Raw genomic sequence first — 62,335 nt, forward strand, 5'->3', positions numbered from 1 at the left:
TCATATCTTAAGTCGAACTCGGAGAGCTCTATTGCCCATTGAACCATTCTCCTTGCAACATCCATTTTTTGGAGGATTTGCTTCATGGGTTGGTTCGTACAGACTCTTATTGTGTGAGCTTGAAAGTAAGGCCGTAGCCTTCGTGAGGCTACTACTAAGGAGTATGCAAACTTCTCTAGTTTGTGGTACCTTAGCTCAGGGCCTTGTAGAGCTTTACTGATGAAATATACTCGACGTTGGCCGACCTCGTCTTCTCTTATCAGGGCTGATGAGACAGCCTTGTCTGCTACAGATAAGTATAGGACGAGGTCTTTTCCAGCTATAACCTCTCTCAAACAAGTCGGGCTTTTCATTTCTAGGATGGCTCTGCATTTGTCGGGATTGGCCTCAATCCCTCTTTGTGTTAGCATGAACTCTAGAAATTTCCCTGCTTCCACCGCGAAGGCGCACTTTGCGGGATTTAGTCTCATCCCGTGCAGCCTTATGGTGTCAAAGACTTGTGAAAGGTCTGACAAGAGGTCGACTTCCTTCTTGGTCTTTACCAACATGTCGTCGACGTATACTTCCATTAGGCTCCCAAGGTGAGAGGCAAACACCTTATTCATCAACCTCTGGTATGTGGCCCCTGCATTTTTCAATCCAAATGGCATGACCACGTAGCAGAAATTAGCTCTGGGTGTGATGAATGATGTCTTCTCCTGATCTGGCTCATACATCGGGATTTGATTATACCCCGAGTAGGCATCCATGAACGAAAAGTATTGATACCCCGAGCTGGAGTCTACTAGAGTATCAACACTTGGCAGTGGATAAGGGTCCTTGGGACATGCTTTATTCAAGTCGGTATAGTCGACACACATTCTCCATTTACCATTTTATTTTTTGACTAGTACTACATTGGCTAGCCATGTTGGGTACTTGACTTCTCTGATGAAGCCAGCTTCTAGGAGCGCCTGTACTTGTTCTTCTACTACTAGGGCTCGTTCTGGGCCGAGCTTGCGTCTTCTTTGTTGTACAGGTCGGGACCCCGGGTAGACTGAGAGTTTGTGGGACATGAGCTCGGGGTCTATCCCAGGCATATCGGAAGCCTTCCAAGCAAAGAGGTCGGAGTTTTCTCTTAAGAGCTTAATCAATCCTTGTTTTAGGGTTTCCCCTAGGTTGGCTCCTATGTGAGTATTTTTTCCTTCCTCTTTACCGACCTGTATCTCCTCGGTTTTTCCTCCCGGTTGTGGTCGCAGCTCTTCTCTAGCCCTTGCGCCACCGAGCTCTATTGTGTTAACTTCTTTGCCTTTTCCTCTCAGGTTTAGGCTTTCATTGTAGCATTTCCTTGCCAACTTTTGATCTCCCCTTACCGTTGCTATCCCCGCTGAAGTCGGGAATTTCATACAAAGGTGGGGAGTGGATACAACTGCTCCGAGTCGATTAAGAGTAGCTCTGCCGATTAAAGCATTATATGCTGACCCCACATCGATGACTATGAAGTCTATACTCAGAGTTTTTGATTTTTCCCCCTTTCCAAAAGTGGTGTGGAGGGGTAAAAATCCCAGTGGCTTTATTGGCGTGTCGCCCAACCCGTATAAGGTGTCGGGGTAGGCTCTTAGTTCTTTCTCATCCAACCCTAGTTTGTCAAAAGCGGGCTTAAAAAGGATTTCCGCCGAGCTTCCTTGGTCTACTAGGGTTCTGTGGAGATGGGCACTTGCTAGGATCATAGTTATTACCACTGGATCATCATGTCCAGGGATTATTCCTTGCCCATCTTCTTTGGTGAATGAAATGGTGGGGAGGTCGGCGGATTCACCTCCGACCTAGTAGACTCGCTTGAGATGTCTCTTGCGAGCGGACTTAGTGAGGCCCCCTCCTGCAAACCTTCCTGATATCATATGTATATGTCTCTCCGGAGTCTGTGGTGGTGGGTCTCTTCTATCTACATCATCTCGCTTCCTTTTTCCGTGACCATCCGACCTTTCTATGAGATATCTGTCAAGCCGACCCTCTCTAGCCAGTTTTTCTATCACATTCCTAAGGTCGTAACAGTCATTTGTGGAGTGACCATATATTTTATGGTACTCACAGTAGTCGCTGCGGCTCCCCCTTTTTTATTTTTAATAGGTCTAGGGGGCGGCAGCCTTTCAGTATTACAAATCTCTCTGTATACATCCACTATAGAAACTTTCAGAGGAGTATAAGAGTGGTACTTTCTTGGCCTCTCAAGACCGAGTTCTTCCCTTTTCTTGGTTTCCCTCTCCCTCTCTTTTGTTGAGGGAGGGTGCCCAGGTCGCCAACTCGGGTCTCTCAGCTTAGCATTTTCCTCCATATTGATGTATTTTTCAGCTCTTTTCTGTACATCACTTAGAGAGACGGGGTGTCTTTTAGATATGGACTGTGAGAAGGGACCTTCTCTAAGTCCATTGACTAACCCCATTATGACTGCCTCTGGGGGCAGGTTCTGAATCTCTAAACATGCTTTGTTGAACCTTTCCATATAGGCTCGTAAGGATTCTCCGACCTCCTGTTTTATTCCCAGGAGGTTCGGTGCATGTTTCACCTTGTCTTTCTGGATAGAAAACCTCATCAAAAACTTCCTTGAGAGGTCTTCAAAACTGGTGACCGACCTTGGGGGGAGGCTGTCGAACCATTCCATCGCTGCTTTCGATAGAGTGGTCGGGAAAGCTTTGCATCGCTAGCGTCGGAAGCATCAGCTAAGTACATCCGACTTTTGAAATTGCTTAAGTGATGCTTCGGATCCGTGGTTCCATCGTAGAGGTCCATATCGGGGCTTTTGAAGTTCCTCGAAACTTTTTCCCTCATTATGTCCTCACTGAAAGGATCCTCCCCTCCTAGGGGCGGTTCTTCTTGCTCTTCATGGGAGTTCCGACCTTTGAGGGAGGATTCTAACTTTAAGAGTTTTCTTTCTAACTCTTTTCATCGTTCCATCTCCTCTTTTAGGTTCTTTTTAGTCTCCTTTTGTCGCTCCCGTTCTTGTTCTAACTGTTCCAGGCGACTGTGGACTAATTCCATGAGTTCAGTTGCATGGGAGGGTCCCTCTTTCTCTGATTTGCGCCCTTCTGAAGAATTCACCTTCGGGTTTTTTACTCCGGAGGTACCTTCCCTGTGTTGATCATTGGTTCCCTGGTGGAGGGTCAAGTCTGCATCATTATTACCTGTGTCCAGATTCTCTTGTTCAGAATCTGACTCCACATGACCCTCTTCGAGGGATCTGTCCGCCATCACTGGTTGATCTCTTGGGTCCCCGGCAACGGCGCCAATGTTACGGTGGGTAACCGGAGATTAATGGATTGGATGGTGTTGGTTGACCCAATCGCTTGAAAGAGGAGGCCTTCGAGTGGGTCTGCACCTTGGGGGCCTCCGTCCGACTTGCGTGCGTGAAAGAATGAGGGGTGGTACCTGCAAAGACATTCCGATGCCTAAGTCAGCAAAGGATTAAGCAGGTTTAGAATGTATTGGAACTTAGTGATACCTGAGGGGTGTTAGCGTATTTATAGTGGCGATCCAATAACCACCGCTGAAGTAGTTCCACCTTTTAAGGTGGATAACCATCCCATTATCTTAGGGAAGTTGAGGTATGCCTCCTGGAAGTGGGTAGAGAGATTTTAGGGGCAGTTACTCATTTGAATGAGTGTTTATCTGCCAGCTAACCTTCGTCCCGACTTCTTTGGAGCAAGTCGTGGTGATGACCGACTTCGTAAGACGAAGGTCGGTACCGAATAAGGCTCAATCCGTGGAGTTAGGCCTTTTGTCTAGACCTGAACCTTTACTATTGGATCAGGATATGAACAAAAATAAAATTTAAATATATTTTTAAAATTTTTAACAAATTTTAAAAATAAAAATATATTTTATCCCGTCATTTACCATCTAACATTGAAATTAAATGGATAGACTTAAGAGGTTGCCAGGGTAGGCCTTATTGTAATCGTGGATTCCACTAAAGCTGAAAGAAATTAATTTGTTCACACATTGTCCGCTATTGACTCAAGTTCCGAGTGGTAGTTGTGTCTGACGGAAAATTTAAATAATCAACTAATGAATGGCCACACTAATCATTTTCAAATTTCAAAGAGTGACTATTTGTTGCTTCAAGTAATTAACTATCTCACGTGGCTTTCTTTCTGTTTTGAATTTTGGCAAAATAATAATTTTGCATACGGCAACAGAATTTTAGATAAAAGACAAGGACAATTTTGGTGAAGAAAACAGTATTTAATGAAGAAAATTTTTTACTCGTATTTGATAATTAAAATGAATGTATAAGATAGGTGTAATTTGAATGTAATTTACAATTTTAAAAATATAAGTAACTAACTACTTTTTTAAACAATATGTAAACAATGTGAATTAATAAGATTAAAAAAATAAATTTAATTAATAATATTAAATTATAATGTAATATATTTTTATTTAATTAATAATTATTCATATTATTTAAGATAGTCATTATTTACCTAACATTTTCCCTTATAATCTTGATCAAAGTTCCAGTGTCCAACGAGATTAAAATTGATTGTCAACAGACAATTCCTTACTTAGACCTCACGCATGATAGATAGAAGTCTCGGTGCAATTAAATTTCGGCCAGCTCTCTTTTTTTCATACAAAATTTAAGGATAGATGAGTTTTGTTTACGTAACTTTAAACGCGTTTGTTTAGGTTTTAATTAAAATTAGTACATTTTTAAATAGTTGGATTTCTCTACTAGAAATACTAAATAACCAATAATTATTCAACCATCATTTAGTCAATATGATCTAATTTAATCAATGATAACGGTTTATATTTTTTATTATTTTATTACGTTTCTCTCCTATAAAATACAGATATTTTTTTTATTTGTCATGTTGCCGTATCAGACATATTTTAGATATGACGCATATTAACATTTGTCCAATACGCATATTATTTGTATTCAATCGTATTTTAATAAAAATAAAAAATCCTTTTTCAGGTATGCTTTGACACACATAAATATCATCACGTATTAGTGTGTCTAATCTTATTCTTAAGTGTCCCTGTATCTTATAAAAATTTTAATTCGCGTGTTTACATATCCTGTGTCCCATATTTTGTGTCCCATATTCGAGTCAATGTCCATGCATCGTAACTTTTATCTTTTAGACCATAAGACCGAGAATGAAACCTCACAAAAAATAAAGATAGGACAATATTCTTCTACGAAAATTGGGAACAAAGATGGAGAATAAATCTAGGGCAGAAACATGAAATAGGGAGGCATCTTCTTTCTCTACCTTGCCTCATTGTCATCGCCACATTACTTTGGTAAAATTTTTATTTTAAAAAATTGTAGTAATTATGACGCCGGGATGTCGCTTGGGCCACCAATCTTGGCGAGGTTAACAACCCCACTATGGTGAAAATAACCAAAAACCCACCTTAGTTGGCTAGGCCAAGGATGCACCTCTTACTCTCAAAGAACTTAGAGGAAAATAAGCACACAACTTATTTAAATATATAACTCAATTAATTCAACTCTGATGAATAAAAGGGGTACATACGCATATTTATACTAGTAGGGAAGGGGGAGCCTTCATGACTCGGACGATGTAGAACTAACTCATAACACAATATAATAATATATGCTAAACTAGACTACTTTAATTAATATTTCTAATAACCTAATAGATGCTCATGCATCATTCTCCTTGGGTTGGAAGGGGCTCGATCTTATCTTCTATTGACTCTGCATCTTCTTCATAGTAAGGTGACAGATCAGCCACGTTAAAAATGTCAGATACTCCATAGTCTCCTGGAAGCTCAATCTTGTAAGCATTATCATTAATGCGCTCCAAGACTCTGAATGGTCCATCTGCTCGAGGAGATAATTTCCCGCGAGACTTAGGAAATCGTTCCTTTTTCAAATGGATCCATACCAAATCTCCGGCATTGAAAATATTTGGTCTCCTATGTTTGTTGGCTTGGGCCTCATACCGAGCAGTCTGACGCAATATCTTCTGTCGTACCTCCTCGTGAAGCTTCTTGATTTGTTGAGCACGTTCATCGGCATTTGCACTATACTCTCGAGGAGTTGGTAGCGGCGGAAGGTCTAAAGGACTCATGGATCGCTTGCCATATACCACCTTGAACGGACATCTCCCTGTCGTTTGACTAATGGAATTGTTGTAAGAGAACTCAGCTTGTGGCAAAACAAGATCCTACTGGCGAGGGTGTTTGCCCACAAAACTTCGTAGCAGATTTTCCAGATTTCTGTTGACCAACTCTGTTTGACCATCCGTTTGCGGATGACTAGCAGAGCTAAACTGTAGGTGAGTCCCCATTTTTCTCCATAAAGTTCTCCAGAAGTGACTCATGAACTTCACGTCTCGATCTGAAGTGATTGTTTGAGGGATACCATGCAAGCGCACGACCTCTTTAAAGTATAGATCTGATATGTGGGAGGCATCATCTGTCTTATGACAAGGTACAAAATGAGCCATCTTTGAGAATCGGTCAACAACCACCATAACAGAATCCTTTTGCCTCTGTGTCTTAGGTAATCCCACAATGAAGTCCATACTAACATCTTTCCATGGGGCCTTTGGAACAGGCAACGGCTTGTACAAACCAGTGTTTTGATTTCCACCTTTTGCAATGTGACAAATGTGGCATCTCTGAATGTGTCGAATGATATCCCGCTCAAGTTTTGGTCAATAAAATTTCTCTTTTATGAGAGCCAACGTTTTGTCCCTTCCAGAGTGTCCTGCTAATCCTTCATTATGGGTCTCCCAGATAATTAATTGGCGCAGTGAACACTGGGAAATGTACAACTGATTGTCCTTGAAAAGATAACCTTCTTGAATGAAGAATTATTGATAGGGTTGTTGCAAGCAGCACGTCCAGATTTCTCCGAAATCTTGATCTCCCTCATATAACTCCCTTACAACCTCAAAGCCAACAACATTAATTTGTAAAGTGGAAAGGAGAGTGTGTCGTCGGCTTAAAGCATCGGCAACCTTATTTTGAGTCCCAGATTTGTGCTTAAGGAGAAATGAAAAAGATTGTAGAAACTCACTCCAAGTTGCATGGCGTCGATTCAACTTTTGTTGGGACTTAATATGTTTAAGAGCCTCGTGATCAGTATACAAGATGAACTCCTTAGGCAATAGATAATGGCTCCAGTGGCTTAATGCTCGTACGATCGCATAAAACTCCTTATCATAAGTGGAATACTTCATTTTAGCGTCATTAAGCTTTTCATTGAAGAAAGCAATTGGTCGGCCTTCTTGAGAAAGTACAGCACCGATACCAACATTTGAAGCATCACACTCAACCTCAAACATGGAATCAAAGTTTGGAAGTGCAAGTACAGGAGCAGTAGAAATCCTTTCCTTTAATGCCTCAAAACTATGTTGCGCCTTAGTACTCCATGTAAATGTATCATGCTTAAGACATTCAGTAAGTGGAGCAGCAATGGAGCTAAAATTCTTGATGAATCGTCGATAGAACGAGGCTAATCCATGGAAGCTCCTTATATCATGCAACGTCTTTGGAGTAGGCCAATTAACAATAGCATCAATTTTGCTATGATCCACCTCAATGCCTTGACTTGTAACAACATATCTCAGAAATATGACTCTATTCGTTAAGAAGTCACACTTCTTGAGATTAGCATATAGTTTTTGCTCTCGAAGTACCGCAAATACTTGACGTAGGTGGACTAGGTGTTCATCATGATCCTTACTATATATTAAGATGTCATCAAAGTAAACAACAACAAACTTCCCAATAAAGGATCGGAATACCTGGTTCATCAGGTGCATAAAGGTGCTTGGTGCATTAGAGAGGCCAAATGGCATAACAGTCCATTCGTATAATCCATCTCGTGTCTTGAAAGCTGTCTTCCATTCATCACCAGGCCTCATACGGATTTGATGATAGCCACTCCTTAAGTCGATCTTAGAGAAGATAATAGCACCATGTAATTGATCCAGCAGATCATCAAGTCGGGGAATAGAAAACCTGTACTTGATGGTGATCTTATTCACAGCACGACTGTCAATGCACATACGCCACGAACCATCTTTCTTTGGAACTAGTAGAGCAGGAACGGCACAAGGACTAGCACTTTCTCTGACTAGCCCTTTGTCTAGGAGATGTTTTACTTGGCGTTGCAACTCATCATGCTCCTTAGGACTCGTACGATATGCTGGCTTGTTTGGGATCACCGAACCAGGGACAAAATCAATGGCATGCTGAATATCTCGCATTGGTAGTAACCTGTTAGGAATCTCCTCAGGGACCACATCAGAAAATTCTTCAATTAAAGGCTTGACATCTTCATGCACGGATAAGGTCTCCTTGTTCTCCTCACAAATCAGTAAGAAACACATGAAGTTGAACTTTTGATGAGTTTTCTTAAGGTCTGACCTTGTGATTAAGGATGGCTCAACTTGCTTCTCGTACTCATCAGATCTTAGTGGAGTCAACACAATCTTCACTCCATCCTTGAAGAAGGAATACGTATTCTTGAATCCGTCGTGGACAACACGACGATCATATTACCACGGACGTCCTAGCAACAAGTGACATGCGTCCATTGGGATGACATCACACCATACCTTGTCTGTATATTTACTCCCAATTGAGAATTGAACGCAACATCGCCTTGTCACTTTGACCTCATTTTCTTTTCTCAGCCACTGCAACTTATAAGGGTGAGGATGTTCCTCAGTTGGAATCTTCAGCTTCTCCACCATATAACTCGCAACAACATTCTCACAACTTCCGGAGTCAATGATGACCTTACATACTTTTCCTTAGGCAGTGCACCTTGTGTGGAAAATGTTATGGTGGAGCCATCTTTCATCTTCGGTTAGCATGGCAGTGTTCAAAATGCGACGAATCACCAAAGCTTCACCACAATCCGCTGGAACCTCCTCTTCAACATCATAGTCAATATCAACCTCCTTCTCGAACTCTTCACTTGCCTCTTCACGGTCTTCTTCTTCAATTAAAGTGATAACTCTTCGATTTGGGGAATCAACAGCAATATGCCCAAACCCTTGGCACTTGAAACACCTTCTATTGGGTTCAGTAGAGAGAGAAGAGTTGTGCTCCTTATTGGCTTGTGAACCTTTTAAAGGACTCACCTTAGAAGATTGTTGAGGAGTCCATTTCTGCTTTGGAAGATTAACCACCCCCTCTCTCTTGAGAAGCGATTGTTCTTCTTTTGTGTTATTTGCCTTTCAACCTTCAACGCTAGTCTTGTAACATCATCCAACGTCCAGAATGGTTGTAGTTAGACAATGTTTGTAATGTCCTCATTAAGCCCTCCGAGGTAGCGAGCAACAGTTTGTTCTTCAGGCTCTTGAATGTCACACTTCATAAGAAGCTCTTCAAACTCTATAGTGTACTCCTCCACAGTCAATTATTTTTGTTTCAAATTGTGAAGTTTGATAAAAACTTCTTACCTGTAATGCTCTAGAAGGAACTTCTTCCTTAGTTCACAACGCATTTTATCCCATGTCTTGATCCTGCTCCGTCCTTCTCTTTCTCGCTGATGCGTGCTTCTTTAACTTGATCGCCACAAGCTTCACACGCTTGTCGTCTGGAATGTCTTTTAACTCGAATACTCTTTCCACTGTGCAAAGCCAGTCGATGAAATCATCAGGTTGGAGTCTCCCTTCAAACTCAGGAATATCAATTTTGATTCCTAAGTCTTTAGCTTTCGTGTTGTTGTGTCGTGCTCTTCGTGTGGACAAATCTTCAGACGAAGAAGAATAATGAAATGGATTTCCATTATCCTCTTCACTAGAAGGACTGTTTTCAGTCTGGTTTCCATGATTATGTTGAGCAGCATCATATTTTGCAAGTTGCTCTTGCAACTCCTTAACTTGACGGCGTAATTCCTCCACTTCAATTTCTTGAATAGTTATACACTTCGGAGCCATCTTTTACTACTATGCAATATGCTTGGATGTTGATGTTGTGATGATGATGAGGATGCACAATAATGATAATGATGGAAATGAACAAAGATAAATCGCCAACAGAAATACCACCAAAAGAAGAGAAAAGAATGATATTATCCGGAACTTCGCAGCCGACAATCCGTACTGATGACGACTCGTACCAACAGCATGCGAACCGCACTAACGACCGTACTCACGAACCAAATAAAATTTTACTAAAGTAAAGTGAAGGCCACGAGGACCGACCTTGCTCTGATACCAAACTGACGCCGAGACGTCGCTTGGGCCACCAATCTTGGCGAGGTTAACAACCCCACTATGGTGAAAATAGCCAAGAACCCACTTTGGTTGGCTAAGCCAAGGATGCACCTCTTACTTTCAAAAAGCTTAGAGGAAAATAAGCACACAGCTTATTTAAATATATAACTCAATTAATTCAACTCTGATGAATAAAAGGGGTACATACGCATATTTATACTAGTAGGAAAGGGGGAACCTTCATGACTCGGGCGATATAGGCCTAATTTATAACACAATATAATAATATATGCTAAACTAGACTACTTTAATTAATATTTCTAATAACCTAATAGATGCTCCTGCATCAAATTATATTTGATAAAATCAAATTAAAAATAATTTTTAAAAAAAAGTTGAGTTGAGATGAATGAGACAATACAATGAGGAAATTGTATGACAATAGAAACCAATCATGCAATGTATATATTAAATTCGGCCACTCAAATTAATTATTATATATTTATGTATAAATATATGTATAATTTAATTAATTTTTTTAATATATATTTGATATTAATATTAATTTTAATAATTTATTTTAGTATATTCTTAATATGATTGTTTATTTTTTGTTCTTTCACCCATGTAAACCTTCCAATTCCCTTCCCTTTTTATTTTCTTTAGTAAACTCTCGTCATCATGTTTTGTACTTCGTATTTTCTTTCACGCCATTTCATCACCGTTTTACTTTTTTTTGACTAATTACATCGGCAAGTCATTCCACATCCAAAATAACTCATAACTAACAAAACGTCTTCTAAACACTAATTTCACATAAAAAAATAGAAAAAAAAATTAAGAGTAGTCAACATTACACAACTAACATTTAATATAAAAAATAATATATAAAACTCAATTAAAAAAATATTACAAAATCAATACAATTTAATCTTTTGACCAGCTATATAATACCAAAAAAGAGACCAAATATATTAGTAGAGCATGTGTGTATTGACTAAAATTATCGAGCAATATAAAAAAAATTACGCATCTTTAAAAAAAATTCAAAATCTAAACTTAACAAACTTATTTTTAATAGAATTTAATCGACTTATTAATAATTATTAGTTAAGCAATAATAGCTAATGGATGTTGATTACCTAGCAGCAGTATTTTGCTAACAAGTCATTTGAGAGTTTATTTAACCAAACCCATGAAGGATATGCTTAAATATTGGCTTATATGAGTCTTTTAAGTTTTAACAACTTGAGATACTAGGACAATTGGACAAATATAATATAGTAGGGAAGCCCCATATGCATATATAAAGTCCGTTATACCAAAATGAAATAAAAAAAGAAACGGAATCCCTTCATTAGTTCTTGAAAATTGGATTGCCTGGCCGGGACTCATTCTCCTTTTCTTGCGTTTTCATATAATCAATCCGTGTTAGCTTTCTGACTTTGAAGCTTAATTAACGTTGCCTTTAAAAGCGAGCTTGAACTTTTCCAGTTATAGGTAACACAATTAAAGTAGATCTAGTTGTTCAAGGTATATATAGAACCGGTGCAAATAAGAAGACCATAATGTTTTAGCAATTAATTTAGGGTAGGGTTGACATTCTTCTTTCTATCTAACCTCTTAAACAATTAACCTAATTGGTTTATTTTAATTAAACCCAAATATTCCATCATAGCTAGGAAGCTATATATATAAACGGTCTAATTATTTTGATTAACCGAATATCCACACCACACCCTCATGGCAATAACTTCAAAGATAATGTCCCTAACATTATGCATGTTTTTATGGCAATTTGCATCTCTTGCATTATTATCAGCATCATCAACTTCTTCCTCCATAGACACAATTTGCAACCTCACACCTTATCCAACATTTTGCAAATCCAATTCCCCTTCTAATGTCCAAGGAGGTGACATTCATGAGTATGGCCGTTTTTACACAAACAAGTCCCTGTCATCATCAAGGGATGTTCTCTCATTACTCTCTACCTACTTACAATCTCCCTCCAAATTCTCCCAGTCAACGATTCTCGCCCTTGAAGATTGCCACCTCTTAGTTGACCTCAACATAGATTTCTGGACCAAGACTCTACAAACTGTAGACACCACAAACAGCACCCTTAATAGTTCCGAGGCTGAAAACCTTCTTACCATGATTAGTGCTACATTAACCAATCTCGATACCTGCTTAGAAAGCCTTAAAGAAGCCACGTCATCAACCCCTGATGACAACCTAGTAAGCCATGTTTCAAACGGAACCATGTTTTCCAGCATATCTCTTGCACTCTTTAAACGGGGTTGGACTTCCAGCATAACCACACAAAAGAGTCGAAAGCTGTTTTCTCAAAGAAATGACGCTTACGCGTGGGAACAGAGGGTTTACGAGATAATCAGAAAGAGAGGGAGAAAGCTGCTTCAGAGTGCTCCTGACGGTGTTGTTGTGAACCAAACGGTGGTGGTGAATCCTGATGGCTCTGGAAACTTCACAACTATCAACGATGCGGTGGCTGCGGCACCCAACAACACCGGTGGTGTCAATGGTTTCTTTGTGATTTATGTGGTTGCAGGAGTGTACGAAGAGTATGTATCTATTCCAAAATACAAGCAGTACTTGATGATGATCGGTGATGGTATCAACAAGACCATAATCACCGGCAATCACAGCGCCGGTACTGGCTACACTACCTTCAATTCTTATTCATTTGGTAATAACCTTCAACTCAACCTACCTTCTTTTGTTTCATCAATAAATTACATTCATCTATATAATTTTAAAATTTAATTTTAATATATTATTAGTGTAAAATAGTTTAATTACGTAATATTATTTTAATAAAAATAATTATTTTTTTATATTAATTGTAATAATCGTAAAAAAAATAGTGGAAAAAAACAAATGCAATTGGACTAGTTAGATCTTAAAAGACATAATACTCATTAGTATAATTTAAGTGAAGCCATGTTTTATCATTGGGAGATATAACTTTCTCACTCACATGCATTTCATATTAAAAAAAAGAAAATGTTATTTGTACACTAAAATCACTCACTAATGTATTTATGTATAAATATATGTGTAGTTTAATTTATTTTTAATATGCATTTATATTCTAACATGTATTTTATACTAGTGACTGATTTTATTTAGTGGCTGATTTAGATGTACACATAACATAACCCTTCAAAAAATGATATTTGAACTAATTTTTAGACACTTCTCATAAATCTTTTTTTTATAGTATAAAATATATAGATACCAAAAAATAATATAAAACATCAATTTTTTATTTTTTATTTTTTCCTTCCCATGAAATCATTTTCAGTAATAAAAGGTGTACGAGAGTCACATATATAAAAAGAAAAAAGTTTAAGAATAAATAATTTCAATTTTTATTAGTCTACATTTTTAGTTAACAGTATAACTTTTTTTTAGTTTAACAGACTAATTCTATATTTTTAGTTTATATTTTTAAATATTACTAATTAATTAGCGATTAAAAATAATAAATTATCCTAATTTTATAGTATTACCCATATAAATATAGTAGTGCATATATATAATAACATCACAGCAACATGTGTATAGCCACGCGTAATGAAGAATCATATATATGTTGAGTAAAGAATTTAAATAATTTAAGCTACTTTTAGTATAAATTTTAACTTCATATGAATCATGTAGCAAGTGATCATAAATTATAGTTTAATTTATAGCTGATTTACGTTTTGATATGTGACACAGCTGTGGTTGCGCAAGGATTCGTGGCTATGAATATAACGTTTCGCAACACAGCAGGAGCAAGCAATTACCAAGCGGTGGCTCTTAGAAGCGGAGCAGATCTATCCGCATTCTACAATTGCAGCTTCGAAGGGTACCAAGACACTTTATACACACATTCAATGAGACAATTCTACAGAGATTGCGACATTTACGGCACAGTTGACTTCATATTTGGCAACGCAGCAGTTGTGTTGCAAAACTGTAACATTTTGCCACGCCTCCCAATGAGTGGCCAGTACAACACCATCACAGCACAGGGCAGAACTGACATTAACCAAAACACAGGAACATCTGTACACAACTGTACAATAACCGCCGCCACCGACTTGGGCACCACTAAAACGTATCTTGGGAGGCCATGGAAGGAGTATTCAAGAACGGTTTACATGCAGTCTTTCATGGACAGTTTGATTGATCCTGCTGGTTGGGCAGAGTGGTCAGGGACATTGTATTTGGACACACTTTATTATGCGGAATATGATAATTGGGGTCCTGGATCTAACACTAGTAATAGGGTCACTTGGGCAGGCTACCATGTCATTAATGCCACTGATGCACAGAATTTCACAGTTTCTAATTTCATATCCGGTGCTGCATGGTTACCTCCTACTGGAGTCCCCTACTTTCTTGATTTAATTTGAACTCCATCCATACAAAGTTTGATCCTTATTTGTTGTTGTAATTATGTTTTCTTTCTTTGATTCTGCACTCACTACAACAATATAGATTATTTTTGAGGGTTATAATGTGTAAAAGAAAATTAAAATTTGTCAAAAAACAAATTTTGACACTATTTTAACTATGAAAATATGTTAATAAAAGTTTTGTCAAAAATAGTATTTTTAACATATAAGCGATTGTGAAAAAAATTTAAATCTTATTTTGATAAATATTGGCCGTCAAAAATATATATTAATTTTGACATTTAATTATGGTGTTAAAAAATAAAGTGTCAAAATAACTCTATTTTCTTGTAGTGACTTGTCCTATTGGACCACCATTTTATCATATGTAAAATCTTACCATTGTTTAAAAAAAAAAAATTCAAGACGTAAAAAAGGTACGGAGTTAGAACTGACATATTTAAAAATTTTTAACTGTGCAAAAAAGTATTATATTATTATTATTATTATAAAAGAATTTTTTATTATTATAAAATTAATTTCCAAATTATTTAACTAATTAACACATAAAAAAATAATAATATAAAACAATAAAAATAAGATTTAAAATTTTTTTTATTTTTGTTTTATATTTTTTTAAAATATAGAATAATCTTTTGTCATCATACAATCAAGTTCCTTAATTTTAAGAAAAAATCATTCAAAGTGAAAAAAAAGAACTCAATTAGTGTTGAATTTATAATTTCATAATATGCGAGTCTTGTTATCTTAACTCAAAGTTGATTATTAATAAGGTGCCAAAGAATAAAAAAACCTCAAAAGATAAAATTAAAGTAACTGGATCACATTTTTAATATCGAATATTAAAATTAAACCTTTTAAACTTAAATAAGGTATATAAAAAGTAATTCAATATTCACATACAGCTACAAAAATAATTGTTGAGATTTTGAAGTTGTCTATATATATATATACAAAAATATTATTTACACACAAAAAATTAACTAATATATATTTATATATAATATATTATTTAATTTATTTTTAATGAATATTTTATATTTTAACATATATTTTATACGAATAGCTTATTTAACTGGTGATTATTTTTTTTTGCACCACCTAATATAGTTAATATTATAAAATGTCTTAAAATAGTACTAATAAAGTAATTGAGTTCTAATGTAACCTTTAGAGTTTTTTACATGCTCTACTAGAGTTTTAGCAAAATAATCCTAATTTTTACAAATCTGTGTGAGTAGTGTGAGCTTTCAATTGTAAGTCAACAGGTTTTATATGATTTGAAAAGAAACAATAATAAAAAGATAAGAATTCAAATTGAATAAAAAAATATATTAAAATTAAGATAAAAAATAAAATAAATAAATCAAAATGGAATAAAAAAAGAATTACTTTATTTTTTATTCAATTTCTTGACGTAATAAGAAAAAAAATTCTTCAATCTAATTTATACATATCATAGTTTAAGAATTGAATCAAAGGGACCCCTCATAAAAGGATTGGATGATTTCTTTGGGAGGAGGAGAAAGATTTCTGTTAATAAGATGGCAGATGGAGGTGAGGGTTGATTTTTTTTGTCTTTGGTAAAAAAGAATAGGGAGTTATAAAAAGGTATTCAGTGGTTGGAGTTTGAGAGTCTTCTGAGACATGACTAAATTCTACCAATTGATCAATATTATTGTCAAGAATTTTCTTTAAACTAGAGGGTAATCGGTCTATGCTTAAGGAGATAGAATGATGTATGAGTTGTGAAGAACTTGGAGAGTTTATAGGGTTCATGTTTAGTGATTCTCTCTTACTTGCTTTTACTAGTAATACTTTCTTCTTCTTCTTATAAACCTGACGCTCTGATACCACAGGACTCGGGCCTTTTATAGGAGCAAGGGGCATGTAGTGGCCTCTTCTTCTTTTTCTTGTTCCTCTGTCACCTAGTATAATCTTTATCATCAGTGTCACTCCATTAGTTAGCACAGTTATTGTCAGAATCACACATAGAGGGATCAACATCCCAGATGAAGTGGCCATTTATATGAGAAACATAAATAGGTTTTTCATTTTCATAAAAATGTACATGTGGATCATCTTAATCGTGAGTTGTTTGTATCTGAACAGGAGAGATCATATTAATCCTTCTAAAAGATGGTCTTTGCAGTAAGGTTTGCTTGATTATTCCAGGTTTCTGAAAAACAGTATTCACCGTTCCATCACTATTATGGGTAATAATTGGAGGTGTTGTAATATGAATATCAACCTGTTCTTTTGAAAAAGCTTTCTCATAATCAGTAATCCATTCCAATGGAATGATAGAAGAAAGTTCACCAATAGTGATCATTCTTAGAATGTTTACGATTGTTGATCCTCTAACATTATCTGTGAACATGAATAATACTTCTCCTGTAGTGTTTTGGGAGATTAAGATCTAAAGCATGGTCTTAAACTCTATAGAGGACTTGGTGATGCAAGGTGGTCTGTTCAGTATTGGAGTCTTGAATTACTTCAACTAGCTGGATTTGAATTTTTAGCCTTTAACATATCGTTAGATCTAATAATTTCATGGTGAAATTAAAAGTTATAATAAAAATGATACTTCTATTTGAAAGTGTAATTACTAATACTCTAATCAAGGCATGTTGGTATATAACATTTTTGTATATTTTTTATTTTTAATGTTAAAAATGATCGATCAAAAGTGAAAGAGTATAAAAGAATTATTTTTTTATAATATAAAAATATAAAAAGAATATATAAAAAATAGAAGGGCTAGAACGAAATACATTGGATATGGCATATACATCATAAATTAGAGATTACAATGAATAGGGTAAAGTTTGAATCAAATTCTAATTTTATTAGCGAATTAAGAATATTTTAATTTTAATCTTATTTGTTCTTAACTCGTAGATAAAAATATACCTTTATATAAATATATAACTGTTCATACCCTGGCCCAATGATAAAGGCCCAGGCCCAACTAAAAGGCCTAATCCGAAGGATTAAGCCTAGCTAAGTACCGACCTCCACGTAAGAAGTCGGTATCAACCACGACTTGGTCTGAAGAAGTCGAACGTGAGGTTAGCTGGCAGATAAGTGCTCGTTCAAATGAGTAACCGCCCCTAAAATCTCTCTAACCGCTTCATAAAGCCATATCTTAACCTCCCCAAGATAATGGGGACGGTTAACACCCTAAAGATACGGCACTACTCCAACGGTGGTTATTGGCTCACCACTATAAATACACTGACACCCCTCAGGTATCTCTAAGCCCAATACTCTCTAGACCTGCTCACACTCTTGCTAACTTAGGCATCAGAGTGTCTTTGCAGGTACCACCCCCCATTCACTCGCGAGTACAAGTCGGACGGAGCCTCCCGAGTTGCAGATCCATCCGGAGTCCTCCTCCCTCATACGTATTGGGCCACCTAACGCCATCCACCTATTTAATCTCCGGTTACCCACCGTAACAATAACATATACATATATAAGATGTAAGTTGGTCGATCCTATCTTAAATATGTGCTTTGCAGAAACCGAGGTTAAACACATAACTCGGGATCTAAATAGCAGAGCGGATGCCCTATCCAAGTTAGCAAGCACCAAACCAGGAGGAAATAACAGAAGCCTGATTCAAGAAACCCTCCAAGAGCCCTCGGTATCAAAAACAGAAGATAAACAAGAGGTGCTTGAGGTAGTCGGTTTAAACCTCGGATGGATGAATCCCCTAGTCGAATACCTGAAATTCGACATCCTCCTTAAGGAGGAGAAAGAAGCTAAAAAGATCCAAAGGGAAGCACAACATTATACTTTGGTGAGAAATGTCCTCTACAGAAGAGGGATATCAACGCCGTTGCTAAAGTGCGTACCGACTTCAAGAACCACCGAGGTGTTGGAGGAGGTACATAGTGGGATCTGCGGAAACCATCTCGGAGCAAGGTCGCTGGCCAGGAAAGTAATCCGAGCAGGATTCTATTGGCCGACCTTGCAGAGAGATGCCACAGACTTTGTGAAAAAATGCCAATCATGTCAGATGCACGCAAATTTCCACGTAGCTCCACCAGAAGAGCTCATCAGTATCACTTCTCCCTGGCCTTTTGCAAAATGGGGAATGGATTTGTTAGGTCCTTTTCCCCAAGCACCAGGACAAGTCAAGTACTTGATCGTGGGAATAGACTACTTCACAAAGTGGATAGAAGCAGAACCATTAGCCACTATCACCGCTCAGAGAAGTCGCAGGTTCCTCTACAAAAACATCATCACAAGGTATGGAATACCTTATTCCATCACTACAGACAATGGAACCCAATTCACCGACGCCACCTTCAGAGGCCTGGTAGCCAGTATGAAAATCAAGCACCAATTCACCTCGGTGGAACACCCACAAGCCAACGGGCAAGCCGAGGCAGCTAACAAGGTCATACTGGCAGGACTAAAGAAGAGACTACAGGAAGCAAAGGGAGCTTGGGCTGAAGAGCTCCCTCAGGTGCTATGGGCTTATAGGACAACTCCCCAATCCGCCACAGGAGAAACACCCTTCAGATTAGTCTATGGCGTAGAAGCCATGATTCCAATAGAAATCAATGAGCAAAGCCCAAGGGTAATTCTCCATGATGAGGTCGGAAACATACAAGGGCACAAAGAGGAGCTCGACTTGCTCCCCGAAGTCCGAGAAGGCGTCCAAATAAGAGAAGCGGCATTAAAGCAAAGGATGACTACTAGGTACAACAAGAAAGTCATTCGAAGAACATTTGTCCCAGATGACTTGGTCCTCATCAGAAACGACATTGGAGTCAACAAATCAGGAGAAGGAAAGCTCGCCGCAAATTGGAAGGGGCCATGCAAATTGGAAGGGACCATACAAAGTCAATGAGGTCTTAGGAAAATGTTATTATAAAGTGACCGACCTGAACGGCACCTAGTTACCGAGGTCGTGGCATGCTTGTAATATGAAAAGGTACTATAGTTAAAAGCGAACTCTACTCCCTGATGTACTCTTTTTCCAACTTCATGATTTTTCCCAAAAAGGGTTTTTTCTGGAGATGGGTTTTTAACGAGGCATCATAGTAGAGACTAAGGGAAAATAGGCTATCAAAACCCTTAGTAGCAAGAAGGTACCTTCCCAATTAATAAAGATCTTTTTTCATTTACAATATCTCTTATAATATCCTTCTTTATTTTTCTAAGTCTTTCTACGAAACGCGCCGACTTAAGCTTGACAAAACGTGAAAATCCCATGAACCGACCTAGATGGTCGTCAGGATAAAACGACGAGGTACAAGTCGGCGTAAAGAGGTTATATAAGTTGATCGTAAGAACTCAGGAACCATCCGACTCTTAAGTCGAGATGAAAATCCGAGTAAAACAAACTCGAAAGAGCTCCGAGTAAAAGAAAACCGAGCTCCGAGTAAAAGAAAAACGCATCACAAAAATAACCTAAGCCATGAAAACTCATCAAAAAGCAAAGTTGAGTATAAAGGATACCAAAAAGAGATTGCAAAACCTAAGATCGAAGGTTACGTAAAAAGCCCTCAAGCTAAAGGGCTCGAAAAAGCAAGACAAGCCAAGAAAAAGGTTTTCAGAAAAAAGATCAAAAAGGATTCTTCGAAACATCAAAAACAGAAAAGCATACACGCACAAGGTACCTTAAACCCTTATCCAAAAAAGGGCATTCACTTTTGTTTAAAAACCCTTATCCAAAAAAGGGCACAGATCAAAATATTTTGTTTACGGCCTTAAAAGGCCAAAGGGAAATTGTTCACACAACCACCAACAATGAATAAGTTTAAAAAAGGGGGACCCACAGGCCGGGCCCCCATATAGCCATAAAAAATAAAGTCATTTTTTCAAAGGAGTGGAGGAATCACCACCGCCAGATTCAGGAGGAGCTGAAGAGGAAGTCGGAGCATCTTTAGATCGAGGAGGAGACTCAATAATCCTCTGCCCCCGAGTCTTCAGATCCGACTCAGAAACAACCTCGGGAACAGGAGGATCAACGATGGCGCCATCAATAACTACCTTGTCGGGATGTAAAGGAGAAAGGTCCAAGTCGGGAGCGATAACTCTGACTTGTTCCAGGAAAATTCTCCAAGACTCCTCGGCCCCATCAGCAATAGAGTCCTCCAACTCGGCGTATGCGTTCCGAGAATTCACCAAGTCCTTCCTCACAGCAACAATATCTTGAAATAAAATGTGGTAGCTGTCTTGTGCTGTTTTCCTCAAATTTGCCTCCAAAGTACATTGAGCCCGCAGCTTACTCTCCTCCTCCTTAAGGTGATCCCTCTCCTTCCTCAATTTATCTCTCTCCTCCTTCAACTCTTTCTCATGCTTTTCATAAATAAGAAGTCTCCCCTCCAACTCCTCAACCCTCGAGGTTGCCCCCAAAGAGCTGAGGGGAGTCTTCTCAAAGATGTCCAAAAGTTTGCCACACACGCCCGCCGCCCTAAAACTCTCCTCGGCCAGAGTGGTGAGGTGGTTCCGAACAGAAACATCATCCATACTTATAAAAGGATAGATGTTCTTTCGGACAAATGCAAGAGCATCCGCCTTAACCCCACCATCCCAAGAAGAGCCAGACTCTGAAGTCTTGCGCTTCTTCTTCTCTGGCTCGGAGAGAAGTTGGGCGGAAGGGAGTGGCCGAGACAAAGTCGAAGAAGAGATTATAATAGGTTGAGAGGGAGTACCCACAGTCTTAGGAGGAGGAAGAGGAGGAGGAGGAGAGGCGATTGCTTTGGCACTCCCGGACCTAGCCCGGGACTTCGCTTTAGCCTCCTGAACCCTTTGATAAGCCTCCTGAGCATTCTTCCTTGCCATATCTACAAGAAAAACAACTAACAGTTATAAGTCGGCAAAACATTCAAGTCGGTAGAAACAACTCGGAAATAAGGAATGCATGTACTACCTAATTGAGATTGAACAAAAGTTGGCGTTCCCTGGAGGATTTTCCTGGTATCCAAGTATGGGGCCCTCCCCCACGCTTCTCGGAAAAACCCCACAATAGCCGCCTCCACCTCATCCAGGTCATCTGGACCATACTTTTCACAAGAGGAAGGCGGCAACCAATAAAGGGGGAAGCGAGGGGAGGAATGCTCATCCAGGAAAAAGGGGTGGTGACCCTCTACGGCTTGAACTTTGAAAAAATAGTTTTTGAAGTCATGAAAAGATTCGTCGAAAAGGGTGAAAATCCTCCGACCTTGTATGGCTCGAAAGGATACCCACTGCTGTTTGTTGTTTAGCCCACTAAAGGGCTTAGTCATATGAAAAAGAAAGAAGAAAATCATCAAAGAGGTCAGAAAGTCCAGAGCGTGGCTAATAAACTGATAGATCTTCAAAAAACCCCAAGAATTGGGGTGAAGTTGAGTAGGGGCAACTCTACAGTGGTGCAAAACAGATATCTCGAAATCTGAGAAAGGAAGAAAAACACCCAAGCGGGTAATCATACATTCATACATGAAGAAAAAATGAGGGGCCGCCTCATTAACTCTCCCAAAACAGACCCGGTCTTCAGGACCCGGGATCACCAGTTCATATTTTGGCTCGTCCTCCTCCGAAGTACAGAGCCGGTGATGAGTGCGAAGATGAGTGATAAACTCAGCATCGACCAACGGTTCCTCCCCAAGGACCGTAACATCAACCCACTGAGAAAGAACGTCTACGGAAGCCATTTTTTATATATATAAAGAAAAGTGGCAGAAACCTACAAAAGGGAAAAAGAAAAAGAAAAATCAAAAAACACGGCCCCTAAAGAGGAGAGGTACGAAGCTATAATCTACAGGTCAACCTATCCACTCGCAAAACAAAGCATGCAAACGCGAGGCATGACATGAAAGAAACAAAACTAACCTTTATCCGAGAAATGAAGGTTGGAGAAAGACGAACCCGAGTTAAGTACTTGAATCCAAACTTTAAAGAAAATTTGGGCTCAAGTAGGGGCACTGTTCATACCCTGGCCCAATGATAAAGGCCCAGGTCCAACTAAAAGGCCTAATCCGAAGGATTAAGCCTAGCTAAGTACCGACCTCCACGTAAGAAGTCGGTATCAACCACGACTTGGTCTGAAGAAGTCGGACGTGAGGTTAGCTGGCAGATAAGTGCTCGTTCAAATGAGTAACCGCCCCTAAAATCTCTCTAACCGCTTCATAAAGCCATATCTTAACCTCCCCAAGATAATGGGGACGGTTAACACCCTAAAGATACGGCACTACTCCAACGGTGGTTATTGGCTCACCACTATAAATACACTAACACCCCTCAGGTATCTCTAAGCCCAATACTCTCTAGACCTGCTCACACTCTTGCTAACTTAGGCATCGGAGTGTCTTTGCAGGTACCACCCCCCATTCACTCGCGAGTACAAGTCGGACGGAGCCTCCCGAGTTGCAGATCCATCCGGAGTCCTCCTCCCTCATACGTATTGGGCCACCTAACGCCATCCACCTATTTAATCTCCGGTTACCCACCGTAACAATAACATATACATATATAAGATGTAAGTTGGTCGATCCTATCTTAAATATGTGTTGAAATATTCGTCGATTCATACAAAAAAAAATAAAAAAATTAGACTAAACATAACATTATTTGCAAAAAAAAAAGGATGACAAAATTTCTACCATAAAATAAAAAAAGTTACTTACTCAATTAATATAATTCAATTACATCTGAATATGTTTCCAAATTTATCTTATGTGTAATTTCTAGTGGATCATTTATTTCATTTCATTACATTAACGAAATATTATTTTCAATAAAAAAATGAGTGGACTTTATTCTATTCGCTGTGAATTAGATTAGTAACTCTACCCAATCAAATTGAATATCCAATGATAAAATATATATTGCCGCCCTGTCAGAAACATGCTATGATTCTATCTTGCGTTTGCATTCTCTCCTAGTCTTTTAATTTTGGACTTTAAATTATAAGCCGACTGGTATTGTGTAAACACGTATACATAATACAGAGATATGAAGTAATCATTTGCTAAGTCGGTGGATATCACCTATTTCGGTCTCCCATGCATGATGCATGACAATTTATCACCCTACTAACACTTTTTCTATTTTTTTTTTCATGAATTTTAAATTAACTAAGTCAAGAAAGCAAAAGTGTTCTTTTGAGTACAAATTAAAATTGGAATATCGCAGCCTATATTAAAAATTAGAAGAAGATCCCATTAACCAAAATTGTTGTATAATCAAACTACAACTACTTTTTCTATAGCTCGCTCCATGCACATATTTATAACGTTATGAATATTATTCATCTCATCAAGCTAGGTAGTTCTCAATGGCAGCTTCAGATCTATCTATAAGCTTATTATTATTCACTGCCGCTATTATTTTCTCCAACTTGGCTTCTCTTGCATCTTCATCTTCCTCCATTTGCGACCTCACACCATATCCACCCTTCTGCAAATCCAATTCACCTTCCAAAGGCCGCAGTGACATACATAGCTATGGTCGATTTTTCGCACGCAAATCCCTCTTATCATCTACTAAGTTTCGCTCATTAGTATCTAAGTATCTCAAACCTCGTTCCAAAAACAAATTATCTAGGTCCATGCTTCTTGCTCTTCAAGATTGCTACCTTCTAAGTGACTTCAACGTAGATTTCTGGACCAACACTCTCAACGCCATAAATTCCACTAACACACTCAGTAGCTCAGAGGATGAAAATTATTTGCATAGCATGATTAGTGCTACTTTAACCAACCACGACACATGCTTAGATAGCCTCCAACAAGCCACAACCACACACACTGATGAATTACTCATCAGCAATATCTCCAATGGGACCAAGTTTTATAGCATATCCCTTGCATTTTTCAAGCAAGGTTGGGGAACCAACAAAAACACACACAACAGAAAATTAACAGAGAGGATAGTAAAGAGAAGTAACATTCATCGCATGTGGGAACAGAGGCTGTATGAGATAACAAAAAGAAGAGGAAGAAAACTGCTTCAGTTAGATCCTGAGGCGAATGTTGTTGTGAGCCAAATGGTGGTGGTGAACCCAGATGGCTCTGGAGACTACACAACTATTAATGATGCAGTGAATGCAGCACCAAACAACACCCTTGGTATCAATGGCTTTTTTGTAATTTATGTGGTTGCAGGGGTGTATGAAGAGTACGTTTCCATTCCAAAGACCAAGCAGTATTTGATGATGATAGGTGATGGTATTAACCGGACTATAATCACCGGAAATCGAAGCGTCACTGATGGCTGGACAACCTTCAACTCTGCCACGTTTGGTAATGACAAATCTTACTTTTAATTTCAATGAAAAAGACTCCCGTGCAGTTCATATGAAATTAATAGTTGGGAATTATTATATAATTTAATATGTTTAACTAAATTATTATCTAACAGTTCTCGACTAATAGCTTTACATAAAGACAACTGCACGTGAATTTCTATCTTTAAATCTTCTTTGATAACACAATAAAATGATGCTTTATTTTTTCTTTGCTACCTTTTCTTGTTAATTAACTTTCCATGTTTAGTTACTTGATCACCAAGTGACCTTATTAGTTTTTCTTCTTTCAGCTGTGGTTGCAAAAGGCTTTGTGGCGGTGAACATGACATTTCGGAACACAGCCGGAGGAATAAACCACCAAGCAGTGGCGCTTCGGAGCGGTGCAGATCTGTCTGCATTTTATAGCTGTAGCTTTGAAGGGTACCAAGACACATTGTACACGCATTCTATGAGGCAATTCTACAGAAACTGCGACATTTATGGCACTGTGGACTTCATATTTGGCAATGCAGCGGTTGTCTTCCAAGATTGTAACATCTACCCAAGACTACCAATGAGTAATCAATTCAATGCAATCACTGCACAGGGCAGAACTGATGTGAATCAAAACACCGGAATCTCCATACACAATTGCACCATAACGGCCGCAGCCGATTTAGCTGCTAGTAACGGCACCACAAAAACGTACCTAGGGAGGCCATGGAAACTGTATTCAAGAACAGTTTACATGCAATCTTTCATGGATAGCTTGATCGATCCAGCGGGTTGGGTTGCTTGGTCTGGGGACTTTGCCTTAGACACCCTTTATTATGCTGAATATGATAACTGGGGAGCCGGATCAAATACCAGTAGTAGGGTTACTTGGGCAGGTTACGATGTGCTTTTGAACAGCATAGGTGCAATTAATTTTACAGTCTCCAATTTCATATTTGGTGATGTTTGGCTTCCCGCCACTGGAGTACCATATTTAGCTAGTTTATACTGAATTTTGCATTATTATTATATAACAGATCAGATAGGAATTAATTCATATGTATGCATGTCGGTCATAAATAAAATTGCCTTGATCCTTTATTTATTCATCGCATAATTTCTCACCTTTTTTTTTTCTATCATTCTATCGATTGCCCGTTGTACAACATAATGTTCCCGTTATTATTAGCTTGTTATTACATTTTCAATGTACATTACATCAGAGGGCGTGTTCTTAGGCAGGTAAACCCGTGTGTGGATGAAAATGCGCATGCATCCCCTTGGTATTAACAAATTAAGGTTTTTGTCTATACGTGGAGGGTTCTAATTATAGAAGAAAGATAACTACCACACAGGTATCTGTTTTTACTCCAAACCTCGCATTTTCGCAACATTCGAGTCTAAAAAAGCACATAGAGAAACATATATATTGAGGGAGAGTAAGTAACGAAAAACGCACTCTCCGAACAGGGGCTAGCGAGCTCTGACAGAAGATAATCAATTGCAAGCTAAGCCCTCTGCCAATCAAAGTTGCATTCTAGCGAGCAGCTCCTGCTCCATCATTTCATCAGGTGGTGAATAACCAGGAGCTGCTTAATTCAATTGAAAATGGCAGGGGGAGACCCAGAGAGGAATAAAAGACTAGTCCTTATAGGAGTCTCAACCTTCTTATTGGTGGCCATGGTGGTGGCCGTCACACTCAGCGTCACCTTGAACAAGAACTCCAGCGATGGTTCAAAGGCAGAAGACCAGAGCCATGTTGCATCGTCGGTGAAAGCGGTGAAGACCCTCTGCGCCCCTACAGATTACAGAGAGGAATGCGAGCAGTCATTGTCCGCAGAAGCCGGCAACACCACGGATCCAAGAGAACTCATCAAGATCGCATTCAACATCACCATCAAGAGGATCACCGATGGCCTTGAGCAGACCCAGATGCTTCAGGAATTGGAGAACGACCCCATGGCCAAGCAGGCTCTCGACTCTTGCAAGCAACTCATGGACCTCTCCATTGACGAGTTCAACAGGTCCCTCGACAAGCTTGGAAGGTTCGACCTCAACAACATCGACAACATTCTCAGCAGCTTGAAGGTCTGGCTCAGCGGTGCCATCACCTACCAGGAGACCTGCCTTGACGGCTTCGAGAACACCACCAGCAGCGCCGGCGAGCAGATGAAGGAATTGTTGAGGACCGCCATGCACATGAGCAGCAATGGCCTCGCCATCATCACCGAGCTCGACAAGACCATGAGCGCCATGCATTTCCCCTCCACCCAGCCCGCCGGAGCCCGCCGCCTGATGTCCGAGGACGACGAGGACCAGGACCAGGATCAGGAGCTACCCGAGTGGATCGAGGACCGCATCGCCGTCCGCAAGCTTATGGCTACTGTTGGTGGCGGAAGAAGGATCAAGGCTCACGTGACAGTTGCAAAGGATGGTTCTGGTGATTTCCAGACCATCGCAGAAGCCTTGAGAAAGGTTCCTTCAAATAACAAGAAGCCCTTCATCATCCACATCAAGGAGGGTGTCTACCAGGAGTACCTTGAAGTCCCCAGGAACTTGACCCACGTTGTCTTCATCGGCGATGGTGGTCACAAGACCCGCATCACCGGCGATAAGAACTTCATCGATGGCGTTAACACTTACAAGACCGCCACCGTTGGTACGTAATTAATTCAATTCAATTCAATTATATTCCTGTCTAGCTTGTATATTAATTAATGTTGCATGGAAATGCAGCTGTTCAAGGAGACTACTTCGTTGCCATGGGAGTAGGATTCGAGAACTCAGCCGGAGCAGCGAAGCACCAGGCAGTGGCTCTGAGGGTGCAAGCAGACAAATCCATCTTCTACAAGTGCAGAATGGACGGATACCAAGACACACTGTACGCCCACACCATGCGTCAGTTCTACAGAGACTGCGTGATCTCAGGCACCATCGATTTCGTGTTCGGAGATGCAGTGTCAGTCTTCCAGAACTGCACCTTCGAGGTGAGGAAGCCATTGGCAAACCAACAGTGCATTGTGACAGCACAAGGCAGGAAGGAGAGGTACCAGCCAACAGGAATTGTGATCCAGGGTGGTTCCATCGTGTCCGACCCAGAATACTTCCCAGTTAGGTTCACCAACAAGGCCTTCCTTGCTCGTCCATGGAAGAATTACTCAAGGACCGTCTTCTTGGATACCTACCTTGATGACTTGGTCACCCCCGCCGGTTACATGCCATGGCAAACAAACACTAAAAGTGACTCTCTTGACTTCTTCTAGGGTAATTGGTCTTTTCAACCTTCAATTCATGTTAGTTGTAACCTTAGGAGCAAAATTTGTAAAAAATGGAAAAGGATCCTCATGATTTGTGGAAGAAAAAATCCCTTTAAAATAGTTCTCAGCAATAACCGTAATGCCTTGGGGAGAAGAGGATGTCACACCATTCTGACCATGTAAACGTCATATTTTGTTACGTCGTATTCTGGACTTAGACGTCCTATGAAAAATTGTGTTATGGTCCCCTTCCCATAGCCATTTAACTCGGAATTTCTGTCGTCAAAACCGTTCCTCATTAAGCCAAGCAGTCTCGAGTTTTTCTTCCAAAATTGCCAGCTCCTGACCTCCATGAAATCCCCCTCCCCAGATTTCATCTCCTCAATCTCTTTTTGAGAGTTTGATTTTGCTAATTGCTGCCATTGAACCAACATGTACCTACTGATTTTGATTTTTTGAGTCATTTGAAACATTGGGGATTCTTGTACTAGGATTTTTCGAGATAATTTGCCTAACCTCATCCTTGTCACACCAACGTTCTTGAAACTTGAAACATCACTTAGTTTTCTCTAGCGGAGAGTTAGAGTCCCCCAATAATGGAGGCATAGTCCGAACCTGTCTCTAAAAGTCTCAAAACCATTTGATTAGGGTATAACTGCAACCAGTTGTTCTGAGCCAGAATCCTGTCCAGACATTCTTGAATAAGATCAACCTCTCCTCTTCTATTTGACCAAGTAGAATGTCTTCCTACTATTCCAAGTTCATCCAAACCATTATCACTAATGAAACAGTTGAAAGGCGCCATAGAAGATGGAGATTTGTCACCACCACCTTTCTTTTCTTATGGGCTTGTAATTGCATTGAGATTTCCTATCAAAACCATCCTCTGATCACTTTGTCCCATCAATAAAGACAGAGTTTCAAATCGCGCCAATCTGACTTGTTCATTGCAGCTCAAATAAACCCCATTAGAGTCCATTCTTCATGAGACATAGGATCTGAAATCGTAATAGGTATGTAGAAGTTGGTAGAGCTAGAAATAACCACCTCCAAGTCTTCCTTCCATGCCAAAATTAGATCTTCAACTTAGAAATTGCAACGGGACAGGGCGGGGACGGAGAATGCCTCCTTAGCATAGTTTTCATCCCTGCATTCTATTCTTCTCCCAACGCCGAGGGACTCTCCGGCATGGACACTTGCTACTACGCTGAGTTCGGCAACCGTGGTCCCGGAGCTGACAACACCAACCGTGTCAACTGGCTTGGTATCAAGAAAAACTTCACAGCACAAGCAGCAAACATGTACAACCCAACCAACTTCTTCCGTGGAGATGAATGGATCAAGGTTACCAAGATTCCCTACAACCCTGGCCAGCCCGCTCCCGCCAGTAACAGTAATTTTGCCGCCGCCTTGTTGCGCCGAGTTGCAGCTGCCCCTAGAAGCAGCCCTTCCTCCTCTTCCCCTGCTCCTGCTTCTTCTCCGACCGGGGCCGCCACCACCACTGCCACCTCCTCCCCTGCTCCTTCCCCTGCTAATCTCTAAATGAATCCGGTTTCGGGTGAGGGCGAGGGCGAGGGTCAAAAACGAACACTAGTAAATTAGATAATAATTTATTCATGATCATGAAGATGATGAGTAATGCTTGTGATGTTCCTTCGTTCCTTGGCATGAACTTGTCTATCCATTATTCATTCATTGTTTTATTCCCTCTGTGTATACGTACATACATAATACCCTCCTCATTTTTCCATAGTTCTTAAGTTGCAGGTCATCGATCTTATTTGTGTGTTCAATACAAGGAGAGTGCTTCTTGCAGGATACTTATTAGATCAGATACACAATTACGCAAGTTAAATAAAATTTTCCCTTTTTATTTATTTTCTTTTCGCGCTTTCCTCTTAAAATAATAATTCCTCCCGTTTGATGTATTGCATACAGCTTTTTTTTCACCTTTCTGAAACTAAGGTTCCAGAATAAAAAGAAACCATTAATGAAGGATACACAAACTTTAGAAATGATTGGGTATGCACTTATTATTAATAATTGAGTTTAAAAAATTAAAAATAAATAGCGTTAGCCCAACTAGAATGTTAGTGGAATAATAATGGAAGGAAATTCAAAGTAAAATATGATCAGTTAACATACGAGGTTAATTTTTTATCTCCTCCATATGTTTTAAGGTGAAGGCTCACTTTTCATTTAAAATTGATACTTAAAAATTATTAATAATAATTTAATTAAATTTATTAAATTATTTAATAATTTTTAAATATTAATTTTACATAAAAATTTAATTATATACGAATTTTCATCTGATTTTTAACTGTACTTTTTTTTTGTTACCACGGAGAACTAGAATGAATTTGATGCACAACTTTTGTGTTTTTTTTTCTCAAATGCATATATATATATATATATATATTTATCTGGCCAAACATATATATATTTTTATCAAAGGTAATAGAAATATTTTATTCAATAAAAAAAATAAGTGTCTAAATTATAGGACTACAACATATAAAAAAAAGAGACCATTAGTAGAACTAATAATTTCAATAAAGGCAAACATAATTGCTAATAGACGAAGAAAGAAATAACATGAAAAAGAGAGAGAAAACTCAAGGATCATAAGCGCACTTCGCTCTCTGATATGACACCGATGCGGTAGAGACGACCAGCTGCTCTCACTACCTTCATGGGATTTGATTTGGTGTTCTCAAAAACAAAGAAGTTTTTTTATTTTCACACACTCCAACAAAGATTAGCCAATAATTGTTGATCCCTCTCCCTCTTCCGTTGCTATTTCAAGTTGGAGATAATTGATTCCCATCCTTGCATGAAATTATTGAATGGATTAACTTTTAGAATTTGGTTTAGTTGGCTACTTTTTCAATTTTTTTTTAATTTAGACATGTGAAAATACAATGGTTAATGGTTTCAACATCAAATTGGCATCTGGGATAGGTTGAATGGGTATTTGAGAAGCGATGGTAAAGTAATTTTATCACTGGGAGACGTTCATAGAGAACTTTTCATATGAAGATTTGAACTTTGTGTGGCACTTGAATATTTCAAATACTCTTCCATTCTTCAGGGTGTTGAGCTGTGTTTGGATTTAGCTCAAAGGGCACATAAAAAAATTGGTATGCAATCCTGTATTGTGAAGCTACATCATATTGTTTTGACTTGTTAAGAGTCCACTGTAATTCATCTTCGCTTCCATCTAGTATAATTGAGAGTATTTTGTTATTGATTTCAGGGGGAACAAATCTTCAAGCAGATTTTGATTCCAATTCAGATTATCTCTAAAGAGATTTTTAACTCTGTACACAATCGGACCTGAAGGCGAATTAGAAAGACCAGCATTAACTCCAAAAGCGTAAGGTGGCGGCAACCAGGGATCTTTGAAGACACGGGTTGAAGCACCATTCCCAATTTTTCAAACTAACCTCTTCTCCAGAACACGACGTCCCTCCAGCAGACTCCCCAAAACGGTAAGTGACCTATTTCAGCATACATTAAGTCACTATATCTAAAATATTTACCTTTTAAAATCTTTGCAATAATTGAATTTGGCTGATTAATGATTTTCCAACACTATTTGCTTAGTAGAGCTAGGTTTTGAGCCCTTAGGTCCTTAAAACGTAAATCACCTTCTTTTTTAGGTTGTATCATTTGATTCCAACTTATCCACAATATTCGTCTTTTTGAGCCCTTCTGATTCCACCAGTAATTATTGAGAATGCTATGAATTTCCAAAATTAATAAACCAGGCAAACAAAAACATGATAAGGAATAGATAGGAATTACTTCTCTCACCGCTCTGAGCATAATTTGTCTTCCTCCTGCTGATAAATAGTTTCTTTATCAGCTTTGGACTTCCTTTCGAACTAATTCCTTGATTTCACTAAACGTAGTCTTCTTAGACTTATGAGCTAGGGATGAAAGTCCTAAGTATTTATCTTGAGCTCCATTATGAGTAACATTAAGTCTGTGTGCAATATCTGTCTGAATTTACTAGGACGTATTCTTATCAAAAGATAAGGCTGATTTGTTGAGATTGACTTTTTGACTACTGAAGCTCTCACAAGTCTCTAAAACAGCCATTATCTTATCACAACTATTGTTAGAAGCCTTACTAAATAAAATTGAGTCGTCAACAAATAATAGATAATTCATCTTAGGATTTCTTCTATGAATTTGAATTTTGAGGATTTGTCTATTTTGCTCTGCCTTGTGTAGCAAAAAAAGATAAACCTTCTGCACAAAATAAAAATAGATATGGGGATAGGATCTCCTTGTGGAATTTTCCTATTTGGTTTAAAAAAACCAAACGGTTGACCTTCCACAACAATAGAGTAAGAAACATTGGTCATTAGTTTCCAAACCCAATTAATTAATCTCAAACCAAAGCCCAATTTTTCCATAATAAACTATAGAAAATATCATTCTACCCTATCATATGCTTTACTCATATCTAAATTCAAAGCCATTTCAGTATCTAAGCCATTCTTCTTTGTTTTTACATAATGCATACATTTATAAAAAATAAGAATGTGATTTAAAATAAGTTTCTCCTTAATAAAAGCACTCTGATTAGAGTTCACAAGTTTACTGATACATAGTTAGAGTCTACGAACCAAGACTTTAGATATAATCTTGTACATAACTGTAAGATAAGCTGATAGGTCTTACCTTTATCATATTACTAGCGTCTGGTATTTTAGGAATAAGACAAATATGAGTGTGATTGAAACTCTTCAATATCCTCCCTCCATAAAAGAAATTTTGAACTGCTTTAAAAACATCCTCGCCCACAATATCCCAGAATTTCTGAAAAAATCTGGCTGTCATTCCATCATATCCTGGGATACTCATGGGATGAACACTAAAAGTGACTCTCTTGACTTCTTCTAGGGTAATTGGTCTTTTCAACCTTCAATTCATGTTAGTTGTAACCTTAGGAGCAAAATTTGTAAAAAATGGAAAAGGATCCTCATGATTTGTGGAAGAAAAAATCCCTTTAAAATAGTTCTCAGCAATAACCGTAATGCCTTGGGGAGAAGAGGATGTCACACCATTCTGACCATGTAAACGTCATATTTTGTTACGTCGTATTCTGGACTTAGACGTCCTATGAAAAATTGTGTTATGGTCCCCTTCCCATAGCCATTTAACTCGGAATTTCTGTCGTCAAAACCGTTCCTCATTAAGCCAAGCAGTCTCGAGTTTTTCTTCCAAAATTGCCAGCTCCTGACCTCCATGAAATCCCCCTCCCCAGATTTCATCTCCTCAATCTCTTTTTGAGAGTTTGATTTTGCTAATTGCTGCCATTGAACCAACATGTACCTACTGATTTTGATTTTTTGAGTCATTTGAAACATTGGGGATTCTTGTACTAGGATTTTTCGAGATAATTTGCCTAACCTCATCCTTGTCACACCAACGTTCTTGAAACTTGAAACATCACTTAGTTTTCTCTAGCGGAGAGTTAGAGTCCCCCAATAATGGAGGCATAGTCCGAACCTGTCTCTAAAAGTCTCAAAACCATTTGATTAGGGTATAACTGCAACCAGTTGTTCTGAGCCAGAATCCTGTCCAGACATTCTTGAATAAGATCAACCTCTCCTCTTCTATTTGACCAAGTAGAATGTCTTCCTACTATTCCAAGTTCATCCAAACCATTATCACTAATGAAACAGTTGAAAGGCGCCATAGAAGATGGAGATTTGTCACCACCACCTTTCTTTTCTTATGGGCTTGTAATTGCATTGAGATTTCCTATCAAAACCATCCTCTGATCACTTTGTCCCATCAATAAAGACAGAGTTTCAAATCGCGCCAATCTGACTTGTTCATTGCAGCTCAAATAAACCCCATTAGAGTCCATTCTTCATGAGACATAGGATCTGAAATCGTAATAGGTATGTAGAAGTTGGTAGAGCTAGAAATAACCACCTCCAAGTCTTCCTTCCATGCCAAAATTAGATCTTCAACTTAGAAATTGCAACGGGACAGGGCGGGGACGGAGAATGCCTCCTTAGCATAGTTTTCATCCCTGCATTCTATTCTTCTCCCAACTTGCTCAACTTTTGTCCATTCACCAATCCAATTTTATCAAACATTATTGGTGTTAGCGTGTTCCAAGAATTTAAAGCAAGTTTTAGATTCATGGCCGATTCTCGCGCAATAGGTACAGAAAATACCTATGCGTTCATATCCCAAGCCAATTTCTTTAGTACTGCCGTCTGGACCAACAACACGCAGAGAATCTCTATGACGTTTACTTGCGTCTAGCTCCACCTGAGCCTTGACAATCCTTTATTCTTTCCCTTTTATCTAAAAAAAAACATGTTTCAATTACCTTTCCGAGTCCATCTCTAATCTTCCGACCAGCCTCCAGCATTTTAAAGTTCTCTGGCATACTCCAGTACTGAATCCAAATTGAAAAAGTATATATCTAAGCATTATCACTCTGGTCATTCTCTTTCCAACGTCGAATATGAAGCACAAAATTCTTGAAAAGCCAAAGAGATTTTTTTCAATCCTCACTTCATCGAAATCTCTATCAAAGAAAAATTGAAAATGGTTGCTCCCTTTCTCCGATATATGGAGTCTTTTTGGCCTATCCAAATCACGTTCATTTCATTATACATGATAAGAATAACACTTAGTTTATTTGATGTTTAGCTCAAGATTTATTAATTAGTCTAGATCTTTCTATATTCTTGATGTTATAGTGTAGTTATATATTGACTACAGGGGAATACAGGGGAGTACGTCATGATTTGTTTTACCAAATAGAAAATTTCCTCTTTTCTCTCTCTTTTGATATTGTTATCAAATTTCAATAATCTCTTCATGGTATCAAGAGCCTCGTTTTTGTACATGATCCATGGCTACTAGTGCTGTTAATTCAGATTCTTCAGTAACCTCTTCCTCTTCTACATCATCGTTCACTCCACGATCTTTTGGTCATCCCATAGGTGACAAGCTCAATGAAAATAATCATAAAACTTGGCAACAACAGGCTTTGGCTGCAATCTTTAGGCACGCCCTTGAGGATCATCTACATTTTGACAGAAAGCCCTCACAATTTGTGTCCGAAACTGATCGAGCTGCTGGTATTATATCAACCGATTACAAACGATGGAGGCAAGAAGATTACAATATTATTTCTTGGCTTCTTGCTTCCATGGATGAATCCTTCAAGAATAAAATGATAGGTTGTGTTTTTGCTTCTGATATCTAGAACAGAATTGAAGATTATTTCTCAAAATCGATTCGATATAGGGTCAAGCAGCTAAAAACTCAGCTGAAACTTATAAAGAAACAAGGTCTTCCTGCTGCTGACTATGTCTCAAGAATCAAGAGAATTGTTGATTCTTTAGCGTCTTTAGGTTTTCCTTTGACTACTGATGACCATATTGATGCTCTTTTGGAAGGGCTCAATGAAGATTACCAAAACCTAATTACTACCGTTTCTACTAAACCTGAGCTGTATTCTCTTCAAGAGGTTGAGATGTCAATTCTATCACATGATGATATGCTTGAGAAATTTCGCAAATCTGATCCATTTCTTGCTCAAGCACATCTCACTCAGTCTGCAATCCCTTCTTTATCCGCTGCTGGTAGAAGTGCTGGGGGTAGAAGGGGGCGAGGTGGAAGATTCTTCAGAGGTGGTCGTGCCTCTTTTGCTAACAATAATCGCCCCCAATGTCAAGTATGCGGCCGATTTGGTCATATTGCGTGGTATTGCTTCCAACGATTCAATCAAGAACATCCTCCCCCTGCTCAGATCTCAAGATTTTCACAGCCCAATGCCTCCTCCTCTTCTGCTTCTTCGCATTCCGCAACTCCACCCCCCATCATCATCTTTCCATCATCCCTCTGCCTATATGGCAGTTCCTTCCTCTGTTTCTGATCCAGCGTGGTTTCCTGATACTGGGGCCTCTCATCACATTACTCCTCATCAGTCAAATCTGCTCTCGTGTTCTGAATATTCAGGTCCTAAACAGATTCATATAGGTAATGGAGCAGGTATGCATATTAAACATATTGGGAATTCTTATTTGCATGCCCTTGATTCTGAAAGATTTTTCAAATTGCAATCTTTAATTCATGCACCTGATATTACTAAAAATCTTGTGAGTGTCTCTAAATTTGCAAAAGATAATGCAGTATTTTTTGAGTTTCATGATGATTTTTGTTTTGTGAAGTGCAAGCACACCAAAAAGATTCTTCTTCACGGTTTTAATAGTGGAGGACTCTATCAATTTCACAATGTTGCAATTCCAAGACTCACTACACGTTATCCACCTGCTCTATTTTCTGTTTCTTCTTCCAATTTTCAGTTGTGGCATAAGAGACTTGGACATGCCACTACTAACACTGTTAAAACTGTTCTTCAATTGTGTAACTCTATACAATTTTCTAATAAAAATAATGATTCTATACCTGTGTTGTGTAATGACTGTGCCTGTGCCAAAATGCACAAATTACCTTTTCCTGATTCACTGACTTCTTATACTTCACCTTTACAGCTCATTTATTCTGATATTTGGGGGCCTAGCCCCATGATTTCTCATTTAGGATATCGCTATTATGTAATTTTTATTGATGCATTCTCTAGATATACATGTCTTTATCTCTTAGTGAATAAATCTCAAGTTTTTGATGCTTTTCTGCAATAAAAGTCTTACATTGAAAAACTAACTGGTCACCATATTAAATGTTTACAATCTGATAATGGTAAGGAGTATATCTCCAATTCTTTTTCTTCCTTTTTGCAGCAGTCTGGGATTGAGCATAGGTTCTCTTGTCCTTACATTCATGAGCAGAATGGAAGGGCAGAGAGAAAACATCGCCATCTCACTGAGATGGCTTTGGCGATGCTCTCTACTGCACATATGCCATTAATATAATGGGATGAAGCTGTTTTAACTGCTGCTTTCCTTATTAATAGACTACCCACTTCTATTTTACACAATAAGTCACCTTTTGAAGTTCTTCTAAACTATAAACCTGATTATACTTTTCTAAAGGTTTTTGGCAGTTCCTGTTATCCTAATTTAAGGCCATATAACAAAATCAAGTTTAGCTATAGATCTCACTAGTGTGTGTTTATAGGCTATGCTCAAAATTATAAAGGGTATAAGTGTTTGTCACCATCTGGTAGAGTATATGTTTCACGAAATGTGTTATTTGATGAGAATATCTATCCATATCCTCTGTTATTCTCTGGGAGCTCTGAGTCTCTCAAGAGTACTACTAATGCTTCTACAAATGAATATGTTCCTAGACCTTACGCTTTTAGGCCTCCTGATCCTGTATTGCAAGGTGACTCAATCCATTCCTTGCAGTCTAGTGATGTTGTCCCTGATATGTCCACTGATGCTCCCAATCCATCTCCTATCAATACTGCTGTGACAACTCCATCCATTGTTTCCTCACAACCAATTCCAATATCTAGCGTAGAGATTTGTTTACCACCCGTGCAGCCTGACCCTATCTCTGTCCCTACAAACACTCATCAAATGGTCACTAGGTCCAAGGCAGGCATTCTTCAACCTAAAGCACATTTTTCTTGCCTAAACTCTCAAGTCATTGATGTAGCATTGCCTAAGAATGCTAAATCTGCTTTGAGCATTACTCATTGGTTTCAAGCAATGCAAGATGAATATCAAGTACTGATTAGGGCCAACACATGGACACTTGTGTCTCCACCAGAAGGTGCTAAGATCATAGGCTGTCGCTAGGTGTTTGCTGTCAAAAGGTTGCCAAATGGACAGATTCAGAAGTACAAAGCTCGTTTGGTGGCCCAAGGTTTTTATCAAAGTGAAGGTTTTGACTTTGAACAGGTATTTAGTCCAGTGATTCGACCATTAGTTCTTAGTGTTGCTTTGTCCAGAGACTTGGTACTTCGACAATTTGATTTTAATAATGCATTTCTCAATGGAGAATTGCATCAAGAAATCTACATGACACAGCCCTTGGGATTTGAAATGGATGCTGCGACAAAAGTTTGTAAGCTGAATAAATCCCTTTATGGTCTAAAACAAGCTCCAAGGGAGTGGTTTTTAAAATTAAGTACTACTTTACAAGCCTTTGGTTTCTACAATTCAAACTCTGATATGTCATTATTTATTCGTACTTCCTTTAAATCTGTTATTTACATCCTTTGTTATGTTGATGATATTATTATCACTAGAAATGATGCTGTTGAAATTGATGATATGATTAAGAAACTACACAAAATATTTTCGTTGAAAGATTTAGGAAACTTAAACTATTTCTTGGGCATCGAAGTAGTGAGGACTGCTGATAAGTTGTATTTGTCTCAATCTAAGTATATTACTGATCTTTTTTCAAAAGTAGGTATGCAGTGTGCTAGTCCTATGCCAACTCCCATGCTGTCCTCTTTGCAACTCACAAGCAGGCTCTGAGGATTTTGAGGATCCCAAACTGTATAGATCTGTAGTTGGATCTCTTCACTATGCAACTATTACTAGACCTGATTTATCGTTTGCTGTTTGTAAAGTGAGCCAATTTATGCATGCTCCTAAACTGGCTCATTGGAAATCAGTAAAGCGGATCCTTCGATACTTGCAGGGAACAAAGGACCAGGGCCTGGTTTTTCATAAATGTCAGGACTTCAGGCTCTATGGTTTCTCTGATGCTGACTGGGCTTCAGATCTTGAGGATCGGAGATCGGTGTCTGGCTTTTGTGTATTTTTGGGAACTAATCTTTTGTCATGGACTTGTAGGAAACAAAGTACAATCAGTAGATCCTCCACTGAAGCAGAGTTCAGGAGTTTAGCTGACTGTGGAGCTGAGATTGTTTGGTTCACAAATCTACTGGCTGAGCTGCGGATTGGCCTGGCTACAGTATTCTGTGATAATTTCAGTACGGTCCTTCTCACTGCAAATCCAGTTCTTCATGGAAAGACTAAGCATTTCCAAATTGATATCCAATTTGTTCGAGACTTGATTAGGCAGAGGCAGCTGCATGTTGTTCATATTCCAGGAAATGACCAAGTTGCGGATGTCTTGACTAAACCCCTGTCTGCAGCCTCTTTTGTCAAGTTTAGGTGCAAACTGAGAGTTGTTCCAAGACCAACTATCAGTTTGAGGGGGGCTGATAAGAATAACACTTAGTTTATTTGATGTTTAGCTCAAGATTTATTAATTAGTCTAGATCCTTCTATATTCTTGATGTTATAGTGTAGTTATATATTGATTACAGGGGAATACAGGAGAGTACGTCATGATTTGTTTTACCAAATAGAAAATTTCCTCTTTTCTCTCTCTTTTTATATTGTTATCAGATTTCAATAATCTGTTCAATACATACTCCTTGCTGAAAAAATCAAATATGAGAAAATTCTTCCGACAAGATTATTAACGCAAGCTTGGTTCTCTTTTCTGATGTATTTTTCAATTAGTAGAATCACTTATTTTATTTTCTCATCACTATTATTCTGATCCAACTTACCTCCTCCATCTCTCGTTGTCATACGTTGAAAATTAAGTGAAAATTTTGCTACAAAATTAATACAAATTGCAAAAGAAAAGACCTAAAATAGTTATGAAAATTTTTGAAAAAACTGCTTCTAAGGAGCACTATTTACCTTAACATAACACTATTAACCCTAATGTGCCACCACTGATTACACATATGTTATTTATATACTTTGTTCTGTTTTGATGATGTTAATTTTATGGGAGATAGATAGACTTAATTACTATCTCATAACCTGATTTTATTTTCATGCTTCTAGGTGTGCATCTGATTTAATATTTAGAACACCAAAAAATACTCCGTTTTTATTTTTTATTCGATTAATCGAATATTTTATTTTATTTTGTATTCTGTATTATAATTTTGTTAATCCTACTAAAGAAATAAAATAAAAAATTAATATAAAAATAATATTAAAATTATAAATAATAAAAAATAATAACTAAAAGAGTATTAAAAAGTAATAAAAATACTAAAAGATAAATATTAGAATTTATTTAAATATTTAAAATAAAATAATAATATAATATAAAATAAAATAATTATTTAAAAGTGAAGACTTTCATATAACGGTTTTTGACTATCATCTTCACATAAAAATAATTTGATATATTTTTTCATATTATTTAAATAAATTTAATTTTGATAGACTGTTCGTAAAGTAATTTTATGCATACATCTAACTACGTAATGTTACATTAACAAAAATAACTATCTTTTATATTAACTACATAAATAATTATCCAAAAAAACGAATATAGTTATACAATTTTATACTATTAATACATCAAAATTAAACTTTATTTAGATTTATATTTTTTCAATAATTTTTAAATAATTTTGAGTAACTACAATTTATTTTAATATTTTTTTTGGTGACTACAATTTATTTTAAGATAAATCATGTAAACACTAACTTATTTTTAATCAAAAATTAATTTTACAAAATCAATTTGACGAAACAACTACTTATAAACTTCAATCCAATTGCACTTATTTTAGTTTTGGTATAATATTTGTGAGTGGAGGTTGCGTGAGGTTTCCCTAATCTTTGGGTAATTGGCAAACCCTCGCAATTACAAGTTATTCATTCATGGCGGCCTCTTCTTCTCTCTCTTCCTCTTCCTCCTCCGACGACTCCCACCGCCGTAGGCGTCACCACCGCTCTCGCCGAGACCGCGACAAAGAATCCCTCAAGATCCAAAAGAAGACCAAGTCTCATTCCAAACGACGCCGTAGGCACCACCACTCCTCCGACTCCGATTCCTATTCTTCCGATTCCGTCTCTGATTACTCCAGGTTCCTCTTCAATCCCTTAGTTGAGTCCCTTTCCATCAATTATGTGGTCGATCTGTACGTAGTGTCGTTTTGATACAGTTTTGACTTCGCATATGTTCTACGGTTCATGAATCTCGATTAGTGTTGTTTTCTGGAAAATATCTTATATAGTTCAATTCGGATCTCAGTATATTATCGCCGAACATGGTTGATACGTTTTAATGATTGTGTACAAGAGCTGTTTCGAATTATTATTGTAGAGAAATTCTGTCAATGCTTTGTGGATTTCCAAGTTTCACCGTCTTTGCAGAAGCAAATGCTTCCTCTGCCTCAGAAAGAACAATTTTCTCGGGGAAGCATATAGAAATAGTTAATCAGAGCTTTCGCTCTGCTTTATGTTTACAGAATGAACTTTTTCTTTGGTACATGGAAGTTGGAAGTGATATTTCTGGAATGGAACCATGGTTGTAGCCGATGCAATTTGAAAATGAAAATGTATCTGATAATTGATATCATTAAAATTGACAAAGCACTCTACCTGTCTTTTGGTCAAGTGGCAATTGACGAGCATGGTGTCCCAGTGTCCCCTTTAGCTCGTTTGTTTTTCCACTATTCTGATCGTATATTATTCTTTTGTTCATGTTGTAGTGTCTCTCTTGTCCTAAAGATTAGGAAACCTAGCTTTGTTGTAATGTCTAATGATGTTGATGAAGTGTATTGAATTATGAAACTCAATAATTTGCAAGAGTAGTACAATGGAGTGTTGCGCTGTGGTTGAATATTGATCTATGCCATTGATGTTAATAATTCAATACATGTATTAGTCTGGTTTATGTTATAAAAGATTGTTCGTTTTGTTAAATTACTACAGGAGTGAGAGTTCTGATTGTGAGCATGAATCGTCTCACCGTTCAAAGAGGCACAAAAAGAGTGACAAACCAAAAAAGGTTATTTGTTGGTACTGCAGTTTTTTTCCCTGTTTATTACCTTGCCTATTCTTCTCACTTTCTTCTTCTATCTAGAGTAAGGAAAAGGATCGAAGTAAAAGCCACCACCATAAGCGGCAGAAGCATAAAGTAAAAGAGGTTGGTCACCTTCTTACTGTGTACAAAAGAAGAGCGTTTCATATGTTGGGCTTAAATATTTTATATTCTAGATGTTTGAAGTTTCTAACTCAAATACTTATATTGAAGTATCTAGTATGTAGGAGAACTTATGTAAGACAAACCACTAGTTTTTTAATTCAGAACCATAAGTATACTTGCCTTGCTTACTTCTAATTGGCAACTTTCGGAGGTTTGCTATTTGGATCCTCATCCCAAACATGACCTGTCAACTTCAGATGTTCATATTACCGAGCCTTGCTATCCATAAAATTCATCTTCCCTGGCTTCTAAATTTTGATTAAACACTGTTGGCCCTTAACTAGAAATGCATTGCAGAGAGCAGAGAATGATCATTGATTTGCCATGAACATTGAGAATTTTTTCCAAATTCATAGAAAAGATTTATACATTCTAGTCTGAGATGCTTATGATACCTTCTGCCTATTTTATGCATTGGCTCTTTGAAATTGGAGCTGGGATCTGTGACATGTTTTGGTGCTTGATTGTCTTGGATGTTGTTTATTGGTCGGGTTTGTCCTGGCAATGGGAGCTCTATATAGAAGAAGAATGATGAGAGGAGCAGCAGCCCTGTGCAGCTTTCCAAGGTATCTGCGCTAAAAGCTAAAATTTCATTTCTCATACTAGACCATATGCTTATTTATGTTACTAAATCTCTTATAATTGATACAGTTTTTAGGGCGTGACAAAGATGATGGAGTTCGTCGTAGTGCTGTATCTGGCAAGAAGGTATTGATGCAACTCTCCGTGTTTATGTTATTCCTATTATGGATAATAGTAACAGTAAGCTTGTATCTCTCTTTTTTCCTTATATCTTCAGATTCTTCTGAAACTTGATAAATCAAAGGAAGATAAGGCGGCTGAAAGCAGGAGAAATGAACTGCTGAACTTCTTGAATGCTAGTTTTGATTAGCGTTTGAGGGGGAAGGTATGGATTTGTTTGGGGATACAAGGTAGTCAACGAAGAACCAACCAAGCTTACCTGGGTGCCTAAAATATCTTGCCATTTTGAGAACCAACTAGCCTACCATCTAGGATGGGAGTGAAAAATGAGTGAATGGTGAAAGGGTGGAGTTCATTTAAATTATAATTGAATGAAATTTTGTTCAACATGTATGGTTCCGGATCAATGGATCGACATTTGTATTCTTTTTCTGTTCCGGACATGTTCCATCTTCCCTATACCCTGACAGGAAAACTATAAAATTATTAGTAGAAAATCATAAAATATTATTGATATAAGGCTTAATCAGTTAATCGTGCCAGTCTAAAACAAATTAAATGATCTTTATTGAATTTTGCAGGAAATTTACCGGCCGTTCATTTCCACACATTTTGTTACCCCTATTGGCTATTATTACAAGATCTATAAACATTAAACAATGAATATGACATAAGAAAATTATTCTAAAGGATTGTTAGGAAGTTTTAATTATTTTTTTTTTCAAAGATAAAAACTTTCATTAATAGTAAAGAAAGTACAGATGTCCATTATTGCTAGGACCAAACGAAAGAAGATAGGGTCATAACCCAACTAAGTCTTCAGTAATTGAAGGTAAAGACTAGCGTTTTTTAAATAAAGAAATAGGGACCAATATTATCAAAATTAGGTAAGAAGGGAGCTTGGAAGTCGCAGGAGTTTATCATGGTGTTTGCAGGCTGAAGAGAGGACTTCCATAGGGGATCTCCATTTGTGTTAAAAAATCCATGAGTTTCTTTCCTTCCACAAGAACCAGAGAAGAATAGCCAGAAAATAGGAGAGGGTCTGTCAATTGGGGCTAGATTTGAGGGCTTCCATTGATGAAATCCACCATTGGGTAAAAGTACCAGAAGGGGATGTTGTTAGCAGGTATGCGAGTGGACTTTGATTCCAAACTTCTTTAGCATATTTGCATGTCACCAAACAATGGAGCATTGTTTCATCTTCTTTTGAGCAACACGGGCAGATTGCAGATGTTAATGGGAAGCGATGGTAAAGGAGGTGGTAGACCGGGAGACCTTGGTGGATGCTCTTCCAAAAGAAAATTTTGATTTTGTGGGGGAGAGCCAGCTTCCACAAGGTGACCTATACATCCCTTTGTCTCATCAATTGGGGACAAAACTCAATTGGATCATAATTGAATTGGTATGCCACCGAATAGCCGGATGCAGTGTCATACGTTCCACCCTTGTTCAGTACCCACTGAAGTTCATCAGCTCCAGGTTCAATGTTCAGAGTCAATATTTTATAAGCAACATCTGCCGAAAAATTTTCATAGATCAATGTCTGATTCCACTGTTGGTTCTCTGTGAACAGGTCTTTAACCCAGAAAAGAGGGCGTCCCAGGTTTGGGTGGTGCGGGCTGCGTGTGATAGTGAAGGGGTACGGAGGAGGAAGCCAAGGGTCTTCATAGATACACAGCTGAGATGCTGAGCCAATTCACCAAGTTATCCCTTTTTCAACTACAGAGTGCCCCTCTAAAAGGCTTCTCCAGCCCCATGAAGGTGAGCTTCCTATCTCAGCCTTTAGTGCATCTGTATATTTATAGTACTTTCCTTTGAGTATTTTGGCTACAAGAGAATTAGGTTGTGTTAGGATCCTCCAAAATTGTTTTTCAAGTAAGGCTAGATTTTGTGCTTTAAGGTCTTTAAAACCCAGTCCTCCTTCCCTCTTCGGTCTGGTCATCGTATTCCAGCTTATCCAAGCCATTCATCTTTGACTCCCTTTTTGTCCCCACCAAAACTGTGTGAGAATGCTGTGAATATCTGAGATTAGACTATCTGAAAGTCTGAAGCAGGATAGAGTATAGATTGGAATGGCTTCGCCCACTGCCTTTAGAAGGACTTGTCTTCCCTCTGCCGAGAGGAGGCTGCGCTTCCACCCTTGAACCTTGTTTCGAACTTTTTCTTTAACGAAACTGAATGTTGCCTTTTTAGATTTAGACACAATAGAGGGTAAACCAAGGTACTTGTCCTGAGCCCCGATGTGGTTAATGTTCAATGCCTCAGCCAATTGAGTTCGAACTGAGGTTGGGGTGTTGTTACTAAAAAATATTGCCGACTTGGCCAAATTAACTTGCTGCCCGCTGAAGCTTTGATAGGATGCTAGTAAATTAAGAATATTATCACAACTATCCATAGAAGCTTTACAAAAGAGAATAGAGTCGTCAGCAAATAATAAATGGTTTACTCTAGGACATCGCCTAGTGACTTGAATTCCTTGAATAGTACTGTTTTGTTCTGCCTTGTGTAGCAAGAAGGAGAGTCCTTCTGCACAAAATAAAAAAAGATAGGGGATAGAGGGTCGCCTTGGCGAATGCCTCTATTTGGCTTGAAAAAGCCAAAAGGTTGTCTTTCCACAACGACAGAATAAGAAACCGTAGTTACTAGTTCGCGAATCCAGTTAATTCAAGTATCATCAAATCCCAGCTTGTTTAGCATAAACCATAGAAACTACCACTCAACCTTATCATAGGCTTTACTCATATCAAGTTTGACGGCCATTTCTGCTGCCACACCCTGTCGCTTAGTTTTCAGATAGTGCATGTATTCATGGGCAATGAGAATATTATCGGATATAAGTCGACCTTTAATAAAAGCACTCTGGTTAATATTTATTAGTTTAGGCATCATTCCTTGAAGTCTATGCACCATGACTTTAGAGATAATTTTATAGATAACTGAAGAAAGACTTATCGGTCGCACCTGATTCATAGTATTGGCATTTGGAATCTTTGGGAAGCTTTAATTATTAAAAATACTTTTAATACTAAAATTACTAAAATTATTAAGAAGGATCAAATTTTTTTATAATATTTAAGAAGAAGAATTAAACCTTTTTATAAAGAGATAAATATATTTTTATTTTTTTATTTATTTTTTATAATCTTTATGTTTATAAATTTTATTTCTCTTAAAATTTTAAGAATTTTTATTATTTATTTATTTATTTACTTTTTTTATTTTTATGATTTTTATCCAACAAAAAAAATAAAAATCATAATAATAAATAAATAAATAATAAAAATTACTAAAATTTAAAAAATAAAATTTGTTAATATAAAAATTATAAAAAATAAATAAAAGATAATTAAAGATATATTTGTCTCTTTATAAAAAGATTTAGTCATTGTTAATAATTTTAATACTAAAGATTCTTTTTAATAATTAAATCTCCTTAACGGTTTTTTAGAATAATTTTTCTTAAATTAATTAACTAATTAATACCAAATGAATATTTATATATATCAATATAGTGTTGAGAATCAAACAGTATATATTAAATATTATAAAAACATAAACAAAAAATAGTTAGTCTCCTTATAAAAAGATTTAGTTCTTCTTCTTAAATATTATAAAAAAATTTAGTCCTTTTTAATAATTTTGGTATTAAAGATCTTTTTTAATAATTAAATCTTCTTATCGATCTTTTAGAATAATTTTTTCAAATATAAATATAAAATATGTTTGAAAAATGATTGAAAGTCTTAATTTATTTTTAAATTTTTGAATTAAATAGTTTTTATTATTTAAATATTAAAAAGTAATTAAGAAGATAACATAAGAATTTAAATCATTACTCAAATAGTCACAAAAAAAAAAAGATCATTACTCAAGTATTGTTTTTCTGGGAAAGGAAAAGTATGTGGCTATTTTTTTTTACATGAGGATCACATGTGAGCAACGGTGAATTATGAAAGTTTAGGGGGATATATACTGATGTGACGACATTGCTTTTTTGAACTAAAGGGGAAGAAATTACCGTTCGATTTCTTTGCAAAGAGAGAGAAAAACACAAATCGAACAGTTTGATTTGTGTGAAGTAGAATTTGTTGTGGACTGAAATTGGACCCACCGATTTCTTGACTTGAAAATTTTTTTAATTCGAGTGAACACTAATCAAACGGTCTGATTTGTGTTCTGTAAAAAAATTGAAATGACCCAAGCGATCGGACCATCCAATTTATTTATTTATGTATACATAAATCAAATTTTCAAGAACTCTCTACTTCTTCATCGTGAGTTTCAAATCTTAGATCATATTCTTTCTTTTCTCTCGTTTTTCTCTTCCATTCTTTCAGAAAAAAATAATAGTGAGATTGAGAGGGTTTAACATACGTATATTATCATGGATGATAGAGTTATCTTAAAAATATATTGTTATGGACGGATTTTATTATAAATATATGAGGGGGTTCAATTTGTATATGAAAATTCATTAGATGTTGTTATTCCATTTACATTGTTATTTGAGGAATTAAAATGTGTGATTTGTGAGAAGATAGATTCTCAAATATCTAGGAGAGTATCGTATATTTTGTACAGGTATCCTTTATTTGTATTTGGTGGGTTCGTTCAATTTCAAACTAAATACGTGACGGATGAAGCGAGCATGCATGAATGTTTTCAATGTATATTGAAAATCGCCACCAAATGTCGTGCATCGAGTTGTATATTGAGTTCGAGCAATCTGAAGCGGACCGAAATATTGAATTGAAAGATTATAATAGTGATAGCGAGGAGGAATTTGAAAGTAACTATGAGATCATTGGTTCAGGTGAAGACGAAGATGAAGCTAGCGGCACTATAAACGCAGATGTGGTGGAGGTTGCAAATGCACTAGCAAACCAACATTCGTTTCAGGAGCCTTCTTTCATGTAATCGTTGGATTTGAAAGCTATGTATGCACTGAAATTTCCTCAATATATGAATGCATGTATGTAAAGAAAGATAGTTGTGTAATAGTTTATAGTAGATCAATAAGGTCAAATGAATAATATATGTGATCTGTGGATTATAATTTATTATCATAGTATTTGATTATTGTATTAATTAATAGCTCTTTATTATGGATTATATTTACTAGTTTTTTATGTAAATAAAATAGCTAAAATATATACTATAATTATATTTGTTAAAGTGTATTTATCAATTGTTTATATAATAAATAATTTATTACTGTATATATAATAAATGATTTATTACTTATAATGTATAGAAAAATTTTAATTGTTAAGATATATATTTAATAATTATTTATGAAAATATATATCTTGCGGTGTGATTGTAGCAGAGCTTCTTCTTGTGGTGGATAGTGAATTCACGGTGGAATGAAATTCAGTTCGAGTGAGACAGTAATCAAGACGTACAATGAATATCATCAGTCAAGACTATGCGATCTTTCAAACCCCTAAACTACATCAATTTTATAAAGCTTATTCTACGGTTCGTCTTCCTTAGTGCAACCTCAAACTGGTGCAAGCACTCGGCCTCCAAGGCTTCAAAACTACTCATGGTCGGTCTTGTAACCGGAAGACTATTTGTCGGTAGACCAAGAATTATCGCCGCATCCTCCAACGTCACAGTACACTCACCAACCGGAAAATGAAACGTGTGAGTCTCAAACCGTCATCTCTCAATTAGAGTATTAATCATTGCTGACTGACATTGGATGGCTCCAATATGAAAAACATGATAAAAATCGGTCTCCCATAAATACCCCTCAACAATTTAGTTGTACAAATCCGACGGCATTAAGTGGTCACATATCAATATCCGTGATCCCTACAATATTACATTTCCGTTATAATTACCAGTATAATATAATTATATTAACAATAACATAATTATGTTCACATGTCCTTTATAACTATCAATATAATTATATTTCAAACATACATATTAAATCTGTTATACAAAAATCCTACATTTATATTTATTAGCTTATAACAAAAATTAATTAACCTTAACTAAATAACCAAAATAATTTCAATCATGATAAATTATTTATAAAACTTATATATATTTGTTCTTCTTTACATAACCTCTATAATAATAATAATAATAATAATATGTACATATTTTATAAATTAATTTCATTCCAAAACATATTAATCAATAATCATAAATTTCATTTCAAAACAAAATATATTTTTAATAAAAAATATTGACAAACTTTATAAACTAACTAATTCTATTTTAATTTCTATTTCTAACATCTAATAGTAACAATATTATATATACATATCTAATCTCTATTTAGTGCTACTATAATATTACTACTAAAATCTAATATTATCACTATTATTTTTATTAAATTAAAATATTAAATAATAAAAATTTATATAATTTAAATGTTTAAGATAATTAACGATGTAAATCTCTAGCTGATTTACTTTTTTAATTTTTTATTTTCTTGACATTGCATTTAAATTTTTTTTCTACTACTTTATGATCCAACAATAGTTTTTTTCAGTACGTAAATCGGTCCGATTACACTTTTTTCGTCAAATTGTCCAATTTGTTTGGCACAGCCATCACAATCCGATCAAATACTACATACCTCCATAACGATGTTATATACCAACACTCCATATCAAAATTAAAAAATTCGAAATATGTCACGTGTAAAGTAAATGCATTATTGAATCCATTATCATTATTAAGAAAACTGTACCTGGACCAAGCATATCAAAATCAAGATAAGTACATATTTATTATATGTATTTTTTATTTTTTAATATTAAAAGTAATTAATAATATAAAAAATTCAAAAAAATATATAAAAAAATGATTACTTTCATAAAAATATTTTTATATAAAAATAAAATTACAAATCATTAAATAAATTAATATATTTAATTAAAATAATTTTGATAGTTTATAATACTATTTTAGATACGAAAATATTTAATAATACAAAATTAATAAAATAAATTCTAACCTTTTTTTTTCCTTACATTATCCTTTTAGATAAGGATATACCGATATAGTGATGCTTCCGATTTTCTTCTAGACAAACACGCAATAGTCGAAGGTGACTTCTCCCGTACTCTTTTAATTTGAGGTGTTGTTTTCGTGACTTTATATCTCCAGTGGACCCCATCCCCATTTTTATTTGGCCATTTTTATTTTTTTTAATAATTTAGTCAAATATATATAGACACCATAATACGCCTTTTTCTTTATATAAACTAGCTTTGCTCAGCTTCTGTTACCCAAAAGAAAAAAGGAGATAGAAATGGATGGCATAAAGCATAGGAAGGTGGCAGTTAATGGCATCAACATGCATATTGCAGAGAAAGGAGAAGGCCCCGTGGTGCTCTTCCTCCACGGCTTCCCAGAGCTCTGGTACTCCTGGCGCCACCAGATTCTCGCTCTCAGCGACAGAGGGTACCACTGTGTGGCCCCTGATCTCCGCGGCTATGGGGAAAGCGATGCTCCTGCTTCCATCGAAAGCTACACGAGCTTCCACATAGTGGATGACCTTGTTGCACTTATTCACTCTCTTCAAGTTGAGAAAGTGTTCTTAGTGGGTCATGATTGGGGTGCAATCATCGGTTGGTACCTCTGCATGCTTCATCCTGAAATGGTTAAAGCCTACGTATGCCTCAGCGTCCCCTTCCTTCGAAGAAATCCCATAGTTCCCCCCGTGGACGCCATGCGTGCTCTCTACGGAGATAACTACTATATCTGCAGATTTCAGGTCCATCGGGTCCTTAGCTTAATTAATTCCGATTCTAACTACATTCTTGTATCTACATTATTATTGCTATGAAGCTGATTGATTGTTGTTTAATTAATTTGTTTTCAAATAGAAACCGGGTGAGATGGAAGCGGAAATGGCCGCAGCTGGGACTAAGTACGTGCTTCAAAACATCCTTACAACTCGCAAGCCTGATCCTCCGATCTTGCCCCCGGGCAAGTTTGTATTCAATCCTGATATGAAAGACACCCTGCCTTCTTGGCTAACGGAGGAGGATCTTGATTATTTTGTCTCCAATTTCGAGAGGACGGGATTCACCGGAGCATTGAATTACTATAGGAACTTTAACCGGTTAGTTTGTTAATTAATTAATTAAGTTCTGAGTTAGTTGAGCAGTGCATTCAAAATATTGATGAGAAAAAGTACAGTTAAACAACTCCTAACAACTCATTTTAAATAAGTTAATAATTATTAATTTTATATTTTTTAAAACATAAAATTTAAATATTCACTAATTTGTTTGTAGGAATTGGGAGCTTGAAGCAGCATATAGTGGAGTGAAAATCAAGGTGCCAGTGAGATTCATCACAGGCGAATTGGACATGGTGTACAACTCACTAGGGTTAAAGGAGTATATCCACGACGGTCGCTTTAAGGAGGATGTACCAAATTTGGAGCATATAATTATTCAAACCGGAGTTGCTCACTTCAACACTATGGAGACACCAGAGGATGTCACTAATCACATTTACACATTCATTACCAAGTTCGATTTCCGCTCCATCTAGACTCTGGAGTCTGGTCTACATATATTTGTGAAACAATCACTCTTGCGTCTCCTTTCTACCATGTATTCATTAATACGTATGTTATTCAAATAAGCGCGTTGGCAAACGCAGAGGAAAAAGCCCTGCTGAGAAACTCTTGAGCAAGCAATTCTTAGTATTTTTTTTATTATTTAGTTAATATAAATATTAAATTATTTTTAGTAAATAAATTTTATTAATTTATGTGCATAAATTTTTAAAAATATTAGTGTATATTATAGTGATTTATATGTGTAAAATTTTAATAAATATAAATGTAAATTATATACTTATTATATCCAAAATGTCGATAAATATAAGTATAAATTATTATTTATCTAAGTGGTAGTAAAAAATAATAATATTTATTGATTATATTGTTGAGTTAAATATATAATTAATTTAAATGATGATGACAAATATTATTTTATTGGATTAAACACTCAATTATTTTTTTGATCAGCCTTTGCTAAATGGTGTAGGCTAAAGAAACAAAAATAGCAGCAGCCCAAAGAGGTCTCGGTAGGTTCTCTAACTCTTAAAGGCCAAAAAAATAATGCAAAAAAAAATCAGATGGGCTGAATGAAAAATAAATTCAACCCAAGTCCAAGAAGATTCCACCAAGTTGAAGCCTTCTAAACTACAAAGCCAACATTTACAAGCTTGCTTAGGTCAAAATCAGAAAAAAAAAAAAGAGAATTCCGCCCTTCTTATTTATTTACCAGAGAAGAAAGAAATAAAAAGCTATCACAAAAATAAATGTCTAATCACACTAATCAAAGTAAGTTAAGGTAAGTCAGAGGATAAAGGTGATTTATTTTCATATGCATGCAATTTATTTTTTTCATTCTTTCTTCAAATTTTTGCAACGCTAATTTGGAATAAATGAAAAAAGTGATTTCTGATGATCACTGCTGTGTATCAAAGGCTCAAATTATTTTTTGAGGACAAAACACTAACTCAAAGGTTTAGATTTGAATTTACCATTGAAACATTTTCTCTTTGCGGATCTGAGGTCTTCGGTCAAGAAAAAGAACCTGCTTTAAAACCCCTAATTTGGAGGGTTAAATAAAGAAAGTGAAATGACAAATAAAAGAGGCTCAAGGTTCAACAAATTGACTTAAGAGAAATCCAAACCAGAACTTGAGAAGAGGTACAAAAAGAACAATTTTTGTTTTCTGAGGACAAGGAGAGAAAACCAAAATTTAAGTTTGTTTAAGAGCTTCCCTATGAATAGTTCAACGTTTTGGACAGTGTTTCTAAGTTAAAAAAATATTCTGTCAAGATAAAGAGCTTCATCAGAGATAGCTAAATTCAGTTCAACTTATAGTAACAGAGGCTGTTAATGCATTAATCTCCTTCATGTTTTATTGTTTTATATTTCAGTTTTAATGCAGAGTGACACACTTGAGAGAAAAGCCAAGAGTGAAATCTGATTTTCTTTGGTTGTAATTTTTTATCTTGTGTCAAGTATATGTGAGGTACTCCTTGCTAAATTGAGTAAATACTTAATGTAAAGAGTCTAGGTATTAGCATAACCAAGTCAAATTTAGGAAGAAACTTGAGAGTCTAGAGGATTGTGTGAATCCTAAGAAATTGGTGTATGTAATACTTTGATTCTAGTAAAAATTTCACCACTGTTGTGGTGAAAACTAGATGTAGGTTGCATTGTACAAGACAACTGAACCAGGATACTTGCTATATCAACTTTCTTCTCTCTCTTTATGTTATGTTTTTCGATATTTATGAGACAAAATAAAATTGTCTCATAAAATTTTTGCTGCATAGTTCAGAAAGTTTGATATTAAAGGCTTAATCCATTAAAGCAAAAGAAGGCCATAAATTCAACCTCTCTTTTCTAAGCCTTCTGTAATCTTTACATATAGCGTTAATTTTTTCAATTGAGTCTGATATAGCAATTTTGTTGGATAACCAATTAAAGTATCATCCAACTTTGTCAATTTTAATATGCTAAAACCAAAAACCTAATGAAACAAAAAATTCCAAAAACAATTATTTTTACTCTTACCGTTTTAAAAAATCAATGCATGCAGAAACATCTCCCCTTTCCCCAGCCGTGCCATTCTCCATCCTCCCCAACAAATTATGTTACTGCCACGCTGCAGTCTAAAATCCACTGATGGTATTTGTTGCATCAATGAGTGCTACCGACCACGTTGAAGATGACGAGGACAATCTCATGAATGGAGTTCCAGGCACCGTCGCTATAATGAGTTACCAACGCTGACTTGGACCAACCGTTTGCCAGCTTCATTCCACACCCCGTTAATGCTATGTCGTTTGTTGAGCAAGAAATGTCTGTCGCTGCCGATTTCACTAGGTAACACCGTTTTTGTTGTCGTCGATTTCACAAGGTGATGCATGTGGTTGATTCTTGCTCCATTTTTTGCTCTTTTATTTTTTGCGCGGAACATAAAATTAACATATCCTCATCTTCAGATGTTTCTTTTTCGAATTACTGGATGTTTTCATTTCGAATTATTGGACTTTTTTTTGAATTAGTAAAAAATTCTATATTAAAATAGTAGATGTTTCTTTTCTAAATTAGGGGATTTTTTTTAATTCATGGATGTTTCTTTTAGTTGCACTCTAAGTTTTGAATGTTTTCTTTATTTGTTTTTGGATGTTTATTTTAGTTTTATACTGCTCTTTCCAATGACTTGCAGTAGTAATTATGGCGCCGTGACACGGCAATGCAGCAACGGCAGTTTCACGGGAGCGTGATTGTGTCACTCGCGCAAAAATTCCCTGCAGCAGTGACGTTAAGGAACGCATGCGCAATTTGCGCAATTTGCGCCGCACTGCGGAGGTGGAGATGCGATGGTGACACAGCGTTTGCGCAATGATTGGGTAACACGATGAGAGAGCACCTGTCTACGCAGCAGTTTTTTTTGCATGTGTTTAGAATAGGTTATGTTGCCTAATCTTAATTATTCAAATTGTCATTAATTCTATTTATTTAAAATTTAATTTTAAAAAAAATTAAAATTAATTTTTGAACAAGTTGTTTAAGTTGACTGGTGGATATGTTGACACCTGTACTTTTTCTTATGCACTTTTGTCATCTTTCTTACCTAATAATAGTGTTTTCTTTAAGAGAAGTGTTAGGTAAATAATAATCATCTTGAAATATGAGCAACCATCAATTAAATAAAAATATACTATATCTCTAAATTATTTATTTAAATTTTAATATTAAAATAACCATTCGTATACTTGATAAAATAAACATTCAATATATCTATTATACATACTATTTAGTATTTTCGTTGTCTACTTATATTTTTTCTTTGTTTAATTTTTTAGTATTATTATTGGGGTTCTTAGCTGGAATATAAGGCCGACAGATGCATAGAGCTCTCATCGCGTGAGATGGAGGGAATAGAACACAGAAGCGTGGAAGTGAATGGCATCAACATGCATGTTGCAGAGAAAGGGCAAGGCCCTGTGGTGCTCTTCCTCCACGGCTTCCCAGAGCTCTGGTACTCCTGGCGCCACCAGATTCTCGCTCTCAGCGACAGAGGGTACCGCTGCGTTGCGCCCGATCTTCGCGGCTTTGGCGATACCGATGCTCCTGCTTCCGTGGACAGCTACAATGGCTTCCACGTAGTGGGTGACCTTGTCGCACTTATTCAGTCTCTTCAAGTGGAGCAAGTGTTCCTGGTGGGTCATGATTGGGGTGCACTCATTGGTTGGTACCTCTGCATGTTTCGCCCTCAACTTATCAAAGCTTATGTATGCCTCAGTGTTCCTTTCCTCCGAAGAAACCCCACTGTTCCCACCGTTGACTCCATGCGTGCTCTCTATGGAGATGACTACTATATCTGCAGATTTCAGGCATCCTCTGTCTCACTCGCTCATATACATAACTTACTGTTTGCTCCATTTATTTTTTCGTATTTGATGGATCTGATATGTAGGAAGAAGGCAAAGTGGAAGCTGAGATGGCTCAAGTTGGGGCTGAGTATGTGGTCAAGAACATAATTACAACTCGCAAGACGGGTCCTCCAATATTCCCTAAGGGAGAGTATGGAACCGCTTTCAATCCTGATATGAAACAAGATTTGCCTTCCTGGCTCACTCAACAAGATCTTGCTTATTTTGTCTCCAAATTCAAAAAGACTGGTTTCACCGGAGGATTGAATTACTATAGGAATTTAAACAAGTAAGTTCTCTTGAATCTTAAATTCTTAATGATGAAATATATAGGAAAGTATATTCTCTAGCATTGAAGTGAAGTTTTCAATTGTAAATTGGGTGCAGGAACTGGGAGCTGACGGCACCATGGAGTGGAGCGAAGATCAAGGTGTCAGTGAAATTCATAACAGGTGAGCTAGACATGGTATACACATCATTAGGGATGAAAGATTATATTGAGAGTGGAGGTTTCAAGGAAGATGTGCCAGGCTTGGAGGAAGTCATTATTCAACCAGGAGTGGCCCACTTCAACAACCAGGAGTCACCACTTGATATCACTAATCACATTTACGACTTCATCACCAAGTTTTGATTCCACTAATTTATCATCTTATTATCTGCGACGATTTGGTTCTGTTTTACCATTTGAAGCCATACATATAAAAGTAAGACCACTATGATTAGTGTGTGTTTGGGCATATAAACGTTCAAAGCATTTCATAATATGGCTCATCAAACAATGTTCAAAGCATTTATATTGATGAGTAGTTGAGTAGTGCATTCATAATATTGATGAGAAAAAGTACAGTTAAATAACTCCTAACAACCAACTTTAAATAAGTGTTGGTCTTCTATGGATACCTGAAGACAGAGCTCGGTCCCTGTGAGTCGACGCCGAGTTGTTATTTTCGATGCCGACCTTTGAACTTTTGTGGAAGTACGAGCTTTTTTTCCGAAGAGATGTCTAATTACGCAGAGTATGAGCAAGGAACAAGGGGAGAGTGTACCTGCAAAGGCCCTCCGAATATTAAGTTAGTATTGAAAATCAATGTATCCTTTGAAGATAAAATATCATACTTTTATAGGTGAGATAAAATAGGTCGGTTACGTTTCTATTAATCATCTGAATTGAAGAGTAATTAATAGGTTTTAACAAGTGATAATGTCTGATTGTAACGTATAACGCCGAGTTATAACGTAATGCCAAGTTATTGTATATAATGCCGAATTATGACATCGAATTTGTAACGGCCGTATTAGAAGATAAAATATCATACCTTTATAGGTGAAATAAAATAGGTTGGTTACGTTTCTATTGATCATCTGAATTGAAGAGCAATTAATAGGTTTTAATAAGTGATAATGTCTGATTGTAACGTATAACGCCGAGTTGCCGAGTTATGGTGCATAATGCCGAGTTATTGTATATAATGCCGAATTATGACATCAAATTTGTAACGGCCGTATCAAGTATAATTAATAATTATTGTTACGGATCCGGCCCACGGATCCCGGACCCATGACCGAACCCGAACCCGGCTTACCGGGTCAACCCATTTCATCTATCTAGAAGGCCCCGTATCGGCCCTCTAGAGCCCCTAACCAACTTTTGAATTTAAACGCACCTCTTATCTTAGCCAGATAAGATAAAAGATAACATAACCACCATCATCTATAAATAGAGGACCCAGGTCCCTCCAGGTACTCATTCATTCCACACACCTTATACCTCTTAGATCCATTCTGACTTGAGCGTCGGAGTGTCTTTGCAGGTACCTCCCCTCCTCTCCATCTGGACAATCCAACATCTGACTCGTCCCGCGGGTTCCCGATCCTCCTACTATACCGTATCAGAAGCATTCTGTACATTGGCGCCGTCTGTGGGGACCTGCGACAATCAGACCGGATGGAGGGCATCCTTGAGGATAACCCATCAAGCCAGGACGACTCCCAACCGCGTCGTCCGATCTCAGAACACCATGAAACCACAAACCAAGCAAAAATAGCAAGCACCATCCACCACGCAAACGAACACGTCACGACGGACCCGCAACATCCGGAGAAAGCCAGAGACAAAGCGGCACAAATCATCCAGGAGCTCTGTCTCCGGGTCCAAGAACTTGAAGGCAAGTTAAACGACAGAGAAAAACAAAATAACGAGCACGGAAGCCATGCAACTTCCAGGTCAAGATCCCACCGCGGCAGATCGTCAACCCGGCAACGCAATAGGAGAGAAGATCGCAGCACCTCACGCAACCGCCGACGCAAGAAATCCCCTGAGCGACGATACGACAAGAAGCACCATCACAGCGCTTCTCGGGATCTAAATCGTCAACACGATTCAGACGAAGACCGGAGATACCGAAGCACCAAACGCACGAGAAGCGACCACACCATAATGGGAGCTACACCCTTTACAGAAGGAATCTTAAGAGCAAAACTCCCCAGAGGTTTTGACAAACCCACCGACATGAAGTACGACGGAACTAAAGACCCTCAAGAGCACCTAATAGCCTTCGAAGCCAGAATGAACTTAGAAGGAGCATCCGACGCAGTCCGATGCAGAGCCTTCCCAGTAACCCTTGCCGGACCAGCGATCAAATGGTTCAACGCCCTCCCAAACGGATCCATAACTAGCTTCCACGACATCACAAGAAAATTCATGGCCCAGTTCACAACCCGAATCACCAAGGCTAAACACCCCATCAACCTATTAGGGGTCACACAAAAGCAAGAAGAATCCACAAGAAAATACCTTGACCGCTTCAACGACGAATGCCTGACGGTTGACGGACTCACGGACTCCGTTGCCAGCCTCTGCCTAACTAACGGGCTCATGAATGAAGACTTTCGCAAACACCTCACCACTAAACCAGTATGGACCATGCACGAAATCCAGAACATCGCCAAAGATTACATCAACGACGAGGAAGTCAGCCAGGTCGTCGCTGCCAACAAACGGCAGCACGTCGCCAACCAACACGGCAACCCAACTCCTCGTCATAACGCACCACCCAAAGAGAACCAACGAGACCACATTAAACCGACTCACCGACCACCAAGAATAGGAAAATTCTCCAATTACACTCCCCTAACAGCACCAATTACGGAGGTATACCACCAAATAGCAGATCGAGGCATCATCCCCAGGGCCCGACCACTCAAGGAAAGGACAGGAGGAAACAAAGCCCTCTACTGCAACTATCACCACTGCGACTACCACCGAGGATACGGCCACAAAACACAAGATTGTTTCGACCTTAAAGACGCTCTCGAGCAGGCCATACGAGACGGCAAACTCCCAGAGTTCGTCAAATTCATCAGAGAACCAAGGCGCGCCGACAGGGACAAATCACCAGAAAGAGAAGGACGCAACCCAAGAACTCAAAAACCACCCAGGGAAAACACCGAAGAAGATCCGACCATCATAGTGAACGTCATCACGGGCAAGGACGTGCCAAATAAGTCAAAACTAACAATAAAAAAAGACCTCAAGGTAATGGCCGTCAAAAACCACGACCCAGTCACCATTGCCGACAGCACGGTAACCTTCTTACCCGAGGACTGCCAGCACGATATAACGTGATTCTCGGAAGAAAAACATTCAATGACTTCTCCACAGTCATCTTTACCAAATACCTCCTCATGAAGTTTAGAGCCGACGATGGCTCCGTCGACACCATCCACGGGGACCGAGAAGTCGCAGCCGAATGTGACAACGCCAGCCAAGCCCTAAGAAAGAAATCCCGAGACGCGGCCGGGATATTCCTAGCCGACCTGGATGCTCGACAAGACGGCCAACCCAGGCCAGAGCCAGAAAGAGACATGAAAAAGCTACAAATAGGGCCAACCAAAGAGGAATACACCTTCATTAATAGGAACCTCCCATACGATCTTAAAGAAGAACTCTCCCAACTCCTGAAACAGAACAGAGACTTGTTCGCATTTACACCAGCCAATATGCCGGGAATAAACCTCGACCTTATGTCCCACCATCTAGCCGTGGAACCCCAAAGCTAAACCAATGGCACAAAGGAGAAGAAAAATGTCAGCAGACCGAGCCACCGAAGTCAAAAAACAAGTTAAAGCCCTACTCGAGGCCAACTTCATCCGGGAACTCCCCTACACAACCTGGCTAGCCAACGTCGTACTAGTGAAAAAATCTAACGGGAAATGGCGAATGTGCGTCGACTACACGGACCTCAACAAAGCTTGCCCAAAGGACGCCTTTCCCCTACCAAACATCGACGGATTAGTAGACGCTGCATCCGGCCACCGATACCTCAGCTTCATGGACGCATATTCCGGCTACAACTAGATCCCGATGCACCGACCAGACGAAGAAAAAACAGCATTCATCACCCCGGACGGAACCTACTGCTACACAGTAATGCCCTTCGGTTTAAAAAATGCTGGAGCCACCTATCAAAGACTTGTTAACAAGATATTTCGAGACCTGTCCGGAAACAAATTAGAAGTCTACATAGACGATATGCTCGCCAAGACCGAATCCGGTGAGCAACTAACCGACAACCTCAAGGTAATAATGAACATTCTACGAAAGCACCAAATGCGGCTCAACCCGGCAAAATGCGCCTTCGGAATGGAAGCAGGAAAGTTCCTCGGCTTCATGATTACGCAACGCGGAGTTGAAGCAAACCCAGAGAAATGTCGTGCCGTCCTCGAGATGACAAGTCCCAAAAACCTCAAAGAAATCCAAAAGCTCACCGGCCGACTAACCGCACTATCCCGGTTCCTCGGGGCTTCGGCACAAAAGGCGATCCCTTTTTTCAAACTTATGAAAAAAGGAACCCCCTTCAAATGGGAGACAGAATGCGAAGAAGCTTTCCAACACTTCAAGAAGGTCCTAATGGAACCTCCAATCCTCGCAAAACCTCAAACAGGGGAAACACTATATCTGTACCTCTCCATAACGGAAGAAACAATCGCAGCAGCACTCGTCCAGGAAAACGAGAAAAAGGAACAGAAACCCATATACTTCATAAGCAAGGTGCTACAAGACACGGAAGCCCGCTACTCACGACTAGAAAAACTGGCTTTCGCACTCCTCTCGGCATCCCGACGACTACGACAATACTTCCAGGCCCACCCCATAACGGTTCGAACTGACCAAACGATCAAACAGGTATTACAAAAACCCGACCTAGCAGGAAGAATGCTAGCATGGTCCATCGAGTTATCCCAATTCCAGATCAGGTTCGAACCCCGAAACGCCATCAAAGCGCAAGCCTTGACCGACTTCATCGCCGAAATGACTCCGACCAAGCTGACACCCGAACCATGGAAACTGCACGTCGATGGCTCATCAAACTCCACTCACGGAGGCGCCGGAATTATACTCGAAAACCAAAATGGGATCACAATTGAACAATCAATAAGATACGACTTTCCAGTATCAAATAACCAAGCAGAATACGAGGCCCTTTTGGCAGGCCTAAACCTAGCTCGAGAAGTCGGCGCCAAGGTACTCGAAGTTAACACCGATTCCCAGGTGGTATGCTCCCAAATCAACGGGAGCTACCAAACCCGGGACCCCCTGCTCCAACAATACCTCAAAAAAGTAAGTGAAACAAAAGAAGGATTCGAAAACGTCTCCATACATCACGTCCCCAGGGAGCGAAACGCCAGGGCGGACCTACTTTCCAAGCTTGCTAGCACGAAGTCAGGACACGGCAACAGATCGCTAATCCAGGAGGTCGTTAAGTCGCCTTCCGTATCAACGGAAATCAACGCTCACCTAACATCCTCAACCCGGGAATCTTGGACATACCCGATCTTGCAATATCTCCGCGACGGAGTCCTACCACCAGAACCGAAAGAAGAGAGGAAAATAAAAAGAGAAGCCGCTAACTACACCATCATAGCCGGACAACTATACAAACGCGGATTCTCGCAGCCCCTACTTAAATGTGTAGAACCCGAGGACACGGAATACATACTCCGCGAGATCCACGAAGGCTGCTGCGGTCACCACATCGGAGGAAAAACGCTAGCCCAAAAAATCATCAGGGCCGGCTATTTCTGGCCCACAATCATTCGAGATTCCATACAACTCACAAAAAGCTGCGACAAATGCCAAAAGCATGCCAATATCCACCAAGCCGCCCCACACCAACTCAGTATTATCTCGGCTGAACGGCCATTCGGCAGTTGGGGAATCGACCTCGTCGGGCCCTTCCCCACGGCACCCGGCCAACTCAGATATCTCATCGTCGCCATAGACTACTACACCAAGTGGATTGAAGCCGAACCCCTGGCCTCTATCACGGCAACCCAATGCCGGAAATTCGTCTGGCGACAGATCATTACTCGGTTCGGAATTCCCGAGGTCATCATCTCCGACAACAGAACCCAGTTCACAGACAAAAAATTCAGAAAACTCCTAGAAGGATTGCACATATCCCATCGCTTCAGCTCGGTAGAACATCCCCAAACAAATGGACAAGTGGAATCCGCCAACAAAATCATCGTCAAAGGACTTAAGAAACGACTTGACGAAGCCAAGGGGCTATGGGCAGAAGAATTAGGATCAGTACTATGGTCGTACCGAACAACACCCCAGACGAGCACGGGAGAAACGCCCTTCCGACTAACATACGGCGTGGAAGCAGTCATCCCAGTGGAAATCGGAGACCCCAGCCCCAGGAAAACGGTCGGAGGCAAAAAAACGGTTGGAGGTAACGACGAAGAAACAGAACGAGACCTCATAGACGAAGCAAGAAGCATAGCCCACGTCAAAGAATTAGCACTCAAACAAAGGATCAGCCTAAGGTATAATCACGGCGTCATCCGACGAGAATTCGCGGACAACGACCTCGTTCTACGACGAAACGATATCGGCCTTCCGACCCCAGGAGAAGGAAAGCTCGCCCCCAACTGGGAAGGTCCATACAGAGTCAAGGCCGTAATAGGAAAAGGAGCGTACAAACTCGAACGACTAGACGGCAGCGAAATACCAAGAACTTGGAACGCAGCTAACCTACGAAGATACTATACTTAAATGAGCCCCCCCTCGCTTTTTAAGACACCATTTGTTTTTCTGTTTTTTCTTTATTTTATCTTTTTGAACCT

The 62,335-nt window shown here is 38.1% G+C and overlaps 6 protein-coding genes across 6 annotated transcripts; all 6 read left to right on the forward strand.

Annotated features, from left to right (window-relative positions):
- The first annotated feature begins 11,932 nt into the window (after positions 1 to 11,932).
- LOC107492208 (pectinesterase) lies at positions 11,933 to 14,657 on the forward strand. Its single transcript, XM_016113202.3, has 2 exons — positions 11,933 to 12,912; positions 13,950 to 14,657. The coding sequence occupies exons 1-2, from the start codon at positions 11,946 to 11,948 to the stop codon at positions 14,627 to 14,629; spliced, it is 1,647 nt and encodes a 548-aa protein (XP_015968688.1). The 5' UTR covers positions 11,933 to 11,945; the 3' UTR covers positions 14,630 to 14,657.
- Positions 14,658 to 23,909: 9,252 nt separating this feature from the next.
- Positions 23,910 to 25,901, forward strand: LOC107492177 (pectinesterase-like). The gene is made up of 2 exons (XM_016113172.3): positions 23,910 to 24,876; positions 25,172 to 25,901. The coding sequence occupies exons 1-2, from the start codon at positions 23,910 to 23,912 to the stop codon at positions 25,864 to 25,866; spliced, it is 1,662 nt and encodes a 553-aa protein (XP_015968658.1). The 3' UTR covers positions 25,867 to 25,901.
- A 561-nt stretch (positions 25,902 to 26,462) lies between these two features.
- On the forward strand, positions 26,463 to 29,653 carry LOC107492178 (probable pectinesterase/pectinesterase inhibitor 21). The gene is made up of 3 exons (XM_052262913.1): positions 26,463 to 27,513; positions 27,591 to 28,083; positions 29,281 to 29,653. Exons 1-3 carry the CDS (start codon positions 26,463 to 26,465, stop codon positions 29,651 to 29,653), a joined length of 1,917 nt encoding a protein of 638 aa, XP_052118873.1.
- A 10,988-nt stretch (positions 29,654 to 40,641) lies between these two features.
- On the forward strand, positions 40,642 to 43,194 carry LOC107492209 (uncharacterized). Its single transcript, XM_016113203.3, has 6 exons — positions 40,642 to 40,931; positions 41,782 to 41,857; positions 41,933 to 41,995; positions 42,577 to 42,621; positions 42,707 to 42,763; positions 42,855 to 43,194. Exons 1-6 carry the CDS (start codon positions 40,726 to 40,728, stop codon positions 42,945 to 42,947), a joined length of 540 nt encoding a protein of 179 aa, XP_015968689.1. The 5' UTR covers positions 40,642 to 40,725; the 3' UTR covers positions 42,948 to 43,194.
- Positions 43,195 to 49,982: 6,788 nt separating this feature from the next.
- On the forward strand, positions 49,983 to 51,504 carry LOC107492210 (uncharacterized). Its single transcript, XM_016113204.2, has 3 exons — positions 49,983 to 50,498; positions 50,611 to 50,849; positions 51,025 to 51,504. Exons 1-3 carry the CDS (start codon positions 50,034 to 50,036, stop codon positions 51,284 to 51,286), a joined length of 966 nt encoding a protein of 321 aa, XP_015968690.1. The 5' UTR covers positions 49,983 to 50,033; the 3' UTR covers positions 51,287 to 51,504.
- Positions 51,505 to 54,662: 3,158 nt separating this feature from the next.
- Positions 54,663 to 56,479, forward strand: LOC107492214 (uncharacterized). Its single transcript, XM_016113207.3, has 3 exons — positions 54,663 to 55,162; positions 55,246 to 55,490; positions 55,589 to 56,479. The coding sequence occupies exons 1-3, from the start codon at positions 54,698 to 54,700 to the stop codon at positions 55,833 to 55,835; spliced, it is 957 nt and encodes a 318-aa protein (XP_015968693.1). The 5' UTR covers positions 54,663 to 54,697; the 3' UTR covers positions 55,836 to 56,479.
- Positions 56,480 to 62,335: the final 5,856 nt, after the last annotated feature.

Source organism: Arachis duranensis, chromosome 6, assembly GCF_000817695.3.
Source record: "Arachis duranensis cultivar V14167 chromosome 6, aradu.V14167.gnm2.J7QH, whole genome shotgun sequence".
NCBI classification, from domain to species: domain Eukaryota; kingdom Viridiplantae; phylum Streptophyta; class Magnoliopsida; order Fabales; family Fabaceae; genus Arachis; species Arachis duranensis.

Coding starts and splice junctions, on each gene's coding strand:
- LOC107492208 (XM_016113202.3), top strand. CDS start 11,946: ATGGCAATAACTTCAAAGATAATGTCCCTAACATTATGCATGTTTTTA. Junction 12,913..13,949: donor CTTCAATTCTTATTCATTTG/GTAATAACCTTC, acceptor TATGTGACACAG/CTGTGGTTGCGCAAGGATTC.
- LOC107492177 (XM_016113172.3), top strand. CDS start 23,910: ATGGCAGCTTCAGATCTATCTATAAGCTTATTATTATTCACTGCCGCT. Junction 24,877..25,171: donor CTTCAACTCTGCCACGTTTG/GTAATGACAAAT, acceptor TTCTTCTTTCAG/CTGTGGTTGCAAAAGGCTTT.
- LOC107492178 (XM_052262913.1), top strand. CDS start 26,463: ATGGCAGGGGGAGACCCAGAGAGGAATAAAAGACTAGTCCTTATAGGA. Junction 27,514..27,590: donor TTACAAGACCGCCACCGTTG/GTACGTAATTAA, acceptor ATGGAAATGCAG/CTGTTCAAGGAGACTACTTC. Junction 28,084..29,280: donor GGTTACATGCCATGGCAAAC/AAACACTAAAAG, acceptor TTCTTCTCCCAA/CGCCGAGGGACTCTCCGGCA.
- LOC107492209 (XM_016113203.3), top strand. CDS start 40,726: ATGGCGGCCTCTTCTTCTCTCTCTTCCTCTTCCTCCTCCGACGACTCC. Junction 42,622..42,706: donor GCCCTGTGCAGCTTTCCAAG/GTATCTGCGCTA, acceptor TAATTGATACAG/TTTTTAGGGCGTGACAAAGA. Junction 42,764..42,854: donor GTGCTGTATCTGGCAAGAAG/GTATTGATGCAA, acceptor TTATATCTTCAG/ATTCTTCTGAAACTTGATAA.
- LOC107492210 (XM_016113204.2), top strand. CDS start 50,034: ATGGATGGCATAAAGCATAGGAAGGTGGCAGTTAATGGCATCAACATG. Junction 50,499..50,610: donor ACTATATCTGCAGATTTCAG/GTCCATCGGGTC, acceptor GTTTTCAAATAG/AAACCGGGTGAGATGGAAGC. Junction 50,850..51,024: donor TACTATAGGAACTTTAACCG/GTTAGTTTGTTA, acceptor ATTTGTTTGTAG/GAATTGGGAGCTTGAAGCAG.
- LOC107492214 (XM_016113207.3), top strand. CDS start 54,698: ATGGAGGGAATAGAACACAGAAGCGTGGAAGTGAATGGCATCAACATG. Junction 55,163..55,245: donor ACTATATCTGCAGATTTCAG/GCATCCTCTGTC, acceptor TCTGATATGTAG/GAAGAAGGCAAAGTGGAAGC. Junction 55,491..55,588: donor TACTATAGGAATTTAAACAA/GTAAGTTCTCTT, acceptor AATTGGGTGCAG/GAACTGGGAGCTGACGGCAC.